The sequence below is a fragment of the Calonectris borealis genome, chromosome 1, assembly GCF_964195595.1.
Source record: "Calonectris borealis chromosome 1, bCalBor7.hap1.2, whole genome shotgun sequence".
Lineage (NCBI taxonomy): Eukaryota > Metazoa > Chordata > Aves > Procellariiformes > Procellariidae > Calonectris > Calonectris borealis.
This window is the reverse complement of record NC_134312.1, coordinates 208,996,397-209,068,485: the sequence shown is the minus strand read 5'-3', so window position 1 is coordinate 209,068,485 and position 72,089 is coordinate 208,996,397. Positions and strand designations below refer to the sequence as shown.

General features: G+C 38.2%; 1 protein-coding gene across 1 annotated transcript; it reads left to right on the top strand.

Annotated features, from left to right (window-relative positions):
* The first annotated feature begins 17,557 nt into the window (after window positions 1-17,557).
* On the top strand, window positions 17,558-67,106 carry DEUP1 (deuterosome assembly protein 1). The gene is made up of 13 exons (XM_075140133.1): window positions 17,558-17,601; window positions 25,183-25,354; window positions 26,712-26,807; window positions 34,650-34,784; window positions 37,756-37,869; window positions 40,305-40,517; window positions 44,696-44,841; window positions 45,470-45,575; window positions 47,132-47,329; window positions 48,349-48,435; window positions 50,972-51,171; window positions 58,430-58,730; window positions 66,923-67,106. The coding sequence occupies exons 1-13, from the start codon at window positions 17,558-17,560 to the stop codon at window positions 67,091-67,093; spliced, it is 1,983 nt and encodes a 660-aa protein (XP_074996234.1). The 3' UTR covers window positions 67,094-67,106.
* The last annotated feature ends 4,983 nt before the right edge of the window (window positions 67,107-72,089 follow it).

Sequence of the window (72,089 nt, the reverse complement as noted above, 5' to 3'; positions counted from 1 at the left end):
ATTGAAAATTCACAAGTGTCCTGGTTTCAGCTGGGATAGAGTTAATTTTCTTCCTAGTAGCTGGTATAGTGCTGTGTTTTGGATTTAGTATGAGAATAATGTTGATAACACACTGATGTTTTAGTTGTTGCTAAGTAGTGCTTAATAGTCAAGGACTTTTCAGCTTCCCATGCTCTGTCAGGTGCACAAGAAGCTGGGAGGGAGCATAGCCAGGACAGCTGACCCAACTGGCCAACAGGGTATTCCATACCATGTGACGTCATGCTCAGCAATATAATGACGGGGGAAGAAGAAGGAAGGGGGGACATTTGAAGTGATGGCGTTTGTCTTCCCAAGTAACTGCTATGCGTGATGGAGCCCTGCTTTCCTGGAGATGGCTGAACACCTGCCTGCCGATGGGAAGTAGGGAATGAATTCCTTGTTTTGCTTTGCTTGTGTGTGCAGCTTTTGCTTTCCCTATTAAACTGTCTTTATCTCAACCCACAAGTTTTCTCACTTTTACTCTTCCGATTCACTCCCCCATCCCACTTGGGGGAGTGAGCACGCGGCTGTGCAGTGCTTAGTTGCTGGGTGGGGTTAAACCACGACAAGAAGACATACATACAGCAATGAACCGTAGAACTTTCTGTCTGGTTTGTTTCAATATTTCCTTTTATTAAAAGTATTCCAAAACTATAAAATAAGAATAAAACCTTCAGCTTCCAAAGTGAAGTATAATGGATAAAAAAGCTGAAAGTTATTTCTACTCAGAGAGTGCACGCCTCAGAGTGAACAAAAAAAATTGAACAGAGAGAGCTCACTGTCCCGCTCACAAACAACTGTTCTCGGAGGATAAATGGTATTCTAGAAACACTGATGTCTGAGTATGATCCATACCATCCAAAGCAACCAATACCAAACACTCCACATCTAAGTAGCAACACTTTCTGAAAGTATCAGAAAAGAGTGTGAAAATGATAGATTGTAAAAATACAAAAAGTCACACCACCCTAACTGCAGTACTATCTTCTTAATCAGAGTTAGTTATGTGTAATGCCTCTAAAAAGTAACTTCTAAGTGGGGAAACCTTCTCCTTCATTATATGCTGTTTAGAAACACCCCAATGTAAAGTCTTAGATCTCAAAAGGAAATGTGTAGAAATAAAATGTCAATAATCATCTGGCTTTGGGGTCCTCTGAGAGGTTGCAGTCCTCTACAGTTAAACCAAACAAACAATACTTGAATAATTTACTCTTAGAAATGTCACAAGGTTACTTTTCAAGCTGGGATTAAGTACTTATTGCTTTCTGTTCCCTTGCATTCAAAACTGTATTCAAAAAGCAGTCTTACAAAAAAATAAGAACAGCAAGTCAAGGAATCAAAATTCTATTAAATCACATTTTTCACTTCCCGAGACATTGTTTTGACAAGCTTCCATATATCATTTCATTAGCAGCAGCATTTTTAAAGAAAGGAATGTCACATTAAGTAATAGGACTATATATTCAAACTGCCTGTGCAGTATTTTCTGCTGTTTTAATTACTTTAGATGGTGGAAAGTATCACATTGATGTGAAAAGTGTTTCCTGAGTTTAAGATTCAGTTCACTTAGCTTTAGACATATAATATAGTTTTATATGTGAACTAGGCATCCTAACTTCCCTTTATAGTTATTGGACAGAAATAGGGACTCTGAAGGCAAGTTTCATCAACCTCATTTTATATATACATTAGGAAGAGATGAATTGGGCCTAGAAATGCTTGTCTCTTCTCATGGACTATCAAGGGACAGAAAGTCAGAAATTTCAGCTGTAGACTACTATGTAGACCTTCATGCTCTTAAGACTTTGATTAACTTCATTTGACCTAGAATAATAGAAAAGAAGCATTATTTTTAACCAGATTTTGAAGAATTTGTTGCATACCTAAATGACATCTAGGTATTTATGTTAATTGTAGCTTTAAAGGTATAGGTACCTTAAACACACATATGTACCAAATAGATTTTTATGCAATACATATATTATAAAATTGATACAATGTAAGTGAAAAATTGCACATAGTTTGTCTGTATTCTTCTTTACTTCCTACATATCATTTATCTTGGGTTCAAAAGACAGTGGAAAAATCATGGAATATGCCTATTATCACCGCAATCTCTTTTTTTCCTCCTTTCTCTGTTCTTCGTCTTCACCTTCATCTTCGTTTTCATCTACTTGAAGATGTCCCTGCTCATTGCGGGGGGCATGGACTAGATGACCTTTAAAGGTCCCTTCCAACCCAAACGGTTCTATGGTTCTATGATTCTAAGATTCATCTTCTTAAATTATAAAATTTCTATGGGAGGAATCTCTTACCAGAAGCTTCCTTAATTGAGGGCTAAACCAGCTTAAATTACTTCCCATTTGTTGCATATCAAGAACACAAAAATGTGAAACTACTATGAAACAGCTGCTATACTATGAACCAGTTGCTAGACAGTAACTTGTTAAAATGTCTAGAACACAACTTGGCACCCAGAACCTACTGCTATAGAAAAGATATTTAATGAAATAAAAATAATGCAATTGAACCTGACTTGACTGAAATAAAAAATGCTCACACAATTGGCTCCAAAGAACTATAAAATAGTTTTAAAATCTATGCTTGGCCTTGTATAGCTACAAAATTATTTTTTTATGTATCTTATTGTAAAGTATTATTGAGGTACAAAGGATGATAAGGCCTGGAAAAAATCCTTAGTAGCAATAGGCAATCTATCTTTACTGAAGCTAATAGTACAGGGATTAGATGTGCAAAATGAAGGATAACAAAAAGGGAATTGTAACAGGGAACTGCTTAATAAGGAAATACTCTATTATCAATTGACCAGTGATTCCTTTAGGCATTTTTTCCAATACAGTTGAGTAAAATTCTGTTGTTGATTCAAAGAGTTCACCTTAGGCCACTTCACTCTGTGTTACACCAGCTACGCATACTATACCTTACACAAACTATGCACATCCCAAACATATACCAACAATAACTGGCTTTCCAGACAGTGAGAAGGATGCAGAATTACAAGCCTGAGTACACACTAAAAGTGATAGAAGATATCTCCAAATCCACTATTTGTACAACAACACATGTCAAGTTCTATAACTATGAAAAATAACCTACCAGACCCTGAAAAGATGCAGGAGGCAGAAACAGAAATGTTCACAGATTTGGCTCTATGTGGCAGTAACAGAGGACTAGCCATGTGGCTTGGGAGTGCTTTTAAAAAAAGAGTAACATTGAGTAACATTTTAAAAAAAGAGTAACATTGAGAGCAATGTTTTGAACCTTTTTGGAAAGCACACTGTAAATTTGCAAATATGGTTACTCTCGAAGCACTGCTAAAGAATTCAACACCTCAAAAAAACGCAAGCTTTTTTTCCCAAGGTTTGAAAAAATGCAAGGAGAACACAAAAAAATCTTTATCAGCATGTCAGTTGATGCTTTGATCTGTGGAATTTTTCCAGCAGAAAACTCTGTGGGAAAAACCCTTTACAGTCTATAACAAGAACCATCAAAGCAGCTTAATCTTAAATGGTCGAAACTGGCTGCTTTTTAGCACAAAGATGCTAAACTGCAACAAAGACCTAAATACAATGTTTCTACACAAATAATCTATTATTTAAATAAAGAAATTGAAAAACATATTAAAAAAACTAATTTCCAGATGTGGTAATGCTTAAAAGCAATATAAAAATTTTCAATATCCCACTGATTCTGATAATCTGAATGCAATCCCTCTGATTTCAATACACCTCAAACAGTCATTTTGTAAAATGATCAATGAAATGTGTTGAACCACACTGGAAAACAGGATAAGAATGCAGAACACCTTTTCATTACAGCATATTAACAGAAACGTTAGTTTGGCTTAGATTTATCTTCTCTATCAGGCAAGATGAAATTTCATTAAACTACTTTTGCTGAAGTGAGTAAGAAGAACAATCTGTGAATGAAGAATGTATATGAATAATTAACGTCATGGCCACTGAGTTATTGAATCCTGTCATGAATCAGTGGTTTAGAGGCCGCCCAAAGAATCACCGTCAAAGGTATTAGCAGAAAGTGATTTTAACAGAGATTTATAAAGGTGCGACTCAACAGAGTTCGATGGCAAGGTTCACTCTATTACTTACTATACGAATGAAACATAAAAAGAAAAATCATGTTATATCTAACGGTTTATATCTTAGGGATTATATGTGTTTAGCAGCAGTCTAGGGTTCATTCACAGTTTTAGCAGCACTTAATCATTAAGTAATTTAATATTTACGAAGTAAGTGTTAGTAGAGTTTACTACAATCATGACTTAATTACAGATTATGCTTACTATTAGTTCACACACACAGAGAAATATATATATATAAATGTACAAAAGGTACCTGTTAAAAAGGTGAAGAAATATTCATGTAAAATGTCTCGGCATTTCTCAACAGGCTAAGGTTGAGCCTTGAGAAGTGAAGAGTTTCAGCCCAGGTCCTGTCGGACAACGGGCCTCTGAATACTGCCGGCTCAAGACATTGCAAACTCTGAGAGGCGTCCCACTCAGATGGAGATGCTGGGCACAGCCCGCTGCGGTCCCAGAGACCTCAGAGGGTCTCACTTAGGACCACTGTTTATAGGTTCACAACATGGTTGGCTTTAGTCATCCATAAATTTCCATCCTGGCTGCAGTCCCAGGTGGTAATTACTAAAAAAAATTCTCAAGGTTTCAGTGTTGTTCCCCTTGAGCTATGACTCAGATAAGATGACACCTAGGCCTGGCAGTAGGGGTACGTTCCCTATGCAGACTTTCTGATATGGTCAAGGAGCGCTCAACCGCCAGACTCAGTACACCAAGGCCGAGGTTTTATGGGAATCTCTGAGATCAACAAGCGGCCCAGGACAGAGGGGGGAAAATGCACCACCGCAAATCCCAGCCAAGAGAATTATTGGATGTAATGGGAGGACTTGCTAACCAAGCCAGTTTCCTAAATATTGCATACACAATAAACAGGAAATGGTTATTGCTGCAACAGCCAAAGATAAAGGATAGATAGACAAATGAGAATATAATTAATGTTATATCAATTTTCCATATCTGGAAATTAATCCAAATGGTTTGCTGAAAAGCATATGAAGCCTATGTCAAAGTTCAGACTTGAGTCCAGGATTCATGAGTTCACAGAACCACTCTCCTTCTCTACTCGCTACAGTTATGACTGTATAAATTTGGCCTTCATAGTTCTTTCTTTGCAACAACCATATATAAGAAGTCCTAAAATCCACACAGACTGACTGCTTTCAAGCATTCTCTGATCCTTCAGGTGATCAGTTATCCTACTGAATAGTTCCATTGACGTAAGTGCATGGTTTTGGCATGAAGCATGAAATGCTTCAGGAAAATTGCTGAAATGTAGGTGTGGCTGACCCCATCTCACTGGTCTATACATTATATAGGAAGAGGAATTTTTTGGGTGGGAGAAGTGAAACTAAGCAAAAGAAAATCTTGGACAAAGACCCAAAAAATACTTACACCAGTGAGCTCTATCTGCCTGTTGAAGAAAATCTCCACAAGAATGCCATTGTTTCAGTCAACAAAATCTAGCCTGGATATAAAGGCCATTAGAATTGACCTTTAAAAATCATTATGGCCTTGAGAGAAGTAGGTAATGCAGGAGGTTCTTTATAATAATATAAATTGAGGGGGGAAAGCTATTTTTAGTCAGCAATTTTATATTTGGTTTTTCAATTTAAACTACTGGGAATGTGGAGAGCTGAAAATATTGCTTTAATATCGCCCCAGCTGTGGACTTTTTCTGATAAGATGGAAAATACTAATATCACTTTATATGTATGCAGCTGCTTTTGTCCCGGAGGATCCTAGGACATCGACAAGCTATTCATAAAGAAAAGTATATTCACTCAATCATAGATTGCAGCAATCAGATATTAGTCAGGAATACAAAACCAGTTAGAACAAGAGACTCAACAAGGACATTTGGGGCACTGATCTCATATGCAAACCCCTGTGCTTACAACGTATGATTAGACCACCTTTAAAGTCAATAACTTAATTATTCTACAGTTGGATTTGAAAAGTAAGTGGCACCTTAGGGAACAAAAGTGGAGCCTTTCCTGAGATGGTAGAGGATGCAGAATACAGCATTTCTAGTCAAAGGTAATTTTTTATCTGAATGTTCCTAAACAAGAACATGTAAGATAGCGATGAAGGATTGATATGGAAAATTTTAAAGAGATAGAACTGGAATTGTTTTAAGGTGGAGGAAGACTATTCAAGACTGTGAAAGGATCCCATAGAACAATTCCATGGTGGCTCTCATGTTACTAAATAACCATGTTATTTAGTTATTTAGAAAACAATTAAGTTCTTACTGAACCAAGGTGTTGTCTGCAAACCTATGTCCGCAGTACATCTGGGTTTAAGGCACATTATGAGAGTAGCTAATGAAGTTCTGGAAATAAAACTATATTCACCATTCAAACTTTCTCCTTCATACCTGTTGCAAACGTTTGAAAGGAGGATTGATTCTCCATTTTGTATTTGTTCAGTCCTCTGTTTCAGCTGACCTGTAATCCTTTCCTGCTCCAGCAGCAATGGAGCCAAGAAAGGCAGTGTGCTTGCATGCACGATGGACTCGACAATTACATAACACAGGTACATCATAAAATAGGACCAAAAAGCATAAACATTGTATTATAGATACAATTTGTCTTTTGAATGCTCCTTTGCCCAGCACCAGTGTGTGTATAGCTAGCAACTAGCATCCCAAACAGCCCCAAATATACAAAGGTGATACTGGCAGAATCTCATTCCTCTTACTTTACAGCAAACTACTGTTCTCCCAACTCCCTTCACACGTGTGCTCTGTATCTACCCTGTCTGCACCAGCGCTGCTCCCATTCCCCTTCTTCTTTCATCTATCTATGCCTTCCTCAGCCTTTCTCAGCTCTTCCCTTAATCCTGTTTTTCACACACCACACCGATGACTGTGAGGGCTGCTACAGGACCATCTTTCTTCTCAAGTCTTGTGTTTCAGATAGGAAGAAGGAAGCAGAAAGTAAATCCCTTTGCTCAAAGGCCAGAGACAAAAATAAAACCAGGGCTGACTTCTTTCCTATTTTCTTGTCACCACTTTACAGTAATGGTATCAGCTTCTAAAGTATGCACGCAAAAGAAAAACAGATCTAATTGCTGTTTCCTAGGAAGGGCAATGGAAAAGGTGACTAATCAGAGATTGAAGTTCTTGCAATTCAACAGTGATGCTCCTTCTCATGCTATTGAAAAACAGGCTCAAATTCTGGCCAGTTATTCATGAAAAAAAAAAAAAATTTGACAATATCCAGGTAAAATCAGCCTTTCGTATCAGTAGCATCAGAAAGACAATCCCTGGATATAGACTGTCTTTGCTGTTGGTATCTTCATTGCTTTGCCTTGAGACCTGGTCAAGGTCAGGTTAGAACCAGGAAGTAGCAGAAGGCGGCAGGTTTGAACATACCAGTGAGGAAAAATACAGCCCCGAGCCCAAGAGGGCTCAGCCAAGTTCGGCCAGGGAGGTCAGCAAGAGCAGCTGCTTCGAGGAGAATGCTGCCTAACGCCCCAGAAATCTCCAGCAGCAACTTGGCCAAGCAACCCCAAAGCTATGAAAAGGCAGAGGTCAGAGTCAGCTGTAGTAGTAAAGGTCATCTAGTCCAACCCCCCTGCCATGGGCAGGGACATCTTCAACTAGATCAGGTTGCTCAGAGCCCCGTCCAACCTGACCTTGAATGTTTCCAGGGATGGGGCATCTAACAACTCTCTGGGCAACCTGTTCCAATGTTTCACCATCCTCAATGTAAAAAATTTCTTCCTTATATCTAGTCTAAATCTACCCTCTTTCAGTTTAAAACCATTCCCCCTTGTCCTGTCGCAACAGGCCCTGCTGAAAAGTTTCTCCCCATCTTTCTTATAGCCTTTCTTAAAGTTCCCTTTAAGTACTGAAAGGCTGCAATAAGGTCTCCCCGAAGCTGCCTCTTCTCCAGGCTGAATAACCCCAACTCTCTCAGCCTTTCTTCATAGGAGAGGCATTCCATCCTCCTGATCATTTCTGTGGCCCTCCTCTGGACCCGCTCCAACAGGTCCATGTCTTTCCTGTGCTGAGGCCTCCAGAGCTGGATGCAGTACTGCAGGTGGGGTCTCACCAGAGCAGAGTAGAGGGGCAGAATCACCTCTCTCGACCTGCTGGCCACGCTTCTTTTGATGCAGCCCAGGATACGGTTGGCCTTCTGGGCTGCGAGTTGCTGGCTAATGTCCAGCTTTTCATCCACCAGTACCCCCAAGTCCTTCTTGGCAGGGCTGCTCTCAATCCCTTCATCCCCCAGCCTGTATTGATACTGGGGGTTGCCCCAACCCATGTGCAGGACCTTGCACTTGGCCTTGTTGAACCTCACCAGGTTCACATGGGCCCATTTCTCGAGCTTGTCCAGGTCCCTCTGGATGGCATCCTGTCCCTCAGGCGTGTCAACCACACCACTCAGCTTGTTGTCATCTGCAAACTTGCTGAGGGTGCACTCGATCCCACTGTCTATATCATTGATTAAAATATTAAACAGTACCAGTCCCAATACGGACCCCTGAGGGACACCACTTGTCACTGATCTCCATCTGGACATTGAGCCATTGACCACTACTCTCTGCATGTGACCATCCAACCAATTCCTCATCCACCAGACAGTCCACCCATCAAATCCATACCTCTCCAGTTTAGAGAGAAGGATGTTGTGGGGGACCGTGTCAAAGGCCTTACAGAGGTCCAGATAGATGACATCTGTAGCCCTTCCCACGTCCACTGATATAGTCACTCCATTATAGAAAGCCACTAGGTTGGTCAGGCAGGACTTGCCCTTGGTGAAGCCATGCTGGCTGTCTCGAATGACCTCCTTGTCCTCCACGTGCCTTAGCATAGCTTCCAGGAGGATCTGTTCCATGATCTTCCAAGGCACCCAGAGGTGAGACTGACTGGCCTGTAGTTCCCCAGGTCTTCCTTTTTTCCCTTTTTAAAAATGGGGGTTATGTTTCCACTTTTCCAGTCAGTGGGAACTTCACCAGACTGCCACGACTTCTCAAATATGATGGATAGTGGCTTAGCAACTTCATCCGCCAGTTCCCTCAGGACCTGCAGATGGATCTCATCGGGTCCCATGGACTTGTGCACCTTCAGGTTCCTTAGATGGTCTCGAACCTGATCTTCTCCTACAGTGGGTGGTTCTTCACTCTCCCAGTCCCTGCCTTTGCCTTCTGCGGCTTGGGCGGTGAGGCTTGAGCACTTGCTGGTGAAGACTGAGGCAAAAAAGTTGTTGAGCACCTCAGCCTTCTCCATATCCTGGGTAACCAGGTCTCCTGTTTCCTTCCAGAGAGGGCCCACATTTTCCCTAGTCTTCCTTTTATCGCCGATGTACCTGTAGAAGCTTTACTTGTTGCCCTTGACGTCATTGGACAGATTTAATCCTATCAGGGCTTTAGCTTTCCTAACCTGTCCCTTGGCTGCTTGGACAATTTCTCTGTATTCCTCTCAGGATACCTGTCCTTGCTTCCACCCTCTGTAGGCTTCCTTTTTGTGTTTGAATGTGTTCAGGAGCTCCTCGTTCATCTTCCTGCCTGATTTCCTCTTTGATGGGTTGCATCGCTCCTGAGCTTGGAGGAGGTGATCCTTGAATATTAACCAGCTTTCTTGGGCCCCTCTTCCCTCCAGGGCTTTATCCTATGGTACTCTACCAAGCAGATCCCTGAAGAGGCCAAAGTCTGTTCTCCTGAAGTCCAGGGTAGTGAGCTTGCTGTGTGCCCTCCTCGGTGCCCTAAGGATCTTGAACTCCACCATTTCATGGTCACTGCAGCCAAGGCTGCCCTTGAGCTTCATATTCCCCACCAGACCCTTCTTGTTGGTGAGAACAAAGTCCAGCATAGCACCTCTCCTCATTGGCTCCTGTACGACTTGGAGAAGGAAGTTATCGTAAATGCATTCCAGGAACCTCTCGGATTGCTTATGCCCTGCCGTGTTGTCCCTCCAACAGATATCGGGGTGGTTGAAGTCCCCCATACCTGTTGGAGGGACATTTGCATTCTAAATAGAATAACAGCTCTCAAGGTCAGAAGGTTGAGTTTAGATTTTAGATTGTTAAAAAGCAGTTTTCTGTTTCTAGAAAAAAGCAAGAGAGTGACATAGCCAGTATCGTATCTGCCTGCCTCTGAGTCCCTAAACTGACTGACCAAATACCCCTTTACAGTTAAGTCAAATGGAGGCTTAACTTTGCCAGACAAGCCAAATAGCTCAGACCTCATAATGAACTTCTGTAGAAGGCAACATAGCAATACATTTTAATTGCTCTACCACTGTACCCCAATAGTAATTCTAAAAATAACGACATTCAGATCATTAGAAAACTAAATGGTGAACCCAAAGATAAAAGAAATAAAATTAGTTAGGGCAGAGTACATGATCATCCAAGCATAACCTGAAAATACCATCTTAATATAACCAATATAGTGTTGCATTCTATATGAATACATTCTTATGCAAGTGAGTAATGTGAACTCCCATGTCACCTCCTCAATTGCTAACTCTGAAACCCTGAATGACAACTTAAATGTCAGCACTGTTAATTATTTCTCCACAAGTTACTTCAACAGAATATTCACTTAATGTCCTTGAGTCAAAAAAGTAAATCTTAAATCTATGCAAGATTACAAAAGTTCCAATTAACCACCCTTCAGTTGTCAAACTTAAATGCGACCAAAAGCAGCTTCTACAATTCTTATCACATTTTGTGCCATTGAAAACTAAAATTGTAGAGATATCATAAAATAATTTAAATTTAAGATGAAACAAAATGCACAATTTTTTTCCTGTAATCCCTTCAGACAGTACAAACTCAAATTTATGTTTTAGAGAGCTTATATTTTTCTATAACTTGCCTATTTTAACTCGAATAATTCTTATTAATAACTAGAATAATTTTTATTAAATCTTTATGTCAGTGTGGCACAATATAGCAACTGAAGCAACTGTGGCATGATATATAGCAGCAGACGAAATGCACGATATGAAGTTTAACAGTCTTCTCTTTTTTTTAAATGCAGACAAGATCACAGACAAGAGACTATTTCATTTTATATTTATAAGTAAAAACAAGTTAACCAAGAAATATTCTTGTCTGTAGAGCACTAGAAACCATCCCCAGGCTGCTAAACCATGAAGTATTATTTTTATGCTGCAGTAGTAATAGCTGCAAAGGAAAGACTATGCCATGCTAAAAGATGTTGCAGTAATGCTAAACATTATTATTAGTTTCCAGAAAAACATAAGCAGAAAGCTTTAAAAATGAGATTTTTCTTTTGTGCATACATTATCTAGCATTAGACATATGAGATTCAACAAGGCTAAGTGCCGGGTCCTGCACTTGCGTCACAACAACCCCATGCCACGCTACAGGCTTGGGGAAGAGTGGCTGCAAGCTGCCTGGCGGAAAAGGACCTGCGGGTGTTGGTCAACAGCCAGCTGAACATGAGCCAGGAGTGTGCCCAGGTGGCCAAAAAGGCCAACGGCATCCTGGCCTGTATCAGAAATAGTGTGGCCAGCAGGAGTAGGGAAGCGATCGTGCCCCTGTACTCGGCACTGGTGAGGCCGCACCTCGAATCCTGTGTTCAGTTTTGGGCCCCTCACTACAAGAAGGACATTGAGGTGCTGGAGCGTGTCCAGAGAAGGGCAACGAAGCTGGTGAAGGGTCTGGAGCACAAGTTTCATGAGGAGCGGCTGAGGGAACTGGGACTGTTTAGTCTGGATTGTCAAGCCTTGGAACAGGCTGCCCAGGGAAGTGGTTGAGTCACCATCCCTGGAGGTATTTAAAAGACGTGTAGATGTGGTGCTTAGGGACATGGTTTAATGATGGACTTGGCAGTGCTAGGTTAACGGTTGGACTCGATGATCTTAAAGGTCTTTTCCAACCTAAATGATTCTACGATTCTATGATCATTTTTTGTCATCATTAAAGAATGACACAGAAAGATTAACTTGTAACTGTCACAGCAACAGGCCCAATGGCACCCTTCTGCACCCTTCTGCATTCTCTCAGAGCACTACCCTTAATTTTCAGGTTTCCTATTACAGGATAAATTCTTACAATTCTCCACTTTTAGACTAAGTCCCAGCCTACAGTATGACTTATCAATTGGTTTACTTGGCAAATCCAACTAAATCCAAGCTCTTTCTGTTCTTCCCTTCAGTGATCTCATAAGCTGCTTAAAAAAAGAGTAGTTTTCAGTTTAAACGAGAAACAAAATATTTAGAAACAGCACTCTGCCTCTATGTCTGTGTTATGTCAGGATTTATCACCTCCTGACAGTAAATTAATTAGGCACCTTCGGAATCCTTAGGCAGATTTTATGCCTGTCTAATTTCCACAAATGAAAATCCCTCTTGCAAAGATTCTTTTTTAAATGTCACTCTTCTCTTATTGCTTATGTCTTAGGGATTTTCTCGTAGGTTTTATTGTCTCTCGGTGACTTCTGCGTATTTGTTGATGGATGGTTTATACTGAGCTATTCCTTTTCCTTTCTGTCTGTCACTTCTAGCAGAGCTTCTGTAAATTAAGTTGGTATGTTCATAAACATCCAAACTAATATACAGAATGTAATTATTAAACTATTATAGAGCTGCTATCTATCACTAAACCCATGTGATTTCTATGCTAAAGAAATTAGCATGTTTCTTATGAGAGCTACACTGAGCCTACTGCAACAAAATGTTCAATCAAATATGCCATCTGAGATTGCAAGGTAAGGTGTGAATATATCCTGTAAATAAAAACTGTATTTAAAGTTAAATACACAAATGCACTTAACTTTTACCTTCCATTACATATTACACTACAAAAATAACACATCCTGAAGAATTCAAGTGACAAATATCTAGGAAGGATAACCAGTAGGTATATAATCATTTATCACTTAAATTACAACTCAACTATGCTACTCCCTTAACACCACTTCTTTTATTCTGATCTGAAAATATGCTATATTGAATTGTATATTATTGGTTTATTATTAGAAATGTACCAAATTCTCAGAATAATTATTAGACTAAAAGCATTTTACTTTACTTAGGACTTCTTTAAAATCTCGTAATACAATTTGGAGTCAGAATGGATTTGTTAACAGAATTAATGTTTCCTCTCTTTCAGCAAAGTCTGTTAAAATAGCTATGTGCTTCTCAAATATTATCAAGAAGAGCTCGACAACTTCATGTAAAGCCCACACCAGTGACAAAAGACATCTTTTGCAAGACAACTCACTTTCCACGGTTCTCTCCAAAACAGGAACGTCTGTGGCATATATTCTGTTGGTGACAGGATACCTGTCAATAATGTGCCGCAATGTGACATAAAAGAGAAAAAGCGGAAAATAAATTCAGAGTTGCAGATATTGAAATATCAACATTTCTCTTTACACTACTTCTTCCAGTTTTTCTACTGGAGCTGTTAATCTCACCTTGGTGCATGCATCCCAGGACCAGGCTCAGCAAGGGCTGAGAATATTATACCTCCTGGATCATTACTTGGCTTTCCCTATACCCTCTTGTTACCAGCTAGTTGTGACAGTGAGTATCTTCCTAGCTAATTCCCCTTGTTTTTATACAAATACCAATGTTGTACTTTGTCTTGTTTGACATTTGGTCATACCCTGTTGTGTCCCTGCCCTGATCCACCTCCTTTTTTTCTGCAGAAATGTGCTTATAGCTTTCCACTAATTTTAATCTATAAACAGATTTGAAAGTAGTTTCCTTTTTTTTTGCTGCTATCATAATTTGTAAAGCACGTGTAAAGCACGTTCTTTAAAGTCAACAAGTTTTGGGTCTTATAAGACAAGCTCTAGTCAAGAGATGATGTGGCTGAGCAAAAGCAAATAGAAAACATCAACAATTTGATATGGGATTTTTTTAATACAGTGAATGAGATATTTAAAGGCACATCAGGGAGTGATGTGGCTAATGGCAGTGGGACTTGTCCTTCTAAAAAGGAAATGAAAATGTTGATATGTAATTTTAAAATTATTTTTCTGATTTTTTTTTTAAGTTGCCCCCCCCAATTCTATTTGGGCGTGACAGATGGAAGTTAAATTTCTGAATAATGGATTACCACTGACAGACGATGAGACAGGGAGGAAATTAAAATATATGCACTGGGAATATGGCTGAAAAGTTCACTTCATTTGCTCCAGATGAACAAATGGAAACTTGCTGGCAGTTACGTTAAAAATTATTTCTAGTACATAATACTTTAAATCATCCTAAATTTAAATATTTAAAATAAATCATCCTAAATTTCACTATTGTTTTAAAAAAATCTTAAAAAATTAGAAGAAATTACATTTGAAACATTTCGAGTATCAAAAATCAAATGTTTCGGTGTGATTACTTCACATTAATTCTATTACAGTAAGTAAATAATGAAGAAAAGTGTAACTACAGAAGTGTAATGATGAAAATGTTTTCGGAGCTCGGAGTGCAGCAACAGGTCCCACAACTTCCTCCCCTCTTCCCCAAGGGTTTGGCTGCCTGTCCTCAAGGCCAGCTCTGACACGGTGCAGCCGTAATCTGGGGTCAAGGCTGCTACAAGACAGAGCCGTGAGATGCTGTGTTGGGGGCCTGTGCCCTCAGCTCAGGAGCAGCATTTTAGCTCAGGGCCATGCCCCTGGGCCCTGTCTGAGCAACGCTGTAGCTGTGCCTGTGCTCAGCACCACACCTTGCTGCTCCTAATTTTGCTGACTTCTGGAGTCACTTCAGATCTGCCCATTGCTGCGGGCTTGTCTGGCCATCCCTTGGCTGTGGCGGACCCCGGTCACCATCCCTGACCTCACTCCGTTCTGGCTGGGTGCTGTGGAACTGCGCTGTGCTGGGGAGAGCACTGCCCTGCAGCTCACCATTGCCCTCAGCTCTGGGCTCGCCTGCCCTCGCCCGGCGGCTGCTCCTGCTGCTGCCTGACAAATGAAGATCTAAAGTGTTCCTGGGATATTCCTGAAATGAAATACAGCCATGGAAAAAAGTGTAAAGCAAAAATAAAAACATTTTTAGTAATCTTTAAGAAAACTACAAAGGAAAATTGTCAGTTATTTTCTAGAGCGAGTAAGTAAACTTTATCAGGAACTTTCCTGAAACTCTGCATGTAATTTTATTTTAATAGTTCATTTTAAAAAAAGTTTTTCATAATTCATACCTTGAAACAGTATTTCTGCTGACATGCAAACCACCTGCCTTAGCACAATAGGTAGGAAACAAATGAAATAGATTATTCCTTAGAACTGATATTAAAAATGCACTTCACTCGGCTAATTTAAGTAAACAGCCCAAGCAAAACAAACCAAAAGCTCGAAATTTAGTGTACCTAAATAGACTAGCAGCTCCTGAAAATGTTCCACGCAATTTCAGGACAATAAATACAAAGTGAATTGTACTGTCCCGGTAGAAAAATTCCTCGGTGTTTGAAGAGATCTATAAACCCTAAGTTTTGGAAGCACAAATTATTACTGTAAAAAGCTGAAATAGCTATGATTCTTAAAGTGTTTTGTTGTTGAATAAGATAGGCTGAAGTCCACAAAAACGTAAAGAGAAGTGCCATCCAAATCTAGGTCGTTTGCACAATAATCTGAAAACCATTTGAAGCCATTTTACAAAAGCATAGCTAGTCATTCAGAAGGAAAAGGGTAATGTTCAGCCTTTTCATTATCTAGCAATAATAGCGTTTTAAAGGGGGGGAAAAAAAAAAAAGAAAAAAAAAACCAACCCACCCTGCCTACTGATTTCTTCAATTATGTTAAAGCAAAAGCAAATGCTCTTTATCCCGAGCGATATTGCCTGAGATGAAATTCACTCTAGCTTCCTTCAACTCGATGGGCGGCTACTGCAGGCTACAGGGCCCCGCAAAAGACACGAGTGACACCGGGATGCCCGCGCCCTCCCCCTGCGCCACGGCAGCTCCGTGGCGGCCCCGCGGGGGCTTTTCGCACCCTCTCTCCCTTCGCAGAAAGCAGCGACAGCCCTGTCACACCCGAGCCCGCCGGGCTCTGCCCCAGCCCCGCCGCCCTCCCCTCAGCTCTCCGGCAGCTCCCCGCCGCCCTCTCCAGCACCCAGCCGGAGCCGGCGCCCGCCCCTCGGGCCACCGCCCCAGCCTCGCCCCTTGCCCCACTGCCTGCCTTGCCCCGGGGGCCGTCCCGCCCCACCCCGCGGCCCCCGGCCGCCCAGCCGGCCGCCCGCTTTCCCGCCTCGCCCTTCCGCCCTCCGCGTTACCGCGGCGACGGGAGAAGCCGCCCGGCGGTGACCGCAACGGCCGCTGGGCGCGGCGGGCCGGGACAGCGGCGGGCGGGAGCTGGGGCGGGATGGGAGAGCGGGAGTGACCGGGCTGCGGAGCTCATGCCGCCACCACAGCGACATCGGGTGCGAAAGGAGCGACGGGGGGAGCGCGGCAGGTAACGATCGGGGAGGGGGCGGCCGCGGCACCGCCGCCCTCGCCGCCTGGCCCGCCGCGGGGTCCGGGGGGCGCCGTGGGTGCCCCGGTCTCCTCAGGTGCCGGCACAGCCAAGGCTGCCCCGGTGCCTGTGTCACCTCAGGTGCCGGTCTCCTATGGAGTCAGGGCTGGTGGTCCTGTGGCAGTGCCACCTCAGGTGCCTGGTCCCTGTGGAGTCAGGGGTGCTGGTCCTGTGGCAGTGTCACCTCAGGTGCCTGGTCCCTGTGGAGCCAAGGCTGCAGTGCCATGTGGCAGTATCCGCACATCTGTACGTACTGGTACCCATGCCCTGGAGAGCCCCACTGCTCAGCCCCCCAGGAATTAGGGCTGTTTCATGCCCCCCTGTCACCCGTAATGTGGCTGGTTCCTGTTCTTGCATCCAGCCAGGCTTGCCCCACGTCCTTGTGTCCTGCTGGACCCACAGAACCATGCTGGTCCCAGCAACAGTCTTGTTCTGATCTTTCTGCCGAGGTGCTTCAGTGCTGTGTCTCAGCCCTGCATCTGCTAAGCAAAGGAGCGAATAGTTAATGGGAGTCCAAAATTGTGTTTGAGAGCAATTATAGCTTGGGTATAGGTTAATTAGGGTGTGTGAAGGTATGAGAAATGGTTGATGAATGCAGCCATGGATCTATGACAAATTTAGGTTTATGTGTTTTAGAGTGTCTTGGCAAATCATTGCCATCACACAACAAGGAGTGATCCAAAAGAAACTGTTCCTCACGGAAATCCAGGGCTATCCTCAAGCTAGCATCACCTCTAGTAATCTCAGTGCTACACCAAGTGCAACAGCTGCTGAGCTTATTCCAGACGTTTTTGTCTTCCCCATTCCAGTCTGTAATTAGAGCTACATTCCCCTGCCCCTGTTGTTTGCAAGGGGACAATTACAGAAATTGAAGGGAAAGCATAGAACTATCCAGTATGCACTGCTTGGCTGTGTAAATGCACGCATTTAAGACTCTGAATGATTTTATTTTTATTGTTTCAACAGGTTGAAACAACAATCAGTAATATGGAGCAGGACTTAGAAGTGTTTCAGGAACAAGCTGTTGCTAAGTAAGTAATGACTTATTGTCTGTGAGTTGAATATAAAATGGAATTGAATTATGTGAGTTTATTAAAAATGTGAAACTCGAAATATTAATGATTTTAGAAGCAAACGTAATTCTTTCTCAATTTCTTCTGTTGCTTTCTATGCAAACTGAAGAGGTTACTGATAATTAAGATAACACATCTTACTGCTTTAGCTAATCTATTGACTGTTTCTGTTAGTTATTTAAATTTTTAAAATCTTCATACCTGAACAAAAGGGGAAAAAATGAAAGCTATGTGGGGTTTTGTTGAAATGTTAAGAAATGTTATTTTAAACTGCTTTAAAAAGTAGTTGAAGTTGCTAGGCTACAGCAGTATAAACTTACATATCACAGCTCTTAAAACATTAAAAAATCTTAAAAACAAGGCTATTAATTGCTAAAGCCTTAGTCTTATTTTGCACTGGTAACCACAATTGTTCTTACCAAGTATTAAGTGCGCTTTTCATCACAACACAATCATCTTTTTTTGACATAATCCAAGTTTAGTTCTTTTAGTGTTAGTCTAAAAAAATATTAGTACAGCACAAAATCTTTCTAAAGAAGTGTAAACATGGGTGAGTTTTGGTGTAGGACCTCATCCCATCCAGCCTGTTGAAGGAACACAGCAATATAAAAAGTACTTCCCCATATAATGAGCTAAATAGAATATTTATCTATCATGATTTGTAAATAAACTTATTACCTATTTTTCATATAAACCAGTTCCTTTTATCATTATTACCAAGAAGCAGTTCAAGGTAATATGATGCATATTATGTGTAAAAGTATTTCTCAAAATAATAGAAACACACATATTCTGGCCCAATAAAGTTTTAATAGGATTTGAAAGGGTGCTCTGTTGTACTGAAGAATAATGTGTGCACTTTTCATGACAAAAAAATTGCTGCATTAAAATATTATAGACTGAACAATGTGGCCCTTTTTTTGGCTTTGAGGGGCATTCTTTTTGTTAGTGATATGACTGGTAAATATGGTGATATAAAAACTTGAATTTAAAAAAATCAAGATATTGCTATTCTTTGGACACTTTTAACAAATGGGAAGCTTATTTCAAGAGTTCAGATCCTACCTGGCCTTTGTTGTAATCGACATATGTGAAATTTCAGGCCATTGCAGGGTGATTTGTCCCATCGTAAGCCAGGTATTCTAGGTAGCTATTTATTTCCATTAACTATACAAAGAATCTGGAAGAATAGTTTAGACTAGACATCCAATGATAGGAGACATTTGTTTCAGTCTATGCTGACAGTATTCCAGAAATAATGCAGATAGCTTTAAAATTTGAGAAGATGGCTGAATAATGGTGGTAGAAATCATGACACTTACATCCCAGCTGCAAGAACTCATAAATCACAAATTATCCATCGCAGATGTGTATGATTCTGTATGGCTGAAAATTGTTAAATAAATTAGTTGTAGTTCATATAATGGAACTTTGGAGTAGAAGATTCTAATGGACTCTTGTATCACAACTGGTTTATATATTTCCTATTTTTAAAGCAAGTTTTAAGAAGAGAAAAGGAATTAATATTGGCTGTAGAAGTTGGGTTAAGGATCAAAAACTAATTAATGTACTTTGTAAGATGGAAATCTTTGTTAACATTGTTCTGCATAGGTTTTGCTTGTGTTTGTATAAATATGGTCATATATATTTTCCTACTTGTCAGCAGACCTGAGTAATACGGGAAGAAGGCATGAAGTAGAGACTGACAGTATGAACCAAACTTTTCTTAAAATGTCAGTTTCTAAATTACAACTTTATTCTAAAGTGTATGGACAATAATATTCTTTCTATCTGTCTATTAAGAAACAATCAGAAAAATACAGATCTGTGTAAAACTCCAAAGCAAAAGGCAGCTAAATAAAGCTAGAAAGGTCTAACCAGTGCAAAAATCATTTGTGATAAAGATAAAGACCATTTGTGATAAAGATAAAAATTATTTTCTGGATTTTGGTTTGTCTAAATTTGGAAAGACCTAGATTTTACATTAAGATAAATAGTTATTAACGACAGGAGAATATGAATCATCTCTATTTTCACCAATATGGAAATAGAATAAAAGACGACTAAGAGCTTGCCTACATCACTTTAAAAATGAGATACCTTTAAGTGTTTTGAGCTGTTTCAAAGTAAATGCAACCAAAAAAAAAATAGCTGCCATTGGCTTAAGTACCAGTCATTACTTCCATGTATGAAGAATCCATTTGATGTATGCATTCAGCAAAGTGGGAGTGCTGAATGCATATGGGTAAAAAAACATATACTTCTTCGTTTTATGGGAAAACTTGTTCTTTGTGTGTTTGTTTACCTGATGGCATATTAAACAAAAGATACCAGCGTTTTCCGCATTCCACATCCAGCGATCACAATAAATGCTCATGATTGTGATACCATATGATTGGCCATATTCTGAGGGGGATAGTTAGTCTTTTTAAAACACTGAAGGGACTAAAATAATAGTTACAGCAGCTAGTAGTACCTCTGTGCGAGTAAGTGGGGATAACTGCCAAATATATCTTTATACAGACCTGTTTGTAATGCCACAGCCATGATACAGAGTAGTTCTGGCAGTGGAACAGCAGCAGTAATCTACAGCTTCAGGTACAGCTTTCCTTTTTCAGCCGCAGGTGTACCTAGAGATCCAGGTAAGGAAGTAGACAGAGAAGGTGGAGATAGACTGAGAAGCTGTTTCAGAAGGGATTTTTCCTTCAACAGCTCCCTTTTATATATTGGTGGTTCTGGGTTCAAGAAACATGCAAGAACTATTCAGGGAAATTTTTCTATGAACAGCTGCAGAACTTGCCTTGTGCGGGATGATCTGAAAAGGACAGGTGAAACTTAAGAGAAAGATGTCAGGCATGGTGGGTCTGAAAGGGTAACCTGATGACCCAGGCTAGAGGTTGCATTTGCACTTGCATAACAGTATTTAGATGATCCATGTGACACACAATAAAGAAAGTACCTATTTCTGAAGGCTAAAATCAGATAGCTGAGTCATTGCTGGTCGTTCACCAAAGTGTTGCCACCTGGCAATAGATGAGGCTGGAAGGGCACAGGTCCTTATAGCAATATCATAGAAAAGGTAGTCTTGATGCAGTATAGCTTCATCTTCTGTTTTTAAAATCCCATTTTATATTCCATCCAGAGGGAATCAAAGTTTGCTGCATCATTAATGCTATTTTGAGATGAGTTTCAGGCACATGGGGAGGGGGCATTTTTGTTTTGCGATACGCACATCACAGTGTACTACTTGCTTGCACTTTGGTTATTATCATTCTATGACTCATATTAAATTTTAAAATGGCATTGCTAACAGTTTTAATGTTAAAAAGGCATTGAGATTTATGTCTGTATTTAAAAAGCCTTTCCAAGCTTAACATTGATAATGCTAAAGTTTCAAAGATTTGTTGATATAAAAAAGTTTTAAAGAATTTTGCTTTAAAAAATCATGTCAAGTTTTAATTATGATATAGTAAAACTAACAGATTTGCTCCAATTTCCTGTAACAATTAGCAAAACGAGGGATATGCACCATTTAAGCACCAAAAAATGATATTCAATAAACACATATCCATGTTAAGGAACTCTTTTTGTGTGTGGGACCAGCGCTTGACCCAGAACACAACCTACAGACAGGGGACTTCAGTAAGTCTGCATGGGCACTGGGAGGGCAGTCAGTTGGAGAGCTGGCTGAAAAGCTGGGATGTGAAATATTACCAGAAAAGAAAGGAAGCATTTTCATGCTAGCGTTCACACAAGATGGTGGTATCAACCAGGAGTAAAAGCATCTGCTTACATTAAGACTTGGTTTGCACAGTCACAGAAGAGGAGCATGTTAGTTAGCTTACTGTTCTTCAGCGATGTGCTGGCAGCGTGCTCAGCAGTTGAAAGCTCACTGGCAATAGGGATATTACCTCTGAGCGCATGGCTCAGCTTGTGTTTGGTAACTGCGGTTCTGCGAAAGTAGAGTTCCTAATTGCTTGGCACATTCTTGTTTGCAAAGTCCCCCCAAAACATATGCCAGATTGTAATGTTCGTGACACAAAAGGGCATTCTATTCTAATTTTGGATATTGAAATCCTTTCCAACACTTTCTAGGATGGAGCGGTTACAGGCATACTACTATGCTTTTTATTATTAACCCTTTTGTAGGTTGCTGTTAGATTATTCAGATGCTGCACCATCTTTTGTCTCTGTGTGACTGTCTCTATGGGAATTATTTCATACAATAATAGCTGTGCTCAGTTTAAGGAAATAGCTATGCTCATTTTAACAAACCATCATGCCATAGAGATACTAGAATGACTGCAAACTGATCAGTGATCATAAAGGCACTTTACATGCACACAGAGGTGCACATAGAGGTGTGCAGTCAAGAGAATACATAGCTTTTAAATTTTTATAAGTCAAAGAACCACTTAAATTATAACCAGTGTCTATCACTTTTACTTTTGGGGAAAATGTCAGTGAGATAAATAATATTATTAAAAGGAAAATGGAACATGTCATAACTCAAAACAATGTCACAGCATTCTTAGATTATTTTAATTGAACAAACTTGTTTATCAGAAGGCTAAATTTATTATCATGAAAAGTAAAAGGTTACAATACATTTTTTCCATCAGTTTAGATATCAGGAGGGATAGTTAACAAATTTATGAAAGAATACAATTGCTGGTTTTATCAACAGGAAATTCAATATAGGCTTCTAATCAAAACCAAAAAAAGGAAAGAAGAGACTTGAAAATTATGCAACACTATGAGGAAATGGAAATTAAATGCAGATTAAACTTCAGTTGTACAATGAATAGTCACTATGACAGATGAAAAAAGTGAAGAGAAAGCAGGTGTACAACTAACAGTTTACTAACATGGTATAACTGGTTGAGATAAGGGAGAGAGAATTGACAATGGAGAAACAACATTGGTTTTATTTGTATCTTCATTTAGATATGGCAGTAATTGGGTACACTAATCTCTAAATCATTGCAGAAATTTTCACAATGATCAGATCATACCATTGAAAAGAATAATTTGAAGACTTTAAATGAGAATTTTTTTTTCATTGCCAAGATAAGGTTGCCACGACTAAAGATGACACATTTCAATACATTCCAATATGTGATAAAGGTAAGATAAAAGTATGTCTTCTAAAGAACGCAATAAAGCTGTATATTAGGGTAATTTATAAATAGAATCTTCTTATTTAGAAAAAAAATGTAAAGCAATTAAAACTAGAACAGGAAACAAGGAAGGTTTAAAAAAAGCTCTAAAAAAGAAGTGGATAAGAAGTAGAAAAGTTTATCAACAGTTAACTCATATGAGAACAAGATATGCAGATAACAGATGCCACTAAAAAAAATTGTGTGGAAAGTAAATATTTACAGAAAGTGAAATGAAAAAGATGCTATTCCTCAAAAGGTTAAAAATTCAACACATTATTCCACTGCCTAAAAACAGTCAGTGAAAGGTTTTACTTAACTCTGGTGAGATACATGCCCGATTTGGTATGTAGTATAAAAATATCTACACCCAACATTCTGTGAGCTCTGAACATACTAAAAATGCTTAGAAGTTGTGGTATTTTAAAAAAAAAAAAGTTGGTAAAAATAATTTTATTTCAAAAAATGACACGAAGCAAGCATTACAGTGGTAAGTCTGCTAAAGGCTTTTATCAAAAATACTGTCTTAACTAATTCTGATCTCATATTGCAATTTAAGTAAACAGATCAAACTGAAGTCTTTAATGATTGACAAATGACAGGGTTTTTTTTGGTCATGTGTAATTAATCATAGTGATAGAAAACAGTCTGATTTTTTTTGCCATATGACTCGATGAAAATTAAGTTTTTTAGAAAATGTATGGGCTCACGTACATAGTTAAGCAATTTGTTCAATAGCTAACTCTTCTTTGTAACAGTCCAAAAGCAGCTCTGAGTGTTAATGGAATAAAATTCCCCTTCTTTATTTTATGGGGAGGAATTAGGCAGGAGTGTACATTGTCTCCTTTATCTTTTTTCCAAACCCTAGAATCCTAGGTTAAGTGGATAAGAGGAACTAAGTCAGGAAAATAAAATGTTCAGGAACATTTCAATAAACAGTTTTAATTATGATATAATTTTTTTTTTCTAACTGGAATGTTTCACTGAAAGTTGAAAAGATTCATGAGTTCTAGAAAGATTCTGACTTTCAAATAAATCATTGCGAATCTGAAATGCCAGCTGTAAATTTACAGATTGAGAGAAGCTATCAGTTCATAAAACAATCGAGGTTAACTGGGCAATAAACTCTCCAAAATACTTCAGGGAAAAAATCTTATATACCCCTAGAAGGACTGTATAATTTTGATGTGAAATAGTCATTTCTACAACTAAAAAGTTTTAGAGTGTAGGAAGAATTAATTTCTTGCATAAAAAAGTATCCACAGCCAGATTTTCTATAATCTGTATCTTTCTTAATTCAAATTTTTCTTATATTCATCAGCAAATATGAAGTTGGAATGGATATGGAATAAAGAAATCTCCATACTAAAGTTCATATACTTTGTATGTATGTGCTAAATGGTGTACACCAGCTGATTTAAACATTATTTGACACTGTCTACACAAAGTTTCATTTTTTAAAATTAATATACTGCTCCTATATAAGGGGCTATATAAGAGGGCAACTAAGAGGGCAACTTTGGCTGCTTTCAGTTTCTGATGGCCCTTCTAATATACCGTAAATTAACCATATATTATTATTTTGTTACTTAGGACACATCATATTCCTAAAGCAACAGTGTAAAACATTGTCTATTACTGACAAAGAAGTCGTCGTGTAAGGGATGTATTCCAAATTTAACCTCAGAAGTTTGGGAAAAAATCTAATGTTTATGTTGCAGATATTGTACAAATCTCTATAAATCCAGCACATGGTCCCCCCAAAGACAAGTTCTTTTTCAAAATGCACTCACTTCTGTGCTTCCTAGTAGAATTAAAACTTACTATTATTATACAAGCTGCCTTGTTATTTAAGTCCATTTTCCACAAAGAGAATGGGAAAACAGAGTGTAAAAGTTGAACTAGTAATTAAGAATTGCGGCTGGCTTTCAAGCCAGATGTTTAATAACTTCCTCAACAAACTCTGTTTCCATCACTGTGTGCCGTTAGTGGGAAGTCCTGTGCCCAAAAGCAACTTAATATTCATCTTTTCCTACTCTTGTCCATTGAGGTTTGGGCCTGGATACTTTCAACTCAACTTATGCTCATTTGACAGTTCATGTATGAAAGAATGAGAGGTTATCAAACAGCATTTAAGCTAGGCAAAAAGTCCAGAATATGCTAAATACTCTGATTTTGACTTCAGGCAAACTTAAGATAGATGAAGTGAGATTCCACCTACATTTGAAGGCATCATTTAGCTTTCCCATTTCTTTCTTTCTGATGTTGAAAAGTGGTTATTTCCATCAAAATTAAAATAAAATCTTAGCAATGTAAATACAAAATTGTTTTCTCCCTTATTCTTTATTTGAAAAAATAAGTCTTTTTTTTGTATTATTAGAACTTCTCCATGTGAAGCTGAACTTCAGGAATTAGTGCATCAAATTGACATCATGGTAAACAGCAAGAAAGTGGAATGGGAAGGGAAGATGAAAGCTTTAGAAGCAAAGATGGATATCCAGGATAAAGAACTAGCAAGTGCCCAAAGCAAAATGGATCAAAAAGGTCAAGAGGTATTTAAGAATATCACATTCTATAAAGAAAGTATTTATTCTGGGAGTTAGTTAATAGTATGCTCTAAATGCCCTATAAGGAGACCTGTTTGTTCTATCATGTAAAAATACCAAACTCCCTTTAAAGGTCACTAATTATCCTTAGTGTTTTGTTTTAAAGTGTGCTTCTGTTCTGAAGAGTGATTGTAAAAATGTCATTGAAAGTCTCATATTTCTTCTATTTCCCTAAAGTCTAAATATTCTCAGTTTAGCTGAAAAAGATAATTTGATGTTTTTTCTAAATGCCAACACCTCTGGTTTCATCAGAAATTTAAAGTGGAAATGTACAGTTCAAAAAGTTTCACAAAATTATGTCTTTGTAATTCCTGTTTATACCTGGTTTTTATCATTTTACATGATATATACTGTCTTTGTATGATAATTTTATTATTAATAGTGAAGATTCGAATTGTATTACCACTTAGACTTGCTTATCAAACTGAAAGCCCTGGTGTACCTGATGTTGTCCGTACTTCATAGTCTTATCGGCTGAATATTCATTCAGAAGCATCAGTAAATCCTAGCAGAGCATTCAGTTCCAGTTCAAGACGTCTGAAGTTAAGTGTTTACACATGGGCATCCTTGTGTGAGCTAGGTGTCTAAAATGCCAGTGGGAGTTTTGAAAATGAAATAACTCTCCCTAATGAGCAATTAGGAACTTGCCTTGCAGTCAGAGGAACCAAGAGAATAATTCAGCTAGCCAATCCTTAAAGCATCAATTTATTTGCCTGTACAGAGACATTATCTAAAATATTTTAGCATATTCCACCTAGCTTCCAGCTGCCCCTCCAGAAAAACATAGATGTCAGGTGTGCTTTTTGTCATATTTCTCAGATCTCTGTGAAACTCTTAGATAATTCAAGATACCTCAAATGGCACTGTACTTAGGGAGCTGAAATGAGTCTACATTGTGTCCCAATAATTTTACATAAGTAGTTGGAAGTCATTTATATGATTATATAAGCCATTCAAACAAAATTTTCACAATGGGGCACAGCAGTTCATTCGTATAGTTGGGTCAGAAGTGCTTTCATTAAATGGTCTTTCATGACAGAGTCATACAGTATTATCATTAAATCATAACATAAGCATACAATGAGATTTTTTACTATAAAATCCCTAACTGGATGTTGATACAATCTGGGTTTGTGGTATCCATTTTTATTATTAAGTTACTGAGTGAATATATATTTTTAATATCTATCTCTTAAGCAACAGTCTTCTTTCAAAGTTTCAAAGTTTCAAATGACTCTTCCAAAAATGACATATTTTGGAACACTTCAGAAAAGGTAAATATGAATGCTTATTCTAACTGTAGGTGGGACTACTTCGACAGAAACTGAAAGACTTACAGAAAACTAAATATGAAATGGCTCAGAATTATGAAACTCAGCTTCAAGCACTGAAATCTCAAGTAAGAAAAATGTCAGTTTCATTATTTTATGATTGCAGTATAAAGAACTTACACGTGCCTAATAGTACAGATGTACCTTTATGGATTTGGGAAAGATGAATTTTGTCGTACAAGTGATGATGACTACAGCTTCCTACCAGGCACCATTATCATTTCTGTACGGACATGTCCAAACTCTTTGGATGGATTTTTATATGATTGTGACATCTGTTATGAAGAGAGATACTCGATTTCCTGACTTCGGACTAATAACCTAAAACCTTGGTGAATGAAGAAAATAGATAATTAGATTCATGCTAGTAAGACTCTGATGCACATTAGGAATTTGTTCTAATTCCCAGTGAATTAGATTCATTCATTCTCGTCATGTCTTTCCTATAATTTTTTCTGGTTTTAGTTTGCCTGATTTACAGGGATTATTAAAGTGGTCTGATAGCTTTCCATAAGGGAACATAGTATCAAAACTAGAGTAATCTGGATTATTGACATTGGGAATTTGTTTCGGCTTTATTTATTTCAGTGTGCACTTGCAGCCCAGAAAGCCAGTCGTATCAAAAAGAAACATGGCCAGCAGGTCGAGGGAGGTGATTCTCCCCTTCTACTCCGCTCTCATGAGACCCCACCAGCAGTACTGCGGCCAGCTCTGGGGCCCCCAGAACTAGAAAGACAAGGACCTGTTAGAGCGGGTCCGGAGGAGTGCCACGAAAATGATTGGAGAGCTGGAGCACCTCCCCTATGAAGAAAGGCTGAGAGTGTTGGGATTGTTCAGCCTGGAGAAGAGAAGGCTCCGGGAAGACCTTATTGCAGCCTTTCAGTACTTAAAGGGGACTTACAAGGAAGATGGAGAGAGACTTTTTACCAGGGCCTGTAGTGATAGGAGAAGGGGCAACAGTTTTAAACTGAAAGAGAGTGAATTTAGATTCTACATAAGGAAGAATTTTTTTCTTTCAATGATGGTGATGAGGCACTGGAACAGGTTGCCCCATCCCTGGAAGTGTTCAAGGTCAGGTTGGACAGGGCTTTGAGCAACCTGGTCTAGTGGAAGGGGTGTCCCTGCCCATGGCAGGGGAGTTGGGCTAGATGATCTTTAAAGGCCCCTTCCAACCCAAACCATTCTATGGTTCTATGATACTATGATTCTATTTAGTTGTGTTTGCTCTGTGCCTGTATTTTTGTTTCTTCATTATTTTCCACTTCAGTCGTGAATCTAAATTCTTAGCGAACTTCAGTCTATTCTGTTTCTCAGATTTTAACAAGTTAACATACACAATTCTACATTGTTTTTCCTGTTATTCTGCTGTTTCCTTCACTGGATTCTCCTAACAGAGGTTTAGGATTCCATTCCATTTCCAATTACTTCCCTGGAAGTAATTAAAAATTTCCAAACATCACACGTATTGTAGAATCATCTTGGATTGCATAAATTGGATATCATTGTTTTAATTTAGAGATCATAGAATCATAGAATCATTAAGGTTGGAAAAGACCTCTAAGGTTATTGAGTCCAACCGTCAACCCAACACCTCCATGCCCACTAAACCATGTCCCTAAGCGCCTCATCTACACGTCTTTTAAATACTTCCAGGGATGGTGACTCCACCACTTCCCTGGGCAGCCTGTTCCAAGGCCTGACCACTCTTACAGTACAGAAATTTTTCCTAATGTCCAATCTAAACCTCCCTTGGCGCAACTTGAGGCCATTTTGTCTCATCCTAAGATGATAACACTTACCACCCAAATCCATCAAACCAATAAATGTATGACTTATTTTTAAGGTTATGTTGTCTTTAATTTATTTTTTCTTTTATATATGGAAATGGATTTGGCAAACAGTTCTGTAAGTAAGCAGAGAATGTTTGGGTTGTTATGTAATTAACACTTTTAATCATTTGGGAAAGTAGCTAGAAACAAAAGCTGTTTTATAATTTACACAAATTACAGACAAAGAAACAACATCTTAGCATGATTATTGAGAAGATAGATAAACATCATACAACGAAAAACGGTGTGACTTTTTACGTGTAAATTTTAAGGTACCTTTAGCAATGCCGAACTATCCCCCAAAATATAGCAGATCTCTCTTTTCTCATCCTTTTTCACATTTCCTGCAATATTTTTCACTTCTTAGATTTTTTTTATCACGTGCTAAAAATGACTTGTTTTATGTTACATGTTGTTGCTAAGAACTTCACTAAAATTGAACTTTCTGAAATTGAAACTCCAGGTCATTTTCCATAAAGATTTTGATTTTGAAGTTGTTCATTACCCTACAACTCCTTTCCATGGTGTGCTGGGTTGACCCTGGCTGGAGGCCAGGTGCCCACCAAAGCCGCTCTATCAGCCCACCTCAGCTGGGCAGGGGAGAGAAAATATAACAAAAGGCTTGTGGGTCGAGATAAGGACAGGGAGATCACTCAGCAATTACCGTCATAGGCAAAACAGACTCAACTTGGGGAAATTAATTTAACTTATTACCAATCAAAATCAGAGCAGGATAATGAGAAATAAAACCAAATCTTAAAACACCTTCCCCCTACCCCTCCCTTCTTCTCGGGCTCAACTTCATTCCCGATTTTCTCTACCTCCTCCCCCTCCAGCGGCGCAGAGGGTTGGGGAATGGGGGTTGCAGTCAGTGCATCACACGTTGGCTCTGCCGCTCCTTCCTCTTCACACTCTTCCCCTGCTCGTCCCTCCCACGGGAGACAGTCCTCCGTGAACCTCTCCAACGTGAGTCCTTCCCACAGGCTGCAGTTCTTCATGAACTGCTCCAACATGGGTCCCTTCCACGGGGTGCAGTCCTTCAAGAACAAACTGCTGCAGTGTGGGTCCCCCACGGGGTCACAAATCCTGCCAGCAAACCTGCTCCAGCGTGGGCTCCTCTCTCCACGGGGCCACAGGTCCTACCAGGAGCCTGCTCCAGCATGGGCTTCCCATGGGGTCACAGCCTCCTTCGAGCATCCACCTGCTCCAGGGTGGGGTCCTCCACGGGCTGCAGGTGGTTATCTGCTCCATCATGGACCTCCATGGTCTCCACCACAGGCTGCAAGGGAATCTCTGCTCTGGTGCCTGGAGCACCTCCTCCTCTCCTTCTTCACTGACCTTGGTGTCTGCAGAGTTGTTGCTCTCACATAGTCTCACTTCTCTCTCCGGCTGCAGTTGCTGTTGCGTCGCAACTTTTTCCCCTTCTTAAATATGTTATCACAGAGGCGCTACCACCATCGCTGATGGGCTTGGCCTTGGCCAGCAGCAGGTCCATCTTGGAGACGGCTGGCGTTGGCTCTGTCGGACATAGGAGAAGCTTCTAGCAGTTTCTCACAGAAGCCACCCCTGTAGCCCCCCCGCTACAAAAACCTTGCCATGCAAACCCAATAAACATGGCAAATACAATCTGTTTTCTCTGTGTTTAAAAGAATCTGACACTTCCTACAAGCTTCTCTCTGTAAACCTGGTTATACTTCTTGCCAAGATTCTCCTTTTTAGTTACCACTCAGACCACCTAACCTTTCTTTGAGTTTCCTGGTTGCTTCTCCTTTTATCTTTATGCAAGAAGTTTGGATTTCTAGCTCTTAAGAATATTCGTCACCTTCCCAATCTATGCCTCCAAACATTTCATTCTCTCTCAGTCATCCTGTTTATTTCAGCAAAGGTTCCAGCACTGATGCCGTTTGCATTCTATTTTTCGATTCCCATTCCTCCCCTTTCACCAAACTGTGTTTCTTCATGGAATATCCATCCAGTACACATTGACTGAAGAAGGAAACTGTTAAGTGCCTACGTTAGGAGGCCTGCCAAGATTCTCTAGGTGATAAACAGAAAGTTTGCCTGTCAGAACAATTCCAAGCACCTATGCTAGACAGTGGGACTATCCCACTCTGCTCCTCTAGCTTTTACTATGTCTCCTTATTGAGTTTCTTTCTTAAATTACAGTGCTGCAGTGTCTACAATAGATGACTTTAATGTCTCCGATTCTCAGCTGCACAAACTCATATCTAAAATACAGAGTTTCCCTGACAATATTAATCTTTCCTTATCTCCTTTGTCTCCCTTCTTTTGGTTCTTATCCTCACTTGAAAGTTATACCTTCTTCTACACTGTATAATCTTAAGAGCTACAATTTAGTTTTGCACAAATGGTGTGAGTGTTACTATTTACCCGTAGCATTGTATCTTTCTCTGCAGAGGAATTCTTAAAATCCCTCCCAATTTTTGTTCCTTCTTAATCTTGGTAGAAATAGAAAGGATCACTTTTTCTAGCTCTAAGAATGCTAGGCTATTCAGAAAAAATTTCTCTCTGATACACTCTTCTGTGGTCCTCCGTGCTTTTTACCCTTGCTGTTGATAAAAGCAGCGGTTTAATGAGCAACATTCCCACTGAATTGATTGTGTGCCTGTTGAATGTAGTAAAAACTGTTTTTCTTGTATTAGGGAAATAATTCCTGATATGTAACCTGAAACTCTTAGGCCACACTGCTGCACTCATTCAAATGTACAACATTCTGTCATAATTAAATAGCAAAAACTTTAAGGGTTCATCTTAATTACTGTCCTTCTTCATTTTTTCTATATTAATGTTTAGTAGTTACTCTCATTTTGAAAATGACAGAAATCCCTCAGCAAAAGAACAAGAATCCATTCTTGCTCTAAGCATTTTGGCAACTAATTGCCTTACTTAGACATTTAAAAGCTAGATGGCTATGTCTGAGCTACCTCAGGCTCCCTTTAGAATCAATGGAAGGAAATGGACACCCCTAGAATATAATTCATGTCAGTGTATGATGAGAATTTAAGATAGCTGAAATGACTGAGCATTTGGGGGCAGCTTTTTCTAACGCAGAGTAGCTCAGACTTGGATGTCTAACTTCCAGAAATCTAAACTTGGATGAATCCTACCCCAGAACTCACTAAAATGCCTCATCTTGCCTCATCGGCCAGTCACAAGCGGTGTTCCCCAGGGCTCAGTTTTGGGACCGGTCCTGTTCAATATCTTTATCAATGATCTGGATGAGGGGATCGAGTGCTCCCTCGGTAAGTTTGCAGATGACACCAAGCTGGGCGGGAGTGTTGATCTGTTGGAGGGTAGGAAGGCTCTGCAGAGGGACCTGGACAGGCTGGATCGATGGGCTGAGGCCAGTTGTATGAGGTTCAACAAGGCCAAGTGCCAGGTCCTGCACTTTGGCCACAACAACCCCAGGCAACGCTACAGGCTTGGGGAAGAGTGGCTGGAAAGCTGCCCAGAGGAAAAGGACCTGGGGGTGCTGGTTGACAGCCAGCTGAACATGAGCCGGCAGTATGCCCAGGTGGCCAAGAAGGCCAACAGCATCCTGGCCTGTGTCAGAAATAGTGTGGCCAGCGGGAGTAGGGAGGTGATCGTGCCCCTGTACTCGGCACTGGTGAGGCCGCAGCTCGAATCCTGTGTTCAGTTTTGGGCCCCTCACTCCAAGAAGGACATGGAGGTGCTGGAGCGTGTCCAGAGAAGGGCAACGAAGCTGGTGAAGGGTCTGGAGAACAAGTCCTATGAGGAGCGGCTGAGGGAACTGGAGTTGTTTAACCTGGAGAAGAGGAGGCTGAGGGGAGACCTCATTGCGCTCTACAACTACCTGAAAGGAGGTTGTAGCGAGGTGGGTGTTGGTCTCTTCTCCCAAGTTACTAGTGATAAGACGACAGGAGATGGCCTCAAGTTGCGCCAAGGGAGGTTTAGATTGGACATTAGGAAAAATTTCTTTACTGAAAGAGTGATCAAGCCTTGGAACAGGCTGCCCAGGGAAGTGGTTGAGTCACCATCCCTGAAGGTATTTAAAAGACGTGTAGATGAGGCGCTTAGGGACATGGTTTAGTGGGCATGGTGGTGTTGAGTTGACAGTTGGACTCAATAATCTTAGAGGTCTCTTCCAACCTTAATGATTCTATGATTCTATGATTCTATGTTCTTTTTTTTTTTTTTTTACTTGTACAACATGCAGATAGAACAACTTGGAACTTATTTTTAAAGCAAATATCCAGCATTAAATGGAAAGATTCTTGGCTTTTAGTCTAGTTTCTTGTTGTGATAATATCCAGACTATAATCTGTCTGAAATATCCTACTTTCATTAAATAAATCTAATATTCAAACTAAATTTTCTCATTTTGGCTATTCTGTTCCTTTTTAGACTGATTTGCCGAAGTGTTGGATCCTGTTTTTCCTAGCCTTTTTAGCATGAACAGTCTAATACCTGTCTTCATCTGGGTTTGCTCTTCCCAGGCAGTTCACATGTGCCATAATATATTCAAGAGCAAAAATCCTGTTATTTGAAAAAGGATATCTTTTTTCCCAAAGACAATGAGTTCCATGTTGTTTGAGCCTGGATAATCTGATCCATTTTAAATATTTTATCTTAACTGTGTTCTCCGGCAAGGTCAATTTCAAATATAGGCAGCTTCTCTGCAAGACTTTTGATTTTGTTTTGAAGGTGATATCTCAGCTCTGTAAGTCCATGTTACAGGATTTCTATTCAGAAATTCCAAGTTAGTCAAATCTATCCCTGGACCTCCCCATTTCATGGAATTTTCTAGTCTAGGACAAGCTATCTTCTGGTCATCTTTTCAATTCTTTTTGCTGTTTCATATTATGAGTTCCCAAAATCATCTCAAATGTCTATAGGAAGTTTCCAGATGATATTTTAACTCCAGTTTCTGTTCTGTATCTTTTCTGGACTTTTTTGGCCATCTTTGTTATCTGCACAGACTTCAATTGCTCATTCCAAGTGGATTCAATAGGATTCCATTCCATTTCCAGTTACTTCCTTGGAAGTAATTCCTTTTCCAGGCAGTAGTTCACTTGAGCAGTTAACAAAAATATGAGATTTTATGGATTTTGTTTGGTTAGGCAAAGAACTTCATGTTAGAGTCAGAATTTTTTAAGTGAAGTCATAATTATTATAGAGAATGTAAACCATCATATATACCTGAATTTAAAGGAATAAAACAAGAGACATGATCAGTATTCATAGTTGTAAGCTTCTTTTCTAGTCAACATTCTTCACAAAGTTCCTTCATTCTTCTTCCCTTAAGACCATATTTTTAGTGTTTCCTTTGTCAATATCCTTGGTTTTCCTTTTTTTTGCAAAACCAGATGTACATATCTCTACCAGACAATGTCAGTTTGCTGTATCAAACCTGTTAACGGCCGCTAGCCCCTTTGCTTGTGTAGTATAGCTAACTGTTGATCAGACTGGCCATTTTTCTGAAGAGGCTGGTACCTTCTGAAGAGGCTGGTACTTCTACTGTTACCTTCCTTTCTCTGCCTCTGACTCTTTTGCCGCTGACTCCTAAGCTACGCTTTCATGGTAAGATCAATAGGCACAGCAGTATTAAGTGTCTAATTCTCATAGACGCTCTTTGGTACTTAATAGTTCCAGAAGAATGCAATCATCACATACATAATATTTCAACAATTTTCATGATAAAAAAGAAACATGCAAGTTTAAAATACGTTAATGATAATCCTTCATTCTGGCTAGTGAAGCACCCTTTAAAAATGTCAACACAAGATGGCAGTAAACAAGTATAGAACATTTCATATAAACATTGTAGAGGAAATGACACTACGGGTAACAGTGCCATGAAGAACTTCAGCAGAATTAAGTAGCTGTCAAATGAACCCATTTGAACAGTTAGTTAACATTTATATGAGAGCTTAGTCTTCTTTATCTCTAAGAAATTAACTTTATTAATTGATTCTTTGTTACATTGATTAAATATTTAGAATGCTGAAGCTGCAGTTGGCTACTCTAGTTTAAAGAATACTTTGGCCACGTCATCATCTTTGATAGATTCTGCATATTCAACTCTGCTTTCATTTTTAGTTTTCAAAGTTGACACATAGTTATGAAAAGCTACAGTCACATCAGCTAAAACAAAAAAAGGTTGAAAGTAGAGAAAAATGTGAGGAAAGCCTAGAGACACCATCTGAACTGAGCAATTTATACAAGAAACTGGAGGTAAGAATACTTCGTTATTATATTCTAATTTTAATATGCCTTTAGAACTAATTTGTGGTTTACAGTTGTAAACTTCAATTTCCTGATAATCCTACAAAAATTATATAATTTTCTTGCTCTGGCAAGAAAAGGTGCATAGTTTAATATTCACGTTTTGTTCTTTTATCCAAGTTTTATTAGTGTTTTTAGTAGTTTTATGAGTTAATATAGATAATTTTCTTCATAAGAGTAACTATAAATAAATTTAGTTTTTTCCTGATTAATATATGTGCACTGGATAATATAATTTGTTGAGGCATGAGACCTTTTTCTTATGCAGGATACTGCCACATAATACCTACCATTAATTCAAGTTTTATAGACAACTTCAACCATGTAGGGCTAGATAGAAAAAGCATTTAGGATTGGAAAAGTGTTTGTTATACACATATCTTGTCAGTACCCATGTGCCTAAGGCAATCCACAACCTTGACCTCAGTACCTAGTTTCCTTAGGTAATACATGAGAAAGGATTAGGCACTTAAAAATACTTTCCACAGAATCCAACATACTGACTGGGGGCTGGATGCTATGAGATGCTGGGGACAGGATTCAGTCATGTTTCCTATCCCTCTGGACACAGAATGGATTTTAGCCAACTTCTTCTTGGATACAGGAAGATACTGATTTCTGATCATAATTCCCAGACTTGACTTCTCAGAGTTAGAAGTTACTTTGTGATCTGTGGAATAATCAAATATTTATTGGGCCAACAGGAGAGTTAGCCGGCACAGAGAACTGGCATATAGAGAGTGTGCCTCCAAGTGGTGGCTTCTCCCCAAATACTCTTCTGGCTACATTCACTGGTGCAGAAACTGATATCCAGTCTCATTTCTTATAACTGAGCGATGTAATCTCTAGCTGTAGTAATCTTTGCTGCTTCTTTTTTGGTTATCCAATAAATTTGCTGGTATCCTGTGCAAAGTGAACAACTTCAAAAGGAAGAATTCCAGAGCCTGTTGAAAAATAAAATTTGTTTGTTAGGTAGAAAATTAACATGGGAAGATTCTGGTTCAGATTCTGTCTGGAGAGAAGATTATTAAACTGAGTCTTCCACATATGGGGAGAAAAGTCTAACCATTAGTCTGATGAAGCATAAGAGGATCAAAAAAACAATTTATGTTTTCTCTGGCCATCCTTTGTAAAGAGCATAATAAAGTAGTGTGTGCTTCGAGCGTTTACTAAACTGGGTCCCGTAGGGAAAGTAAGCAGAGTAATAGCAGTTGAAAGTGTGAGCTAGTTGCCTGATTGCTAAGCATTGTGAAGACTTATAGGCTTATAATGTAGATTTATGATACAGATTATCTAGACACTTTGAGAACTTTGCAATCAAAAATTTAAGATCTAATAGATTTTAAGTACTTTCATACTTATACTGCAATTAAGAAGGGTTTTAGGATCTTTATTTTGGACTTGCCTATCTTCTGTGTTATTCTGTAAGATATGGGACTAACTTCTGTGACCTTCATGTGACTGTTCCTACATAGTAGGACACATCCCAGACACATCCTAGCTCTACATAATGTTGCTGTCTCTTCCACGTGGAAGAGTCCTTACCATCAGAAAAGCTATCATGCTTTGGACTGCAGCATAGCTGCCAACATCCACTACTGCAGGAATAATAAATGGGTTATACATCTATCGTTGACTAAATATATCACTACTGTGAAACTGTCTGATCCAGCTAATTTGAGAATGACCTCATTCAAGATTAAGATGTGAAAATATTGTAACACAATGCTATAATTTGATTAATTATGCAGTATGAAAAATGAGTGCTTGGAATATATTCAGCAAATTCTAGTATTCAGGAAATAATTACTGTGTTGAAAATCTACTAAGCTCAGCAGTGCTTTAGTAAGGCCTTGAACCTGCAGTCCTCATTAAGTAGTGTGAAACTCCATTTATATCAATCACATTTTGTAACACGGGAAGATGTTTATAGGTTTAAAATGCCAAAGCAGATATTAGGAAAGCTATAAGAGAAGGTTTGTATTAATCCATGTTGGAAAGCATTCGATTTTGTTTCAGTAGCACATAAAATCTTATTTTTTTAAATTTGGGGAATATGCTAGTTTAGGATAATTATAAAAAATCATCTCTCTTTTTGGAATCAACATTTCAATTGTGAAAAAGGAAGTTCTCATAACAGCTTATAAGTATTACACTTTTCACTAATTCTTTTGCTAATTCTTCAAACTAAAAGAGCAATGGCTCTAGTTACTGGAGTTCTACTTATTTTGTAAGGTACTGCCTTTAAAGTCTAGTTGTGAACATATAAGATCTGGTATGATTTAAGAGCAAATTCAAATATACTATAAATAGGAATATAAATGCAATACAAAACCAGTATTAGATAAACCTGATACAATGGAATTTGTTAAACAAGTTTTTGTTTGAACTAGGTGAACTCAGAACCAAAAGCAGCAATTGTAAAGAGAGCAAGAAGTAAAATTTATTCACAGTTGCTGCTGTCCCGTTTATTCAAAAAAAAAAAAAAAAAGCAAGCACTCAAAACATCTGTCTGAATATCAAGGGTTTGATTCCCTGCTGACTACTGTACTTGACACTGATATAACTTTAAAGTCACAGGAACTACCCTCCAATAAAATGGATGTATTATAGTCATAACTCTAAGATCTACAGCAATGGAAGTGATTTAAAATATTTTATCATTTTTATTCAATGATTATGTTTACTGCCCAATTTTTTCAGATTAACAGCCCTTAAGACTGGATTTTTTTCTGGTGGGGATGGCTGGATGGATGGCTTATATCATTGTTCTTTTTTTCCTCTTTCCAAAATTATGGAATGATTATGTATTAATTAAAAAAACAGATTTTTCTTAGAACTATACAAATTACAAAGTTATTTAGATTAAGGAAAAAGATATTTTCCCTGTGTTTACTAGCCTTGTTTTGCTGTCTTTCAGGAATTTAAGGCAAAATCAAGAGAATGGGATAAGAAGGGGGCAATCTGCCAAAATTATCTCGTTTATTTAGATGCTCAACAAAAATTACTGTCCGAGAAATATAATTTATTTCAGGTAAAACTCCTACCTTCCTGCTTTAGGAAGAAAATGAGCTGTTAGCTCAGCTAGAGTTATTTTAACTTAATTTAAAAAAAAAATCTGAACACCACTAAGCTTATAGTGAATCTGACAATACATGGATATATTGGTAGTGAATACATTGCTTTAGGTAAGGCAGACCCATACTGAAAGATCTAATGATACATAGTTATTTTAATTTTATTTTTCTCATGAAAATGAGAAAATGATTAAGTATCATGATGAAAATTACAATATTTCTGATTAAAAAAACTGCAAAAAGCAGTGCATGTTCCTTTTTACTTTTTAAAGTATTATTGTGGAGATACTTTTATCTTCTATGCTATTTACTAATATGCAATTAATTGTGATGGCAAGTTATTGAAAAGTATCTTACCGAGTAAGTAACACATGCCATTACTATGTTGACTCAAATATAAAGTTCCCTCAAATCTAAGATAGTCCTTATTTTTTTGAAAATCATAAATGTACATTAATATAATTTATGCAGAAAAATGAATTTCTGTATGCTACTCCAAAATCACACTTGGAGTTGTTTGTTAGATCACTTATCCCTTTTTTATCATATCTTTCAGCTTTCAAGTTACGAATCAGTCTTTGGTTGACTTTGTCATTCTTTTTTACTTGCTAATTTGCTTATTACTTTTTTTATATAATTTATTGATCTAGCATATTTTTATTTTTTTAATTCCTTCCAATCTGGAACAAAATATTGATTTAATGATGTCTCGATGAGCTATGCTACTCTAAAAAAAATTAGAAAATAACTTACAAATTAACTGGGCCACAAGACAGCTCGAAAATTAAGGGGAAGCCAATTATGTTGCTGACTGGTAATCCCCTTTTCCACTGTTAGTAAGCTCCTTGGATCTTAATCTAGTGAAAGACTTTCTTAACAATTTCTGTGGGACTCTTTACTCCTATCCAGAGTTTCCAAGGATGACAGTTAAGTTTTCTTTCTAGATGCTGAAAGCATCATATTGCAACTATTGAACTTCCATACAAATGTGTTAAAAAACCAAGGCTTTGACTAGACAAAACTACTGACTGATAATTATATAGTTAGACAAGCCAAAATAGAGCGCTCAAGGTGATCACCCACATTTTTCTGTTGAGGCTTACATCACTGCCATCAGTGAACTTTCTTTGAAGACAATTTTCTTCACAACTGTAACATAACACCGACTAGTTTATTAAATAGAAGTCTGATGGACTGTTACCCCTTAACTGTTTCAAAAGCATTAATTGGTCCTGTGTCTTTGTCCCAAATTCCTCTTTTGTGAGGTCTTTGATTTCCAGCTGGACTATATTTTTCACAGGATGCTTTGACATTTTGGTGTGTCAGTCTCTATAATTTAGATGTCAGGGGGACCTTAATTTATTATCTGTAGAAATTAAACTTTATTTGGCTTTTTATTTGATATGCAGCCAGTGGTCAGTTCTATTTAGGTGTTCAGCCAACACAAATTATGGGAACATAGTCAATGACATCAAAAGCTGTCTAAAGCATGCCTTTTTGCAGTCCTTATCGATGAAATACAGTATTTGTAACCCTATTTATTTTTAATATACATTTTCTTGCTCAACTTGATATCTGCACATGATACATGGTTTCCAGGTTATATTTTGTTGTCATTTTTCAGCTAATTCTCAGTCTTCTGAAAGATTACTTCTGCTTGTTAATCTCCCAGTAGAGGGATTCCTGTGGATAATTTTTTAAACAGAAAAAAACAGTTACCATAGTAATTATGCTTCTTCACGATGCTTGTGAATTCATAAATACTGGCAATATCAATTTTCTGAAGTTTTGGGTTTAGGATTTTAATTAGTACAAGAAACTGAATAGAGTGTGGGACTCTGCAGAATGTGCAAATGATTCTTCCCCAGGTTTAAGGATAATGATATCAAAGAAGTACAGTTACTGTAGTAACTGAGCTGTTTATACATGAACTATGTAATGCTAGCCCTCTAGTCAAAGGTTAATATCTATCCTGAGGCACACACACCCACCGCTCCTACTGAGTTCAATGAATCAAAGAAGAAATTTCTCTCAAATTATTTTTTATAGGTAACTGCTTTGAGTAGGTCATCATAATCACCTTTTTCACATTTGGGGCTAATTAACATTAAGTGCTAGGGAAATACACAGCAGAGGAGAAAAATCCTTGAAAAAATTCTGTGCCCTTGAAAGTTTCTGAAACGTTTTTCTTACTGAGGGCAAAGAACTTGAGACTAAAAAAAAAGGAAGTATCCTTTAGAGAAGTAATGCAAACTGTTCCAATTGTGCCATCTTTTCTAAGCAAATACTAGTGAAAATGCAAACAGCTTAATGATTTTAGTAGTAATGGTTTGGTCCTAACAATTTACATATAATTATTGAATCTCATTTAAAAGATTTTCTTGTTTTATAGAAGCAGACCCAGAATTATCAATTCCAAATAAGCAATAAGAATCAAAACCAAGAAGAGGTAATTACCTGTGGCCAGCCCGAAAGTGAAAAGGATGAGCTGATTATTGAAAAGCTAAAGGCAACTGTGAATGAAATAGCAATAAACAAGAATAAACTAGAAGAGGAAAATCTGAAACTCCGGGAGGATCTAAAAATGTACCAAAACCAATGCCAGGTAGTAATAGTTTTTCTTTTTCATGATGACTGTGGAATTAATGTTGGAGCATTAATTACTTAGGAGTATATTTTAAAAAGTTGTACTGAGATGCCTATATAAAAGATCTGTACATTAGGTATATTCTTTGCAGGAACACAGAATGATCTGTGAACAGTAGAATTTTTTGAGTAACACTTAAAGAGAAAACAGAAATATGTTTGATATGGAGTAGTATATTTTATTCTTGTCTCTTTATCTAGGGTTTTATAACTTTCCTATATCCGTAGCATCTACAGGAACTTAGCCTTGTTCACTTGGTTCCTTGTGTATAAATGACTTCTATGAAATCTCTTTATCTGATTTAGACCTTGTTGTACACTGTGCCATATAGCTAGTGAATAAGTATATAGAAAAGTTTATGATATACTTTATTATTGAGAGAAGATTTTGCCGTCAATTTTTAAGTTGCCAGCCACGTGAAGAACCATCAGTTTTTATCTTATCCCTAGTGTACAGTTTTTCACTGTAGCACTGATCTATGAAGACAGCCATTTGGACCTCTTCTTTTGGTCGTGATAAATGAGTTATGACAAGATTCAGATAATACAAGATCTTTACAGTCTTTTTTATTACTTATGTTTGAAACAGATCAGGAATGAGATTCTCATTGCTATTTTTTTCTGGTAACATATATAAATTATGCTTTTGCTTATTTATTTAAGCACTTCAAGGTTCAGTAATATATTGAGTGGCCTACAGTGACTTCAACTCTTTCTGGAGAAGGATAATCTATTTCTGTTTATAGATAACCTTGCAGAGTTATAACTTCATATGCAATATACTTCATAGAATTAACATATATGTGGTGGAGGCTAATTTCAGGTGTTGTCAGAACAACCAAGTTTAGCACATGTGTTGTCTATACATTTCATTTGCATATCAGTTCACTGAGTCATTTGCCTGTATGCAAGTTATCGTTACGCAAGCAAAAACCTCTGTTTTGGGGCCTGTTAAAAATGCTGCCATCAAAAGTAGTGGGACTAGAATATGGAGTGGAACAAATCAAAGTAGAGAGGGAGGTGCTAATCTCTTCTCTCTGGTACCCAGTGATAGGATGCGTAGGAATGGTTCAAAGCTGCTCCAGAGGAGGTTTAGACTGGACATTAGGAAGCACTTCTTTACCCAGAGAAGGTGGTCAAACACTAGGAACGGGCTTCCTAGAGAGGTGGTCGATGCCTCAACTCTGTCAGTGTTTATGAGGCATTTGGACAATGCCCTTAATGACATGCTTTAACTTTTGGTCAGCTCTGAATTGGTCAGGCAGTTGGACTAGATGATCATTGTAGGTCCCTTCCAGCTGAAATAGTCTAGTCTATTCTATTCTACTCTATTCTATGGCAATTGGAGCAAGTGGATAGATGCTGTACGATGGAGAGAGTAGATGTCATTGTGCTGTAACCTTTAAGAAAATCTTCAAGCAAGAGGATTTTTGGAATTCTGTGAATAGAATACAGGAGCTGTAGGAAGCACTGAAGACATTTTAAGTAGAAGTGGAGCTAGATGTACATAACATTATGAGCTAAAGGGCAGAAAGTTGCAGAATAACTCTGCTGGTGGTGTGGAATACTGCTGTGTTAGTTAGAAAAGCCACATTTGCAAATAGCTGCAGAAGGGAAACAGTGATGTAAAGTCAATGTATGGTGAAAATGTGTAGCTCAGAGAAAATATTTTTTTAGGAATGTCTGTAGAGAAAGAAGGAAGTGTAAGGCCTGTGGTCAGCCAGAAGAAGGAAGCAGGTTTGCGTGACGGAGTGCTAGGTGGAGGGTGGGAATAGCTGGACCTGATGTAGGTAAAGGAGAGAGGAGTAGATGGGAATCTTGCTGGGGAGAAGGCTGATGGCAACGGCAGCAAGCGTAGTATTGTGCCTCATATATCTTCTATGCCTATGCCCATTTCATGTCTGCTTCTAAATATTTCTCTCATACTATTAATTAGCAAGGAAACAGTGATAAAGTGAAATGTATGGAAGACCAATTTGTTGTCTGTACAGAAAATACGAACTTTAGAAGATCCAAACTGAGACTGCAGACTATTTCTCTACCTTATGAATGGTCTGACAAACTTAATTGCAGCCATGAGAGGCAGCCTGAAAACATCACACAGGAGGCTTGGTTCTTGGAAAATCTGCATTAAGTCAGCTGCTGGACACAATTTACATAGAAATACAGCATATAATTGTATTAAAAAGGCTGAACAGCTTTGAGTAGAATTAGAACAGGAGTTGATCAGGAAATTTTTGAGACTTTCTTTTGATATCAAACACGGCAAGCTAGTTGAAGCAAAACTTTTCACAAAAGAAAAGAGAGGATTTGGTAAATTTTTCAACTTGAAACTGACTCTTAGAAAGTTATATTTCATTAGATATTTTCTAAAAAAAACCTAAAGTTTTCTGGTTCAAAATTAATTTTCATTTTGGTGTTTTAACTAGATGCAATAGATATTTCCTAAAATAATAAGTGATACATATCTAAATGATTTTTTGAAGAGATGTGTGAAACTCTTGACCTGAAGTTCTGTTTCACTTATTATTGTGGCTGCTGCTTTGGCTGCTGTTGTTGCTGCTATTATTATAATTCACAGAAGAAAATAAAATTTATGCAAATAGATATGATGACTGCACTCTGCCACAGATGATATGACTTCCACCACACAATTGTGCAGCATTCATTCCCCTTATACACCCCAGAATGAAATCAGAGGAGTAACCCTCCCCCAAATTCATATATTATAAAATAATTGTGGCTATTTCTTGAATGTCGAAATCATGAAGATGATCATAAGCAAGTCTTGCAGACAATTTTAACAATTCATTAAGCTTTATTTCACTTGAATATGTCCAGACTTGCATTTCAGGATTTAAAAAAGCTCTCTCAGCCCTAGTTTAACAAAGGATAAGATGAATGAATCTGTATATGCAGTCCCTATAAAGAAACGTAAAAGTACTTCATATCTGTCTTCAGCAGTCCTTTCAGCCCGAGGAAAACCACAGGCTTCTTGGAAGGAAAGTCATTCTAATATGAGGCTCTAAGGGAAATAAACCTTTGAAGTTCCTTGCTTGCAGTGTCATTTCTGGATTCCAGTTGTCTTTTGAAGTTTTAAAGGCTTTATTTTTGCTTTTAAACATGGAAACTATATTAAAATAAAATGAAGAAATTATGAACAATACTAGTGTTTTTAGTGTAATAGTTTTAATGGCAATGGATCAACATCCTTGTAAAATCTTTTTTTTTTTATCTGGAACATGCTTTTGGATGTTGGGTGAGAGGAAATAAGTATTTTCTGGATATTATTATTGCAAGAATCTGATTATTATTGCTACTTTTGTTATTTGTGGGTTATATTTCCAAGTTCTTATCTTTAGTATGTTTTCAGTATATTTTGGGGGAATTCTGTTTTTTTGAGAATTCAGATTTTATGACAAATATAACATGTATCTTCAGGTTGTCTATCACATTATCAATCAGAAATTAAAGGTAAAATAGAGACAAGATTTGTGGAGTCGCTAAGAAAAATCTTTTTGTGATTGCTTAAAATTTTGTGATGTTTATTTAAATAAGCAGTTAGCTCCATGCAGATAGAACTAGTTTTGGAAATGATTGAGCACACACCTTATCTAAGTACTAAAGTCTAGATGTATCTGCTCCAAGCTTCCAGGCACTGTTTAATGAAGACATGCACTTAATCCTGCCTTTCTATAGCCTTGTACTTTTCAAGCTTACAAATTTGGAAATGCTATTACGAAAATAGAAAATGCAAGTTACTTATGGCACTAATTCCTGCATGCGAATCATGTTCAAGAGTGCAGAACCCGCTGAAACAAGCCCATTATGTATGACAGATGCATTTAGTACAATAAAGAATTTCTGAATGATGTTTCCTATGATAGTTTCAGAGACAGATGCATTGGAACATTGCAAGAGCTAAAGAATATTCAGCATCTGATTTTTTAGATGACATTTCTGGAGAAAGGAACTGACATGAAAGCAATGCCTTTCTCAGAAATGAAACTCAAAATAAAAGCCTGTATGTCCTTTCATACAAATTATACAGGTATTGAAAATTCTGTGTTAAAATACAGAATTTTGAGCTACTGTCTTATTTTATTTAACTATTTATATATTTGCTTGTTTCTTTAGAACTTGGAGGCAGGCTTTTCAGAAATGAGAAATGAGCTGCAGTCACGGGATGCTCTCTGGAGAAGGATACAACTGGAATGCCAACAGTTGCATACAGAATTATTGAAAATCAGAGAGTATAAAGATATGCAGGAAATTCAAATAAAGTATGTATGTTGAAGACAATATTTAAATTAACAAGTACTTCTGAGCTAATAACTTTTCTTACATTTGATTTAAATTAAGTCTGTTTAAAAAGATACTCTGGATTCAAAAGTCAAATTCTAAACAATTTTACAATAAACAATTTCATTAGCAATTATATATTACAAGATTGCAGGCAACAGATGCAGGTTCTGTTAAAAGGCTTTAATGCTGCCTAGATCTCTACAAAACAATGCATTTAATTTATTTCTATTTATATGTTTACAGTGCCTTTCATTTTCTCAGCATTAAAACACTTTGGAAGTAGTGCAATTAAGATTCTCCCTAACCTCCTTCGAGTAAAATGTTCATCTTTTTATGGTTTATCTAATCTACCATAGCTATTTGAGATTATATGAAATACTAATTCTACAAGACATTTCAGGATTCTTTCTGCACACACTTGCATTGTCCTTAATATCTAGATATCTTCCAAGATTGAACCTGGTTTAGGCCAAATCTTTTGGTTGTTTGGTTTTTTTTCATCAGTGAGCAGGTCTTCCACAGTCCTACACTGAGGAGAGGATACTGTAAGGTAAAGATTATTGAACATTCTGCTTGTTTCATGTTTTGTTTATTTCTTATTTAAAGACATCAATCATCTTGTGTACAACTTACTGAGCAACTAGAAAATAAAAACACTGAGTTATTACTATTGGCACAAAGTCAAGAACACCAACGAGAAGAGCTAAACAAGGTATTTCATATTGTTAAGTATTTCCAGATCTTAACTGCAATATGGGATTTTAAAAAGAGAGCAGAGTACTGACCTTGGGTATGTGCATATGCAGAAGAGAGCAGGAGGATAACTTGTGGCTTTAGGAGAGTATGAAGTTTTCATATATGAAAAAGTTTTCATATATGGTTGCATTTCTCGAGGTAGCTGTATAGCTGTACAGCTGACGTTCTGATTCTGCACACTAACAGCAGAGCTAGCTACTTCATTGAAATAATGGAAGAGACCATGCCTAAGCATCACTGTGATTCAGATGATAATACTTGCAAGTAATAAACTCTCCAAGACTATGAGTCATGCATAGGCTGTAGGAGGTAAGTAGTAGTTTGTAGGTGGTCTCACATATAAGATATGCTATCAGATCAGCTGACACAGGTCACTATGGCAGGTACCCACACGAAGGTAAGCTTAATCAGTCACCTGCTGCACGGTCTAGGGCAGTGGTCTTTTGTTTGAACTATGCATCACATTGCATTGCACATTTCAGAAGTGCAGTAGTGGCATGGCACTGTGGAATAGCGTATGGCTTGGCAGGCCAAAACACTTTGGGAGTAGAGGATGCTCAGAACTCCTCTTACAGGCAAGCTATGGTTTTGCTGAGTAGCAATGTAAGCAGGAATATCTCTAATTGGATGCAGCTGACTTAGATGCAGCAATTTTGGCATGATAGTCATGATCTAGCTCTTAGATTTTTCACATCTACATTTATTTGTTTACAATTCTAGTATTTCTGTGTAGTTTGCATAAATAAAAATGAAATGCCATCTGCTACTGATTGTGTACAGTACTGTGAGGAATAATTAAAATGGGTTCAAAGGTTGTTATGCTGGCTTTTGTAGTTTTGTTTCTCACATAATAAAAAAATCTATCAGTACTACGTTGTTGGTTATAGTAGAAAGATTATGAAAACAATCTTTGTGTTGATTCTTTGGAGAACTCTGCACAGCAGATAGTGCAGAAAGTTTGACCTTAAATTTTATATATAATGGCAGGAAAGACTCTCATAAAGTGATTTACCATATATACTTTTTATTTCTAACATAGTTTCTCATTAAACAGTCTCTAGATTGATTTATTTATATTGTTCCCAAGTTAATTTAGGCTGCATTAAACTTATTTTAAACCTAAATTAACTTAGGAGTAATATAAGTAAATCATACTTAGGTTTATTGAATGGATATTTCCTTGGATATTCCTTGCCATAAATTCCAATTCTTAAAATTAACATCATTTTTATTACATTCTTTTTAAATGTTAATTTAAATGCCTTGTATTTTGTTCATTTCTAATACTAAATAGGCAAATGAAAACACAATGGTTGAAAAAAGATGTAAAAATAAAGCTATGATGTGCACTGACTCATGAAGACATTTTATTATAAAATCTCAAAAATCTCTGATTTGGTTATAAGAGTTGGTGTCTTGGAAGCAACAGCAAAAAAGTCACTAGTAGGTAGTAAGTGATGCAATCATATTTACTGCACAACATTTTTTCTTTTTGAAACATATTTGCTACAGATAAGAAACCATCTTTATCGAGAGGAGCAGTCCCATTGCTCTGAGCAGGAAAGAATGAAGACAGAAATCTCTGACCTGACAGAAGAGCTTCATCAGAAGGAGATCACTATAGCAACTATCATGAAGAAAGCTAGTCTTCTGGAAAGACAGTTAAAAATGGAGTTAGAGATAAAAGACAAATTGTTAGCAAAACAACAGGTATGCAAGCAGGCAAAACCAGCCTAGATCATTTTACTCCACACTATTGACAATGACATACATTATTTGTGAAAAAAGACATTACATTTCTTGCTGTAGCTTTCATCAGCAGTGCTGTAATATCTGTGAAGTATTACTAAAGCAGCCAAACTGATACTGGAAGAAGAAAGCACCAGTAAATGTCAACTGTACATCTAAATTGCAATTCATTCTGACCATCAAATGTAGTTACCATTTTAACATGCAAAAGATCTTGAAAACTTCCAGTTTGTTGTTATTATATGTGCTTTATCATTAGAACTGTTTGGTAGATTATCTAGAATGTTTCCTAATTTTTCAGGTTTTTTTAAAGCTTTTTGAGAAATGTTTCAAATGTGCTTAGAAAATTCTGGTAATTTTAAAGCTGAAAACTGTAAGATACCAGTGTTTTAATGGCAAATTTCAGTGTTAAAAACAAGTATGTTATCTTCATTAGTTAGTCTTGTAAACAAAAAGAACCTTCATATTTAGAGGTTTCTGGGTTTTCTGAGATATTGAAAATTGTGATTAATGTAATACTTTACTTTCGACAATAGGAAGGTTAGTGTTTGGGAAAATGAGAGATGTCTGCTACTGTATGGCACTCTTTACCAGGCCATATTCCCAATCGTCACTGATCACTAAAAGAGTGGATGTCATTCCTAGGCTTCATGGCTAGGATTTCATCCAGTTTTAGTGGCCTGCAAAATCTGTCCTTCTTTGTATCTCGTAACTGCATGTGAACTCCCTTATTTTCTTAAGTGATTATTCTTTCAAAAAGGTAAATAAAATCAGAGGCATTGCATTTGTATATCTTTTATAGATGGTTTAAGACTTCTTTCTGCTTCAGTATTGCTGTATTTAAAAAAAATTATTATAGTTAGTTTCATAATTCTTTATGTGTATTTTGTAAAATTAAACTTACATATATCTATACTCAGCATTATTTCAAGTTAACAGTAATATTCTCGTATTTAACTAAGTATTGAATCTTTTCCTAGTTGTTGGATTTCCGATACAAAGTTATCAAATCTGAAAACACACATCTAAAAGAGATGGTGGAAAACCAGGAGTGTAAAAGTTGCACGGTAATTTTTTTTAATCTATGCAATATGCAGAATAGTTACTTATATTTATTGTAAATGTAGAGTGAGATCATGGCAGATTTAGAGATTTCTGGTTTATGTAAAATAAATAAATAAAAAAAAATAAGGTGTGTGACATAATCAAAACCAAGTGGTATTCACACACAACCTGAAGATGGGAATAATTTTGACCTTAATTGTAGTAAACTGGAAGTAAGCTAAATTTTTCAGTAACTGTCTAGACACTAAACAGTTTCTGGGAGCCTTTTCTTGTAAGTGACGTCACTTATTTCAGAAAATATTTATTTCTAAACAGTCATCATTCTTACAGACACAGAAATATATCCCTTTTTACTCTTCTACCTCTTTGTTCATACGATATTTAAATAACAGTGTAAAAAACTGACACATTTTGCCCCCCACCCAGCTTATTTTCAGAGTTTAGTATTTATTTCTCTCCAAACAGGGGATATGTAAAACTCAATTCATAAAACGTGTGCTATAATATCATGTAGAACTATAGTTTATATCGATATTATAAATATTATATACGCTGCCTTCCACAAAAAGCTTCAAAACGTTCCCTGCTTACAGAACATCTGCAGTTATTGTATCTATCACTAGAAAAAACACTGGAATGTTGCTTGTAAATACTGCAGTAAATATATCTTTGGGGGATTTGTAGCCTATTAATTGTCTTACTGTAGACTAACAAATGCATGAAAGAATGTCAAATTTTTCCACACCTTTAAAACAGCATATATGTCTATCAGTGGTGTATTACCTATACATACATATACAATATTATGGATACATGTATGTGTATATATGATATATTATTGTGGAAACATAGATGATGTGTGTATGCATGTCTAGTTCTCCTCTACAGTGATATTCTTCATGAAGATTGCGAAGAGCTGTCTGACAAGAATCCTTGTAGATATCACGTGTTTGTTAAATTTTAACAAAGTAAAATCCAATTACTAGATACACCAAGGTCACTACACATATCAATGCGTCTGTGGACTTAATCATTCTTTCCTATTTTACTAGTGTATTGTGAGGATCTAAACATTAAAGATTGTGAGGTATTTGACATTAAGATTGCAGAGACTGGAGAGATTTTTACAGATGTGTTTGTACAGTACAGTAGAGCACTACAAAGAACCCTCAAACTAGTGCCAGCCTAAGTCAGTATGGTGTAATGCATCATCAGGCAGGGTTACTTGTTTAGACTTCAAAAGCAATGTAGCTGTGCCAGCTCAGTGTTGGGGTTCATGCCATTATAACTGTACTGCTGATTCTAGAGCTATTAGTGGTAGGGTGACTTAGCACTCTTTCCTCTGTTCTGCCACTCCTCTCCACTTGGGAGATGGAGCTGAGCCCCTGCTCCCCATCCTTGCATAAAATATTAAATTTTCTTATCCTTTCTGGCACTTCCATGCCAGCTTGGCTCATAAATTTCCCCTAAAACTAGCTGAGCAAGGCAAGTTTTACAGGAAGAGACATCAGACCAGTTAATGCAAGGAATAGACGAGCTTTCAGGTGCAGGAGCCCTGTTGTGCTAGCAGTATACTAAGAACCAAATCCTTAATACTCATGAGTTACTGGGTTCCAAAAGAATAAGGTAAATCTAGAAATATATGAAAGCACAACTTAATAAAATGTATGGGTTTTTAGTCTTTTGTGTATAATCTGATACATCTTTTGAGAATTTTCTGTTGATGACAGTATACTGTTATTGCAAATGTATTTACACAATGCAATGCAGTATTCTGCAGAGAGGTAGTTCCAAATTAGCTAGCTCAGGAGTGCAGCATAGGCTTCATGGAATAAGTGATAGGACAAGAAAGGGAAGGGATATCCTGACTAGTCAACTTCCAGAGCTAATCTCCATCTTCCCCTCTTGATATCCTCGTAGATGGGCCTTTTTAGCCCACGGCTGCAGTGCACGTGTTGTACTTTCAGTATTTTGACTTGTATACCATGTGGGCTAGCCCAACTGAGAAGCAGGATTTAGTAACACAGATGGAGAGCGCTGTGCTAATGTGGCTTTACTTTACTGATTCTGAAACATATTAAATTGTGCCTGTAGACATACCCTGTATCTAGTATAGTAATGAACTTCTATAATTTTTCTTGTTATTTTTGGTGGAATTGTTACTGGAGGGAGCAATACAGTCTGCAATACAGCAATACAGTCTGCAGCTATAGCAGTTATGGTTGCTTTTATGTCATAAGTTTTACAAAGCAAGCGATGAATTTACAACAGTAATATTTTGAATGCATGTTTATTGAGAAATTTTAATTTGTTTTATTGTGTTATAGAGGCTGTTATCCCTTCTTTTCCATTTATCTACAGTGTTTTTTTTCTGGAGGCAATTCTCTTGGTTTGCTATAAGTGCTGCATGATTATATATGGTAGCTAGGTCTTTCTTTAGCATAGAACATTGTTTTGTGTTTGCTTGTTAAAAATACTAACATCTATTTATTGTGGAAAAAAATAACTATTTAATGATGGTTTTATTTCCTTTCGCAGAGTATAGATTTATCTAACAAAGAACTTGGAAATGTCACAGCTTCCATTCACAAACTGGAGCATGAGAATGTAAGATTACAAAATAGTCATGTTAAACTACAAAATGACACAGAAATATCGGTACTGGGTCGCATGGATACATATGGAGAAACAGAGCACAGCTACCAAACCCATTCAAAGATGCAAGAAAATGAAAAGAGGTAATATTTAGATTGTACACATATATGAAACTTTCTGTAAGTTTTTTGGAAGCATCTAACTGGGCCAAAGTATTAAGCTTTTTTTCTGTTTCTGTTCATTCAGAACTCCCACCAACATAAATATCAGACCTAGTTAGTATATTTGTAAGAATTTCCTACATTTTTCTGGGTGGCTAACTGAATTTGGCAATAAATGAAGTCCCAGAAATGTTTGATCATTATTTTAATATTTGTCACATGAAACAACTTTAAAAACTTTTTATGTGCTGCTTAAGTTATTCTTAGTTCCAGGTTTTGCAAAACAGGACAGAATGTATTTTTACTGCCAAATAAAAACAAGACAAGGAAAGGATATAAAACCCAACATGAGAGGTAAACTGCTCCACAGGAGGTTATCTTAATAAGCAGTTTGAACTACAACTCCTGCTGAAAAGCTTTGTGTCCCGCCAGTTTCATTCGTTGGAAGTTTCATTAAATGTATTTTAATGCCTTGTCTAGTTTTGGAGTTCTTGGGTGACCTGATTTTTAAAAGAAACATAATTTCAGATTCCCTGAATAAATCATTACTACTATAAACTCCTTGTTAGGGAAAAATAATGAGACTTAAGAATACTCAGACTCATAGAAAACATATTGTAGTAATGAATTCCTTCTTAATTCCCTGTATTCCGTGAAGAACTGAATTACCTTCAAACATGTTATAATCATGGCGTTGCAGTAATGAAAAGAAAATTAAACTTCCTGCTAAACAATATTTCACAGGACAGGAGAGTAAAAATTAATAGGAAGCTAAGTATTTTGATAATTTGTAATAAAGAACTTACATGATAGCGCTAATGTAAAACAGTTCTGTGAAGCAAAGTTTAAATAATTGGAGCCAAAATTGTACAGGTTTAAGATTTCAAACTCACACATTCAATCTTCGTCACAATTTAAAGTGATTTTCTTTCTGCAAAATAGAAAGGCACCCCGTTATATGTAGCTACATTCTTGCCTAAAATTTCCTTTTAAATATGATGTTTAGCGTTGGAGGTAGTATTCATGTTGTCGTGGTTTAACCTGGCAGGCAGCCAAATACCACGCAGCCGCTCGCTCACTCCCCCCGCAGCGGCACGGGGAGAGAATCGGAAGGCTAAGAGTGAGAAAAACTCATGGGTTAAGATAAAGACAGTTTAAGAGAACAGAAAACGGAAAATAATAATGATAATGATAGAATATACAAAATGAGTGATGCACAATGCAATTGCTCACCACCCGTGCTGACTGATAACCAAGTAGCGATCACTACTTCCTAAATATATACCATTTATATACTGAGCATGACGTCACATGGTATGGAATACCCCGTTGGCCAGCTGGGCTAGCTGTCCTGGCTGTGCTCCCTCCCAACGCTTGTTTTGGTTTGGTTTGGGTTGGGTTTTTTTTGAGCTGAATGTCCTTGGCTAGCAGGGTACTTAGCAACAACTGAAAACATCAGTGTGTTCTCAACATTCTTCTCATACTAAATCCAAAACACAGCACTAGGAAGAAATTTAACTCTAGCCCAGCCGAAACCAGGACAATGTGTATGCAGACGACACCAAGTTGGGCGGGAGTGTTGATCTGCTCGAGGGTAGGAAGACTCTGCAGAGGGACCTGGACAGGCTGGATCGATGGCCGAGGCCAATTGTATGAGGTTCAACAAGGCCAAGTGCCGGGTCCTGCACTTCGGCCACAACAACCCCAAGCAACGCTACAGGCTTGGGGAAGAGTGGCTGGAAAGCTGCCCAGAGGAAAAGGACCTGGGGGTGCTGGTTGACAGCCGGCTGAACATAAGCCGGCAGTGTGCCCAGGTGGCCAAGAAGGCCAACGGCATCCTGGCCTGTATCAGAAATAGTGTGGCCAGCAGGAGTAGGGAGGTGATCGTGCCCCTGTACTCGGCACTGGTGAGGCCGCACCTCAAATACTGTGTTCAGTTTTGGGCCCCTCACTACAAGAAGGACATGGAGGTGCTGGAGCGTGTCCAGAGAAGGGCAACGAAGCTGGTGAAGGGCCTGGAGCACAAGCCTTATGAGGAGCGGCTGAGGGAACTGGGGTTGTTTAGCCTGGAGAAGAGGAGGCTGAGGGGAGACCTCATCGCGCTCTACAACTGCCTGAAAGGAGGTTGTAGCGAGGTGGGTGTTGGTCTCTTCTGCCAAGTAACTGGCGATAGGACGAGAGGAAATGGCCTGAAGTTGCGCCAAGGGAGGTTTAGATTGAACATTAGGAGAAATTTCTTTACTGCAAGAGTGGTCAGGCCTTGGAACAGGCTGCCCAGGGAAGTGGTGGAGTCACCATCCCTGGAAGTATTTAAAAGATGTGTAGATGAGGCCCTTAGGGACATGGTGTAGTGGGCATGGTGGTGTTGGGTTGACGGTTGGACACGATGATCTTAGAGGTCTTTTCCAACCTGTATGATTCTGTGATTCTATAAATATACATATATTATATGGATGTAAGTACATATATATATATGCCTATACATAATACACACACACACATATATATGTGTGGAAGTGGCAGGTATGGCTGTTTTCCTACTAAGTTTCAAATGATGTTGAAGGTTTTGCTGAAACAAATATTTCCAAACCAAGATACAGACTATTCTGCGCCTGTAGGTCTCATAATTTCACCAAAAATTGGTCAGTGCAATTTTTGCTCATGCTTCCACTCTTCTTAAATGAGAAGAAGTAAGATTTTTTTCCCATTTTCTCAGGAATTACACTTGCTGTACATGAGGAACTGTGAAATTTCATTCATGAGAATTTAAGTGTAAGAGACAATAGAACTATGCAGGGAATTTGCAGGATTTTAATTTCATAGCCATTGAAGACCAATGTTAAACCAAAACTGGGAGAGAGAAACCTGGGAGAGCTAACCTTCCTCACAACACAAATCTCAGCCACACTGCTGAACACAATTTAAATTATGATTCTAATTATTCTGATGAAACAGGTATGTTGAGCCTGGGTTTTAGGATCTAAAACATGCATTTGATTTCCTAAATTAAAAACTATTTACCTAAATAAATACATACACAGATTTAAAAAAATGTCTGAATTCCACGTGTACTATATACACACATCAGCCAGCCAGTCTTTTTAAGATTGAGCCCCCTCTATACTGCCAGTTCTCTGTTCCCAAATGGGGAACTACCTCAAGATTTTCTCAGAAAAGTAAAATTAAGTTTTCAACCATGAAATGTATGCAGATAAACCAGGCAATTGATGTTGGTTGAGTTAAACTCTGGGTAGGTTTTATTTTTTTGTGAGCATAAACCATGTTATTTCTGTTTTAATTTGCAGTTCTGTTTCCATGGTAATTATGGCACTGGAGAAAGGGCACAAAGACTTTTTTTACATAGTAAAAAAATAGAAAACATGGTGTTTGTGCAAGGGGGGTGTGTGTGTTTGTGTTTTAAATAGCAATTTTCAGAAGCTGTACTTGTTTTTCCTATTTGCATTCAGAAACCTAGAAAGGTTTGCACAATGAAAAAAAATGTCTTCAACCAAGTATATTCTATAATATTTTTCAGTCATGTCTCACAATCAGTACTAGAATTCTAGGCATGGGCACAGTCATTAGTCATTAGATAGGAGACCTCTAGAGAAAATACAGGAAATTGCAGGAAGTTATACTGGCTGTTTAGAAAGAGGCATGATTTCTTCTTTCGCTCAGTATACAGTGAATTTCTAAATATTACAAAGTAAGATATGCAGGAGTGGCATCTTTTTGCTAAAAAAGACTGTGGCCACATCCTACCTATAACCACTTTAATTAATTACTGTTCTCATATATAATAATTTACTTAATTCTAATTGCCATTTACATAAGCTTTCCCCAGCCTCAAGATTTTAATCCTTTATTTAGACCTGGGCCACATACAGTTGATATAAATTTTGGTGTGGTTGAAGAGGGCTTTCTCTGATGAAGCTGATGTGTTTAGCCTGTTTCTTTCAAAATTAAAACATGCATGTGAGTTCCCAAATGAAAGGCTACTTATTTACCATAAAAATATACACAAAATAGGTAATTGGTCAAGCCAAACTGCACTTTCATCATGTGGCAAAAGTGAGGGCGTAAAGGCTAGGACTGAATGTCTAAGGTAGCTGGGGATCGCTTAAAGGATCTGTGTTGACAGTGAGGTGTCTGTCTTAAGGAGGTTTTCACTACCCTTTGGAGGTCACACAGTCTTAGTCATACTCACTACTGTATCAGTTACTGCAATAAATAAACTGGAAGCAGTGAAATCTCTTCAGGAAAATACGTTTTAAGCATTTTTTAAATCAAGCTTACTTGCAAGGTAAAAGCAACAACACGAATTCTGAAGACGTTCTGGTCATTAAAGAGCTGTTGTTTTCTTTCTCAAGACTAGGTATGTCAACCAGCACAAGGTGTGTAAGGCATTTGTTTTGCACCACTGAAGACGTTGATCGCATAGGGACCAGGCTGATTTTATATATGAGTCTGGAAAAAGCGATCCTGTCTATATGAATTCCCTTTGCAAGGACATTGTTCTTTCACTTCTTGTTCTGTATGTCGCCATGTCAACAGTGATATTATTTTTGTGAAGTATGTGTATATCTTAACTACTCTATGACAGTAAACCCACTGAAAGCATAAGTTATTCAACCGCAGTTATAGTGTATTATTTACATCACCAGTGTTAACAAATGGACAGTTTTTTACAAATTTGCAGATATTTGCTTACCTTTACATTTGTATTCAAAGTAGAACTTTGTTCTTAGATATTATTTTGCACTGAACTGGCAGAAATTTAAACCCCAACTGTGAAATCTGTCTGAAGTGAAGGCATAGTATCCATATCAAAGCACCTAAATGTAGGTGTCATGTTTTTCCAAGATAGCAAACAGCCCCAGCAATCCTATGGATTACAGTAGGAAGTGGAGTTCCTTTAAAAAATCAGCCCTTTTTTTTGGGGGGTATCTGTTTTTACTATCTAAAAGCTACCATAACTGTAGGCACCCAAGTCTGAAAATTCTGGTGAAGTAAGCTATAACATAACAGTAATAACTGTTATTAAATATATAAAGAAGCAGTTCTGGGGGAAAAAAAGAACACAGATCACATGTAGTCTACTGTGGGTTTGCAGAGGAAATTACTTCCAAAAAGGTCAGAACACAAGATGAAAAAAAAATCTGTGATTTTATTATTCATGCCATCTATCTTCAATTGTGGCAGTTTTTTTCACTGTGCCCTTCATCCAAACAATAGATGGAATGGACTTTAAAATAGGGGGGAAAAAAAGGTATTCTCCTGTGCCCAAAGAGCAAAGTGTATTTATTTAAAGAAAAGCATGAAAGAAAGGAGAAAACTCTGCCCCTATAAAGGCAAACATTTTAGGTGATTTAGAAAACTGGAAGGTTTTGTGGATATTCTCAGAGAACTTTATGTTAGAATGTATAATAATAATATTACAGTAATAATAATATTATAGCATCATGCTTATAATTTGCTTTCCTGTAGCATTCAGAGTATCTTAATCACTACTTCTTTTATAATCAGAGAAAAATATGTTCTTCATTAGGTCTCCGAGTTGTTCTGCACAGTCCATTTACGGAGTACTCAGTTTCATGTTCAGGGCTTATGTACAAGCAGGGTCCATTAAGACTGCACAGCCACCCTCTCCCAACACCAAATATTTAAATTAAGATTAGAAAATGATGGTGTGATCTTTCTGCAGAAAACACTGTCCTTTCCCTGTGCTTGGCAAATTTTTCTTTTTTATTAAAAAAAAAAGCTGTTTTCCTTGGATCTGAGCAGCACTGCATACTCTTGAATATTTATAATAATTATATTTTAGTGGCAGAGAACTTGATCTTTAAAAGCTTTTATAGCTACATTTCAAATTAGTGAAGTGTTTTAGGTTATTTGCAATGATAAGATCTTTTCAAACAGCTATCATGTTTAAGTATAGTAGTTACCACCCAAGACTAAAGTTTCAATTTTATCATAAGCACAGACCTCAGTACAATGGAAATTTTTACCTCAGTCAGAAATATTGTAACAGAAATGTAATAAAATCTGAAATAATTGAATTTTTTTTCACGCATATATATTTTGGTATATAATACAAGTAAAGATGCAATTGAAAATTAGACTAATTCAGCAGACATCTGGGCAAGCTAGTCTCAAAATTCTCTGCTGTTATCAATATGGTTTCAGAATTGTTCAGCTAACTGTCAGGAAAAGAAGATATTTTGAATGGGAAGAAAATACGTTTCTTTTTTTTTTGAGTTGCTGTTAACCATAATAGTTTTTGCTTTACAGAACTACAAATGAATACAAACATATGCTTTCACAATCATTCTGGTCACTGTAAGTGGGATACAAGAGTTATGGAACATCATAATAAAATACTTTAAAATTCTTTTGTAAGCTTGAAGATTTCACTTATTGTTACAAAAGCATGTTCCTGTACAATTTTTTAAAAAGTGTATTTTAAAAATTTCTTTATTTCTCATATTAATCTCCAGTTATCTCCAGTTATCATTAAATCAGTGGCAAAATTAGTATTGCAGTAAAAATGCAGGATCAAAGATTCCTGTACTATTTTTTTATTTAACTTATTTAAACATCTATTCTAAATTCTAGCTATTTGAACATAGTTGTTTAAGGTGATACTAGATCAAAACTGATGAATTGTCCAACCACTAAGAACAGTTTTTGTTTCTCTTCTCACTTACACTTTCATCTTTCATTTCCTCTATTTGTGTGGCTAAATTCACTCTAGTTCCTATCATACTATAAGCTAAGTTATCAAGACATGGCTGAAGAGTGTTTACATAACTTCTCCCACTGAAAAGCTAAAGGGATGATGACCTTTGGCAAAGGATGGGTAACAAACACTTAAGGAGCATTGGTATCTTCAATACCTGAAGCAAGATTGTTTTAGCTCTTGTCCTGCCACAGTTATACGGCAAGGTTATTCAACTTTAGCTCGAACGAAAGGGTTTAAATTAGTGTGATTTAAGTCACAGCTGAAGCAGACAGAGAATGCACACTCAGACATTTACAGTGACTTAGGTGGAAAGTTGCTAAATTGCTGCAAGTTGGTAATGCTTAATCTTATGCCCATAGCTTCATGCATGAAGCAGTTTGAACAGCTAAGTAATCAAAATTGCACAAACAAATAAAATAGAAAAAACCCTTGGCTTTGCTGTGATAGCTTACAGTTTTAACTGGTTTTCATAACTTGGATTTTTTTCTTCTCTTTTAGAACTTTCCAAAAGAAAGATGCATGGGAAATGGAACATCAACAAACTGCTATGTTCACAGCCAGTGGATACCACAGAAACTGTAGTCCTGCTTTATATGACCGAGGCAATATCACTGGTTCAAAAAGTGATAGCACTTTATCTTCTCATACACTTCACAGAGGTCATGAAAAGAAAAGAAATTATAAATCTCCATCACCACCAACGGGCTATCCTTTGGGCTTTGGTGGACCGTTTCCTGAAAAGGGCAGAACAGGCAGCTTACTGAGCCCTGCTTACAATGCAGAAGAAATCAAATTATCAGTAAGTAACTATTTTTCTATAACATATATATTCTCAAAGATCCATCTGTGGACCAAATGCAGTCTTGGAAGAGCCAAAAATTAGATCACCCCTATTGTCATTATTATTTATACAGCGCCAGTCCAGCAAAAATGGAAAAACCTTATCCTAATATAAATGCAGGTTTTCTGGAGATTAAACATCCCCTACTGGGCCATACCTCTGTACTAATAACAATGGTGATAATTACCTGCCATTAAGTGACTGTGAGAGAGATTTCTACATTTTAGCTCATTGCCTTCTATATTGGGGCACTCTGTTTCATATTGCCTTCTATAAGGGCACTCTGCTTTAAGTGTATTTCCATAATGCCTGCAAACTTACTGCCTTAAGTGCTGTTAGACAAATCAAGTTTCTACAGCAGTCGATTGATGGATGAAATTAGAGGAATTGCAGCAACTATTTTCTATGTGTTAACTATTGTATTCGAAAAGGAACAGAAATGATAACTGCTGTAATCTTTATTTTTCTTGAAATGAAAGATAATAGTGCAGCATTCTTTATTTCAGTCTTCATAGGCTGGAGATTACCAACCTCCATGACAAGTGGGATAAATCCCACTCTGCCTAGGGCAACTTCTGAGGAAAAACTTCCCATAATTCTGTGACTTTAGATCTCTCTTTAAATTTGAGCTTTATCCTCTTCCTTAGTATCTTCTATTCTTCCTTAGGCCTCCACTACAGGCCACTATTTTTTTCCACTTGAAATCTTAGCACTTATTTTCCAGACCTCAAACCATGCAACCACACCATCATTAAATAATGGAACTAACAGATAAGTAAGAAATGGAGTGTCGCCATCTCTCTGTCCAGCTGTGATACGTGCATCTTTTACCCAGGAGATCCTGAACTGCAGGTGTGTGGCTCAGCCTGTAGAGGGAGAAGAGGGAAGACTTCTTATGCTTCACAGGAATTTTAAGTAAATGGCTATTGGTTTCCTATGACCTGGGAGTCTTCCTCTTTAAACTGCTAATCGTGAAAAGAATTGTTTAGACATTTTCAGGAGACGATAAACACCAATGCTCCGCCTCTCTTCTGTCAGAAGTGTCAGACAGAGACACCAGACCACAAAGCTGCTGTTTCCAGCCAGCCCAGGGAAAATGTCCGTTCTGAGAAACTTTTGCAAGCTTCAGGGAAACTATTTCCCAGCTGGCACTCAGGACAGGGTCGATGCCAAGACAGTTGACTAGATTATAAGGAAAACACTTTCCAGCTGGTGTGTGGGCAAAATACATAATGAAACTATTAAGCAAGGGATAATCCTTGTACAGTGTCTAAATCCAAATCAGAGGCATTGAAGCAGGTACAAGTTCAGAAGATCACCAAAATTAAATCGTCGCTCACACTGACATTGGATACCACAACTTTAGTGCAGAGATGATTCAACAGTCTATTACTCTAGAGCTCTGTGTTCAAATGGAAAGCCATTGGATCAAGGAGAAAGAGGAAAGAAACATACAGTATATTGTAAACCAGAGTTCTTTGACAGTTTTCAGGACTGATGTTTCACCTAAGAGAAATCTCCAGTGTGTTCAAAACTTTTGAAGATGTTATAACGGACCATTTTTCTGAAGAATATTTGTAGGACCAATTGAAAACATCAGAATTGCAGGTGATGTCCTGATACCTACCAAAATTACTCTGTTTGCATTTAGGGAAGAGAGAAAATAGTCTCTGGGGCTTTAGACAAAGACTTCTATCTCTCCTCCCAGTAGAGAGTCTTCAGACAACCTTAGTAAATGTTCCACTGGAGCCTCTGTCCTTTCATGTTCCGACTTAGAGGTTATGTGTGTAGAGAAAGTCACTCCTGCCTTCGAGTAAACTAGAAGGCTCAGCTGTGATTCACTGGAAATTCCCATAACCCCAAAAATTCTTGTTTCAAGGCTTTTCAAATCTAGGGAAATACTCTTTCTCTGAACAGTACTTTGGGGTGTTCTGTCTTTCTGAAATGAACAGCTTCAGAAAATAGTTGCCTGATCCATTCCCAGTCTCTGGGAAGACTATTCCATAGAACAGTCCAATGTCCAGCTTCAAGTTTAATCTTTCCCACAGAAAATAAATAAATAAATAAGTAAATAAATAAAAAAATTAGGCAATAAGATTATTTGCTGCTTCAGAATAGTCCATTTCTACACAATTTCGCCATTTCAGCTGGAGCAAGCAGTTACGTACATTGTGCTTCCCAATCTGGATCTTTAACTTGTAGTCACAAATACCTTCTCATGTTTCTCTTCAGATGATGGACAGACATTGTCTGTTCTTGCTTTCAAGACTTGGAAAGACAAGAAAGACTTAAGTTGTAGCAAGGAAAATTTAAATTAAGCATCAGGAAACTTTCTAACATTAAGGATGGGAAATTGCTTAATAAATAGATTGCAGTGGGAAGTTGTGGAGATTCTACCACTGGGTATCATTAGGAATGATTTTGACAGTCTTGAGCCTACCCTGAGGCATGCTATGGTCCATGCCTCTCACTCTTAGGTATTACTATTACCTAGCTGGTTAGGTACTTAGGCCCTCTAAAAACCTTCCTATATGGCTTGGCAATTTCTTAGGCATCTCAATTTTGATTTTCCTATATGAGCAGAAGCATGTTGTACCTGCTGCCTAAGATGTATTGCAGTGTAGGGTTAGAGGAAACTACCTCCAAAAGCCCCCAAATTTAGTCACAGTGAGACTAAAATTAGCCAGACCAATTTCTAGTCTTAGTCTAACAAGAACTTTCCTGGAAAGTAGAAGGGGAACACTCTGGGATTTGACCACTAAATGTTAGAATATCCCAAGTATTAAAGCTTTCTTGCTGCCCTGCTGAAGGTGCATCCAAGGATGCTGGGACAACTCATGGGGCAAGAAAGACATTAACTCTAGGCAAATTAATTAGGCAGTCTGTGAGAGAGAATAGACCTAGCTTCCTGAATTGCTTCTTCCCAGCAATCCAGAGTTAATTCATAAGCACTTTGGGTAGTTCTTGCTTAAGAAGAAGACATATTTAGCACATATGTGGAAATATGCATCTCTATCAGGTGCACTCCTTCATTTCCAGCAAATGATGAGGCAAAAAGGTGATTCTCATTACTGGTCTACACCAAAGAAATATGGGATCAGCTGACACTGTAGAAATTAAAAAGTAGAGTCCTTTTTGCCTAATTACCCAAACAAGTTAGGTTGAAAGCTTACCAATGAACCCATTTCTATCTAGCTCCAGTTAGAAAACCAAAAGACGTAAAAGAAGTGCTATCTGAGGAAAAGAAATTCAAAACTAGGGACCATGAATCTCATCTTGGAGAATCTCTCATGGATTAAAGCAGTTTCTTTATGGTTTTTCTTCCTCAGGCACTGAAAGTAAAGACAATAAAGAACACAGTGAAAGAACAGACCAGAGGCTTGGAAAGCAAAGCTTAGTTGCTAACAAGAAATGTTCCCTTTTAGACCTGTTTAGATACAACCTTCTCTCAAAGTGCATAAAAAACAGTGCATTAGGGACCTATCTAAACTGAGAGTGATGTCTAACCCTCGGGTAAGGAGCTGTAGGGAACCATGATCTGCTTATTCTAAGTGATAAACATTCTCCTCTCAACTCTGAGGAAATTCAGAAATGTCTCGTTTGGAGTTTACAGTGTATTTCAAGAAAAAACACATCAAAGTAAGTACCAGTTGAAACAAAGGACACTAGCATTTTAGGAAGATAGCTTGATCACGAGGCCAATATGTTTCTATGACAAGTCAGCAATTGTAAGCATTGTTATAATGAATCTCTGAGAATCTCTCATAACTTGATATAATGTTTCTGAAGATGAGCACTCATGTAAATTTGCTGTCCATGTGGAAAAGCCCGACATGACTTTTTTTCTCTAGGTGATGACACCTATTAAATTCATATTTCAGATTCACATTTTCCCAGTTTCTTACACTTCCCACTGAAGTATTTTATTTGCTCAGTATTGAATCAGTGATTTCAGAGCTGGTATTCACTCAGCGAAACACATGAGGATTCTTTAAGTAAAGCCTCCAAATCCAATGTCTTCTTCATAACACAAAAGCCGTCTTCAAATACTTCAAAATAGTACTGCCGACTCTATCACTGAATCCAAACGTCACAAGGAGATATATTTGTGACCTAGCCCATGAAGGAATAAATGGGCATGTAGCCATGGCATTCAAAATCTCAGGAACAACACTTCATATGAAAACAACGATGATTTATGGATTTATGGATGGGAAATCATGCATGTGTTTATGAGGAAAACCAGAAGGCAGATGATCTCCCTCCAGAGTTTCTCAAACATTGGAAGATTAACATTCTTTCTTATCCCTGCTCTTCTTCTGTTGATAGAAGAGCATTGTGGCACAAAGTGATCCAACACCTTTGGGTTCCTTATTCCTACATGGCAAATTAAGTCACTTTTTCTTCCCTCCCCTGTTAAAACACTAATTTGGAGGGACTGAGAAAAGGAAGGTTCTGCTTTATATGTGAATTTCATTTTGGGAGCCCTATACATCAGAAAGCCTGACTCACTCTAGAAGGATGGCATTACATTCAGAATTTATTTCTAGCTATCGCTTACTTGCTGTACTTTGAAAAGAAAAGGGGTTTCCTATGGGAAATGTCTAAATTTCATTTCAAAGTCTGCTGCAAAGAGTTTGAATAGAATAGTGCTTTAAAGCATTTCTCTAGTTAGTATCTTTTGACCCGAAAAGCTGCTAAAGGGCAGTTTTAAACCAGGCTGAAAGCAAGGACCAAATCTGCCCCTAATTGCTGTGGAAATAGGGAATACCCCATTCTGATACAATGGAGCCTAGAATAAAAATTTGCAGGTGTAATAGAATTGGCCTTTTCCACAAAACATTTGAATATTTAAATCATTTGAAGTCAAGCTCACTACCTTGGACTTCAGGAGAGCAGACTTTGGCCTCTTCAGGGATCTGCTTGGTAGAGTACCATGGGATAAAGCCCTGGAGGGAAGAGGGGCCCAGGAAAGCTGGTTAATATTCAAGGATCACCTCCTCCAAGCTCAGGAGCGATGCATCCCATCAAAGAGGAAGTCAGGCAAAAACGCCAGGAGGCCTGCACGGATGAACAAGGAGGTCCTGGACACACTCAAACACAAAAAGGAAGCCTACAGAGGATGGAAGCAAGGACAGGTAGCCTGGGAGGAATACAGAGAAATTGTCTGAGTAGCCAAGGGACAGGCTAGGAAAGCTAAAGCCCTGATAGGATTAAATCTGGCCAGGGACATCAAGGGCAACAAGAAAAGCTTCTATAGGTACATTGGTGATAAAAGGAAGACTAGGGAAAATGTGGGCTCTCTCTGGAAGGAAACAGGAGACCTGGGTACCAGGAATATGGAGAAGGCAATTTTTTTGCCTCAGTCTTCACCGGCAAGTGCTCAAGCCTCACCACACAAGCCACAGAAGGCAAAGGCAGGGACAGGGAGAATGAAGAACTGCCCACTGTAGGAGAAGATCAGGTTTGAGACCATCTAAGGAACCTGAAGGTTCACAAGTCCATGGGACCCAATGAGATGCATCTGCGGGTCCTGCGGGAACTGGCAGATGAAGTTGCTGAGCCACTATCCATCATATTTGAGAAGTCGTGGCAGTCTGGTGAAGTTCCCGCTGACTGGAAAAGTGGAAACATAACCCCCATTTTTAAAAAAGGAAAAATGGAAGACCCAGAGAACTACAGACCAGTCAGTCTCACCTCTGTGCTTGGGAAGATCATGGAGCAGATCCTTCTGGAAGTTATGCTAAGCCACATGGAAAATAAGGAGGGCAAATAACTGAGGGCAAATTGTGCCTGACAAATTTGGTGGCCTTCTATGACGGGGTCACAGCATTGGTGGATAGGGAAGAGCAACTGACGTCATCTACCTGGACTTGTGCAAAGCATTTAACACTGTCTTGCAATTGTCTCTAATCCTTGTCTCTAAATTGGAGACACATGGATTTGACGGATGGACCACTCGGTGGATAAGGAATTGGCTGGATGGTCACACTCAAAGAGTTGCGGTCAATGGCTCAATGTCCAAGTGGAGACCAGTGACAAGTGGCGTTCCTCAGGGGTTGGTATTGGGACCAGCGCTGTTTAACATCTTTGTCGGCGACAAGGACAGTGGGATTGAGTGCACCCTCAGCAAGTTTGCCGACAACACCAAGCTGTGTGGTGTGGTCGACAGGTTGGAGGGAAGGGATGCCATCCAGAGGGACCTTGACAGACTTGAGAAGTGGGCCCCTGTGAACCTCATGAAGTTCAACAAGGCCAAGTGCAAGGTCCTGCACAGGGGTTGGGGCAATCCCAAGCACAAATACAGGCTGGGCGGAGAATGGATTGAGAGCAGCCCTGAGGAGAAGGACTTGGGGGTGTTGGTTGATGAGAAGCTCAACACGAGCCAGCAATGTGCGCTTGCAGCCCAGAAAGCCAACTGTATCCTGGGCTGCATCAAAAGCAGCATGGCCAGCAGGTTGAGGGAGGTGATTCTACCCCTCTACTCTGCTCTCATGAGACCCCACCTGGAGTCCTGCGTTCAGCTCTGGGGCCCCCAACGTAAGAAGGACATGGACTTGTTGGAGTGAGTTCAGAGGAGGGCCATGAAGATGATCAGAGGGCTGGAGCAGCTCTCCTATGAAGACAGGCTGAGAGAGTTGGGGTTGTTCAGCCTGGAGAAGAGAAGGCTCCAGGGAGATCTTATAGCACCTTCCAGTACCTGAAAGGGGGCCTACAACAAAGCTGGAGAGGGACTTTTTACAAGGGCATGTAGTGATAGGACAGGGGATGGTGGCTTTAAACTGAAAGAGGGTAGATTTAGATTAGCTATAAGGAAGAAATTCTTCACTGTGAGGGTGGTGAGGCACTGGAACAGGTTGCCCAGAGAAGGTGTGGATGTCCCATCCCTGGAAGTGTTCAAGGCCAGGTTGGATGGGGCGTTGAGCAACCTGGTCTAGTGGAAGGTGTCCCTGCCCATGGCAGGGGGGTTGGAACTAGACGATCTTTAAAGGCCCCTTCCAACCCAAACCATTCTGTGATTCTATGATTCCTATTTGATGTGCTGACAGATAAACTCTCCTTTTTACATTCTAGGAAAAACAAAACCAGAGATTCTAGACTAATAACTCAATCAGTTATTAAAACTATTTAACATATGGTTTAATTAAGATAATAAATGTCAGTCATCTTTCTCAATATATGATCATATAAAGACAGAAAATGATCTTTCTCTTACTCAGTATTATAGCTCCTATACAAAGTTTTTTCTCAGTAGACTGTTAAAAATTCATGTTGTAAAATTGTATTTATCTGTACAAATAAACATTGAATTTATTTAAACAAGCATAATATCTTTAGGCAAAGAAAAATTATTTCATATTTCTTTTGATAAAGACATTCCAATGAATGCATCTTAAATATTAGCAAAAAGAATTCACAAAAATTGCTGCTTAAAAATTTAGAACTTGTTCCAGCAAAGACTCACTCATGTCCTTTGCTTTATACAGCTCTGCATCCCATGACAACCACTTTAAGACCGATTTTGGTATGGTTTATGTCTCAGTTTACTAAATGCTCATTAAATGGAAAGAAGATTTTTCAGTGAACTACTTGCAAGTGAATAAAATTTAATACATTCTCCAGAATATCAGGGCTTGAAGTTGATAGTACTGAAATGAGCATACTTCTTTTTTTTCCTTTCCTCAGAAAGCATCACATCACAGAAGCGCAGAGCTAAAATTACGGGAGGCAATCAGCAGTACCCAACACTAGTTATATTCTGTAATTCCAAAAATCAGATTATTGTCCTCTCTCCTGGTCTAAATTATACAAGTGACAAACATAACCTTTAGCTGATCCAAAGATTTTGGAGGTTCTGAAGCAGCTTAATTCTGTCTAATGGCATATTTAAATTTTTAATGGCAAATCTACATCCTAATGCTGTGAATATCACAGGTATTCAAACATCATGTTCACATTATGTCATTTAGGCACCTGAATGCCTTTAAAAATGTATGCCCAAATTCATGTTTTCTTGGAGAAATACAAAGCGTTATAGTGTTATTAGCTGCTAAAGGTTAAGATGTTTTTAAAATCTAAAATTTGATAATGCAAACATGTTGTAGTACTTGCTTTTTTTTACTGACCATGATTTTCTATTCATTGCTTAGTCTCCCCCTGAGATGTCCTTCCTTGCAATAACAGAAAAGTTCCTTCAAGAGGAAGAGAAACATACAAGAGAGTTTGAAGAACGTTTGAATTCGCACCTTGAAGAACTGCAAAGACATTCTGAAAATACTCTAAAAAAATATGTCAGGATACAGCAAAGCAGGCATACTTAAGCCAGTCACACAATTAAGAAAATAAAACCAAGTAATCACCCATGAGTTTCTTAGAACTAAAATCTGCAACTAGCGGCTTAATGTATTTAGGCACATTGCCAATAGCATGTATTTTTAACACCAGGGTTTTAATAAGATAATCGTTATCCTATGGATTTAGGTATATTGTAAGTTGACTATGTTACAAAATATCGTACTCTAAAGATACTCTAAAATACACAGGTTGGTTTTGCTTAGTTAAATTGTGTGCAGCAGAGACCCTGTTGCAGCACTATAAATTAAGAAAGATACTTTCAATTCTGTGATGTACAGAGGGCTAATAAGTGGAATTATTCCCTTGAAAATATAATCAGCCAAGAGAAATTCTCTAGATTGCACAGAACAAGAATAATAGGGGCCTTTAGCCATGTCACAGCTCCTAGCATAAAGAGCTTGTCTATGCTCCGGTTATTCTTGGCTATAGAAATAGCCCTTGGGACTCCTGAAATGAGAAGTTTGAGCTCTTTCTTCCTTACGCTCTAAGCCATGCAGGTCCGTGAGGGGAACATGAATAGACAAAGCATGTGTTTTGAAGCCACCTGTATTGCCCCTTTTACCAGACCTAAAGACTTCATCTGGGGCAGAGCCTGATCTCAGGTGCTTTACATGCTTTACATTAATACTTTACAATTTTTAAATCCTGTCCTCAAAAGCACCTGTTTTGGTACTGATGTTTTGATACTATGTTGGCTCATTGTTTAACTACATTGGAATAGGGAAGAAACCTTTAACCTCAGACAACTTGTTTTAGGTAAGGGCCTAAATTCTTTATATTTTTCTACAACATCAGAAATCAGAGTTAATTCATGTGCTGAAAAACTGCATAATGTTGAAATTCCTTTTATTTGCAATTCGTATTGAATTCTATTGCTGTGCAAGCGAAACAGAAATTACAGAGAGTGTTGATGAACCACCAATTTCAGTGAAAGAGATACTGAAGAAGTGCTTTCCAGCATATACTGTTGCCAACTTCCTGGAAAAATCTGGATAAAAATAATACCAGACTGTCAAACAGCTCCAGTTTGTGAGTAAAAGAAGTCTTATTAATATTCAAGACCACAGCAAAAATGTAAATTGTTTTTGGAAGCTATATTTCCATTAAGACAAAATACACTACATCACACTTAGACAAAATACCAAGATTTTAAATACCAGTTTGGCTCAGTTTGCAATAAAATGAGTAATGAAAATGAGGACATCAAACAACCTTTTACAGGAAAATTCAGGAAGATTACTAGACTCAGCTGGAGGAACAAAGACTGAATAAAAAGATGATGGAAGGACATCTGAACAAACTAAATATATATGCGTGCTCAAGGGGAGATGCATCTGGGAGTTTTAAAAGAACTAATGAAGAAATTTAGGAACCTCTGGAAATGAAGCTAAATTTTAAGCTGGGAAAGATCTGTAGAAGCAAAAACACAGCAAAACGTTGTCTTTCAGAAGAGCAAGAGAAAAAAATGTGGGATATTAGCCAGTTAGCCAGATTCTTTTGCCATTGCAAGATTTAAACATACAACCAGACAGTATGCTGAAGATCTTCAAAGAAACATATGTGTCTGAGTCCAGTCCAGGCCTGAGGATCCCTCTCATGATACAGGTCTGTGTGACGATACAGAATGAATGAATGAAATTATCAAAAAATGGGTAAGATTTTTTTCTAAAGCTTTTTAAGATCTGTCCAAGCTACTAATTTTGGCTAATGAAACCACAGAGTTAGGTTCAGCCTGGCTTTTGTGTAACACCATATAATAAACTCCCCGTGAAAAGCACTGAAAACCGCAAAATACCAGTATCTGAAGAGCCTACTTGTTTACTGTTATTTCCTGCTCAGAGCATATTATGCCACAAATGTCCTGAGACAGTATGGATCAAAGTGCCAGTTTTTTAACACATACTTACTTCTTTTCGCCAGCCAAAATCAGCAGAAGTTCCTCATCTGACAATCCCCGATTTAAACAAGAGCCCATTGCTGCCAGATACAGTCAGAGCCACACCGCTGGTTCTGAATACTTTAACTGTATTAAAAGGTAGAAACTTGACTGAACTGATGAGAGGTTTCTGAAGGAAAATACATATTCCTGATGTTATCATGCCAAAACCAGTGTGTACAGCATGTACCACGTTTCAAGTTATTCGGAAAACTTTTTAAAGAATGATGGACAGCAGAAATAATAAAGACTGAGAAATAATATACCGTATGAACAGGGATTGGAGATGTATGTATATTGTAAAAAAAAGGAATAATCAGAAGGGTCCAAGGCTATAAATGTCTGAACGCACCAATAAAAATGAAAAAAATGAATTATTAATCATAAGTTCATTTGACAGGACAAGGTGCATGTTCAGGAGCTAAGGATTAGCCAAAACACACAGAAAATTTCTATTCTACTTTGTGAATAGCTGGGCAATAGCAAAATTCTTGTAAGCTGCTGGACTTCTTTTATGATTTTTCAAAGCTTTACTGAAAAACCTTTTTTTGGCTCCCAGTTGAAAGACTTCTTTTAAATGAGAACAATGGTTCGTTCAGGCTGCCACCAGCTTTTTTTTGCTGAAGGAAAAACAAAGGTCACGTACACACAGTTGCCAACACGTTTCATCGAGATACAATTTTGAAATAGTTGGTGCTATAAGAGCTGCCAGACCATTGCTGTCCAATTCACTTCCCAAAACTTGCTCTGATGGGGCTGTTGGTGAAACAACAGTAACTGAAGAGAAACATTTAAAAGTGGCTCACATGAAAGTTGGGTATTTAATGCATTTTCTTCCTACCATTTCTTACTCTTTTCTTTTTTGTATGGGAAATTTAGGAGCATAAGAATGGGAGAGTGTCAGAGAGACGGGTCCTCTGAACCATGCAGAGAGGAATGCAAACAACAGCAGCAAGACACAGCGCCAAACGAACACAAAAATGGACAAACATCATGAAAAATCACAGGCACAGCTTTCTTGCTTTTCCGCTGGGTAGACTTAAACAGTGGCTTTAGCTTACCCAGTCAAAGGCTAACGAATCTCTGCTGTGATCAGAGATACTACAGAAAGCGCCTAAACCCCCAGTCTCACTGTTCTGGCTTTAGCATAGTGTAACTGGTTGTAATTCCTGATTTAACAGTGGTACAACAGCGCACAGAATCAAGCCCGCCACCACTTAATAATTCAAAACTAGACTAAACCCCACCAGTGGGAATGAGAAAGAAGGTATCAACAGAGGCTGTCTCATGAGATGAGCCCCAGGTGATTGTACATCCGTGGTATGCCGTGCCAGTCATCCAAGTTTTATTTACACAGCCAGCTCAGGTATGTGCTGAACTCCATTCCGTCCTGCTGCTTTCTGCCCGTGGGTCTCCCAGAGACCAAACAGCTGGAAGGAGGGAGAGGGCGCTGGGGGAAGGTCCTTACCCTGTATTATACAGATGGTGGGATTACGATCCCGTCTGGCTTTACAACCCACAACAGCCAATTATATCCTTCACAATCACTTTTTTTTCCATTTAATTCTATGCAAAATAGCTATCCACTAGATTTTACACCAACTGCCTTGTGCTAGGGAAGTTTTTTTCTTCTCAGACACAGCAGTCTGTGGAGAAAATGCTAGGTTAAAGATTGTTCATAGCAGAGCTCGTTTGAATTGGCCAAACCAATGTGGGAACTGTGTGTTGTTTTTTCCTCACTGTCGGGTTCAGATGTCTGAGTTACTGTGTATTCACACAGACACCCTCAAATCCATAAATAGGCCGTAGTTTAATGTACTGCATCTAACTTTCCGCTAGTGGATTGAGCAACGCCCCTAGACACTGATGCACTGTGCTCCGGTGTCCCTTCCTAAACCAACAAACTGATCGGTTTGTTCCTCTGACCTACGCTTACCCAAACTGGTAGGGGCTTTGAAACAGATTGATCAACAAGGTGTTTGCCCAGCTACCTTACAAGAACACGTTTGCATGCAGAGAACAGCCCTAAACCATCCTGTCACTGAATTTCCTGCAACAGATGTAGGATTTAGACTTGACGTGAACCCTTGTACTATCCCAGATGGAGCAAGAAATCCTACAGAAGTCCTGGTCCTCGGTATCCCACGTAAGCATCGTAACGAGATTTTTTGGTTGAAACTTTTCAACCAAATAAAGGTGGCGCAGAGAAGACAACATCAGCTAACAGCTCCATCTGTAGTGATGATGAAGACACTCGGCTGGGACACGGATGGCAGGGCTTTGCTTTCTGGTGCATAGCGTGTGAACTGGAACTACCTGCCCTGGTAAGAAACTTCTCCTGGTAAGAAACGTCTGTGTGACGCAGGTCCAAAACAGAGACTCAAGTGCAGGCTCTAGTTCACGTCTTCCAGAGCTCCAGGAGTGTTCAAACCTGTAGGCGTACACCATTCCGGCACCGAACATAAATAATCTGAAAAAAGAACAGTGCATTTTCTCTGCCGCGTGTATTTAAAAGCACTGGGTTTTGAACATCAGAATGTGAATAAGTCAACATTTTCTTGTCAATGGATTGAAACAGAAGACCGAGAGCCAATTTCTCTGAGCTCTGAAAATATGCGTAGTTCTTCCTTCAGACCACCGGCAGTGTCGCTGGCTTCTCTCACTTGGTTTTGGGGAGCTGGGGCCACTTGTAACACGGAGGGGCATTTAGCCATTGTGAGAATACTTGACATGATTCCTTTATTTTCTTAGCACTTCGAAGACATTTATAAAACTCCATTCAAACCTTGATCTTTAAGTATTTGACTCAGATTTGATTTATGCTTTGAAAAATTGGTTTTAAAAAATTGCTTCTATAACTTGATTTATCAGAAGGCAATGGCAGGTTTTTAATGACTTCACCTGATAACAAGCACTCTTGGAAGCCGTATCATAAGACACTGCTGAAGAAGTATCTCAGCATGAGTTTTCTGGTAAAACGCTTGTAATAAATCATTCAATTTTGCCCACAAGCTACTGTATGTTGG

What these genes read in the sequence shown, in the direction of transcription:
- DEUP1 (XM_075140133.1), top strand. Translation starts at nt 17,558, where the DNA reads ATGGAGCAGGACTTAGAAGTGTTTCAGGAACAAGCTGTTGCTAA. An exon ending in AGGAGTGTAAAAGTTGCACG is followed by an intron (nt 48,436 to 50,971) that starts GTAATTTTTTTT and finishes TTCCTTTCGCAG; the next exon opens with AGTATAGATTTATCTAACAA. An exon ending in CAGAAGAAATCAAATTATCA is followed by an intron (nt 58,731 to 66,922) that starts GTAAGTAACTAT and finishes TTCATTGCTTAG; the next exon opens with TCTCCCCCTGAGATGTCCTT.